General features: G+C 32.8%; 4 protein-coding genes and 1 long non-coding RNA gene across 6 annotated transcripts in view; all 5 read right to left on the reverse strand.

The window, feature by feature from the left end:
• Window positions 1–112, reverse strand: part of LOC122587516 — a 1,024-nt gene extending 912 nt beyond the window's left edge. The window contains exon 1 of the mRNA XM_043759701.1: window positions 1–112. This exon is cut by the window's left edge and continues 118 nt beyond it. Within this exon, the coding sequence (XP_043615636.1) occupies window positions 1–112 (112 nt within the window).
• Window positions 113–4,622: 4,510 nt separating this feature from the next.
• LOC122587223 lies at window positions 4,623–8,350 on the reverse strand. 2 transcript variants are annotated; one of them, XR_006322126.1, is made up of 4 exons: window positions 8,023–8,350; window positions 6,715–7,246; window positions 4,884–5,536; window positions 4,781–4,791 (listed from the first exon to the last, which is right to left on the reverse strand). It is a non-coding gene; the product is annotated as an uncharacterized LOC122587223 (long non-coding RNA). The 2 variants fall into 2 exon arrangements; XR_006322125.1 differs by having other exon boundaries at window positions 4,623–5,536.
• Window positions 8,351–33,224: 24,874 nt separating this feature from the next.
• On the reverse strand, window positions 33,225–33,722 carry LOC122587517. Its single transcript, XM_043759702.1, has one exon. It carries the CDS (start codon window positions 33,720–33,722, stop codon window positions 33,225–33,227), a length of 498 nt encoding a protein of 165 aa, XP_043615637.1.
• Window positions 33,723–51,456: 17,734 nt separating this feature from the next.
• LOC122589482 (high mobility group B protein 9-like) lies at window positions 51,457–52,912 on the reverse strand. Its single transcript, XM_043761776.1, has 5 exons — window positions 52,680–52,912; window positions 52,504–52,582; window positions 52,167–52,323; window positions 51,749–52,086; window positions 51,457–51,657 (listed from the first exon to the last, which is right to left on the reverse strand). The coding sequence occupies exons 1-5, from the start codon at window positions 52,817–52,819 to the stop codon at window positions 51,556–51,558; spliced, it is 816 nt and encodes a 271-aa protein (XP_043617711.1). The 5' UTR covers window positions 52,820–52,912; the 3' UTR covers window positions 51,457–51,555.
• A 2,863-nt stretch (window positions 52,913–55,775) lies between these two features.
• On the reverse strand, window positions 55,776–57,107 carry LOC122590262 (F-box protein SKIP23-like). The gene has a single exon (XM_043762592.1). The coding sequence runs from the start codon at window positions 56,983–56,985 to the stop codon at window positions 55,777–55,779; it is 1,209 nt and encodes a 402-aa protein (XP_043618527.1). The 5' UTR covers window positions 56,986–57,107; the 3' UTR covers window position 55,776.
• Window positions 57,108–60,948: the final 3,841 nt, after the last annotated feature.

A 60,948-nucleotide genomic window follows, 5' to 3' on the forward strand; every position in this document is an offset into this window, starting at 1 on the left:
TGTCTTCGTACGCGTCTAAAACCGTTAGGAAAAACTGAAAAGTGCTCCCGTTTGATGAGTCGGAAAGAGAAGGGGGAACACAATACGAAGACGATTCAGAAGATGAATCCATTTTGTGATAAAATTGAGATGTTTGGGATGAAAGTTTTGTATAAAAAGTGTGTGTAAAATGTATATTTAGTTGTTTGTGGTTGATTGTACGAAGATAAATGAGTTTAAATAAGAAAAAGTTTTTCTTTTTATAACTGTTGCATTCAAAACCATAGGCCCCCTTTTTTCTGACCGTTCAACGGTCACTTCTTTCCCTCAAAGTCTTCAACCCGCGGCTGGATATAGCTCGATCATACACTTCGAAATGTGTGAACTCTCCCTAATATAGCTCCTTTTATTCTTTCAAAGTTGCTTGCATAATGGGGTCGTGTTCGACTAGCTAATTGTCGATGGCCTTTAAACCCAGACGTTAATGCGCAAAATTGTTTGGATTTGACCTCAATTTTTATATTTTCCATTTAAGAAATAGAAATTCTTCATATGTAGTTTGTTTTGGTGAAGTTTAGCTAGTAAAGTTTATGTATATTCGTTTCCAAAAACCTTTGGCATCTTTCCTTATCCCAAAGTTGGCTCATGATGGTCACACAAACGTGACTATTTTTTTTTCTTTTTTTTTTTTAACTTATGGTGTTGAAAAATAAATGATGGTATTGAACATTATGTTCAAATACGTATGATATTAGTGGGAATTTTTTGTTATTCAGAGAATTGATAAATCTATACAAATATCATATACATATTTATAAAGTGTTCTGGCATGAAACTTAAATTATTAAGTATGGTGACAAATTCAATATTACTACATCATATATACATATTATTAGCTACATGAGCTAAGAATCAAGGATGGTGACAAATTCATAATATCATTCACAGGGCTATCCAATGTACTGAAATAGTTATCTTAAGAAGTAGGCAATCACAAAATTCCCAAAACAACGTCAAAATTGATGCGAAATTACAAACCTGCATCCGACACCACCCTACAAAGCACTCAAAATCAAAATAGTGCAAACATTAAAAGTTAAAAGGTACAATTGTAAAAAGAAAATGAAACTAAGAAATTTACAACTCTTCTATTCTAAAAAATAATTACAGTATAAGTCGATAGAAAAAATTTCATTAGAGGGAGAATTTGGGTCTGGAAATGGGCCAAGATTAGGCTCATATAAACCCAAATTTTGAGCATATATTACTAAACCATTAAAGTCGATGTATAGTTAGCCCATTTGATAAAGATTCATGCCTCTAGAATTGAAGATTTAATCCCTGACATGTGGTAATAAGCAGAGTACGTGTTAACCTTTGCATTTGATAAAGACATAAAAGTAGAGAGAGTGAGAGACAACCATACAGGTAGCACACGGTTTATATAAACCGCACTGGGTTTCCAAACTTATTTTTAATACAATACAAATTCAAAGGAAATATTAAGGAGACAGGGCAAATATTTTTGTGAGTTTAATGGGCTATCAAGCCTTGGGCTCCTAATTGTTGAATGGGCCAGAAAGTGTAACTATAAAACTTATCATTTTAATTTTGGGCTACTTACCAACCCAACATCAAAAACTTTTATACTTGGATGATGTTTACATTATTTTGGTTGGATGATGTTGCTCTCACAAACCATTAAAATCATGAGGGGCTTTTTGACATGTGTAGAAAATGATTTAAGTGAGTTTGTGAGAGCAACATCATCCAACAAAGATGATGTTAACATTATAAATCATTTTCCCTTAATTATATGGAACTTATATAATATACTTAGTAGTATATACAACAACAACCGAACATACACTTTGAGTACATTAACTAAGTTATATTTAGATCTTTATAACTATTATCATTACATATAAATTAATAACTATAACTAGTTATCATATAAATTGTATTACCGATTGATGTTATCACTTTGATATTTTTATATGTTCTTGTTTTACGGTTTGTTATTTGCTAATATGTTAACACCCGCGGCAAAGTGCGGGTTCAAATACTAGTTATATATATAAACTACTTCTGAATTGTTGTGCATACTTTCATCTTGCCATACACATATTTTATCATACTCAAACAGTAGTCAAACTAGCCTATACAAATGACCCACATATTCATACACAATGAAATGGTATAAATGAAGAGATGTGTTGGTTCGTTAGCACCTGAACCATTGTAATCTTTTCTTATAGACGCATCTTTTCTATCAATAATATACACAACTTTCTAACTTAACGGACATAACTTTTGGAACTAATAAGCGGCGACTAACGCCAACTATAACCGACTTAATTTCCAAACAAGACTTAGACAATTAACACTTCCAACAATACTCGTAGAGTGACGGAATTGGTATTTAAAGTGACTAGTAGCAAATATTTTTTTATGACAAACATTGTACATGGATTTAGTGGATCATTAGCCCGGTATATGTAATGTAGTTCCACCAGTATACTCGTATATATGGGAAAAAGAGCACGAGGATGTTCTCGCAAGCTAAGCGCTGATCAAAGTGCCAAATAAAGGATAGTTTTGCCATCACCAATTGATTTCTCGTATGTTGAGGTATGTAAATGGATCTTGGTAATTGGGCCCCTCGTGCTCTTGCTGAGACCTAGGTAGGAGTACGGTTGAAGGCCCCTAAAATGAATAGATTCAGTTATGATGCTATACTAAAGAGTGTCCGGGGATAGTTTTGAAGCTCTAACATAATTTAGAGAGCATGGCTAGATTTAAATTACTGTAGGAACACCATTCACAAAATAAAATTTAATTGATATAATAATTCGAATTACAATAAAAAAAATACAGATTACAAGAAATTATTTACATTAACAGAAATGTTCAACAAGAAAAAGGGCACTCTGGCTGAGGATATGGTTAAACCAAGGTCCTTTAAAACTGATTTCGGACCACCCAAGTGAACCCATTAGCTTCCCAGGGTACAACAACCTAAGCCTAAACAGTATGTACTGCCGCACAAAAAAAAAAAATACACTCAAAAATAACACAAACAACATTAAAGCCATTTAATTTGTTTATCACCACGCTACCCAAATCGCTCGCGGTCGAAGAAGAGGAGCGACGGAACTTACTAATTAACTGATTGAACAGGGTGAAAAGAATCACCGGTTGATGTCTTCCGTTCAATTTCTAAGTGTTAACATTTATATTGTTTCTCTCATTTTAAGTGTCCATTTCTAGCAACTAGTTGGTATTTTCTAATTATATCCTTAATTTTTAGACATGCATAACAAAAAGTTGTTATTGTCAAAACAATTTATTCAGTTATGTGTAAATGTAAAAATGTCATGAACACTAAACTCGAGTAAGCTTGGGATTCTAAATAAGCTGATGAGCATCTTAGTTATAACATTTAACATATACAAAAATCTTACAAAAAAATTTAGTAGGATATTATTATATATTTTTATATTTTAATATTATTGAATATAAAGATTTCTGTAGATAATTATAACTTGATTTGTCTAGAAACAATAAGATTTACCAAATTAACTATAGTTATTTTATAACGAGTCGGGCTCGACTTTTAAAAATTACTTGCGAGCCAAGCTCAATAAGACTTTACTCGAAAGGAGCCGAGATTGTACCCTTCACATTACATAGTCAAACGTTCGTAGTGACAAAATTCACATTACTATACATGTAGCAAGTCTAAACTTCATAGTTTTCATCATTTCAAAAGGCATATATAATACTTCCTCTATCCAAACTTTTGAATTTTATAGTTTGACTTTTAAAGTTTTTCCTGAGTAAATATTTACAAATATATTTACGGTCAAAAATAAAACAAATGATCTAAGATATCGAAATAAGAAATTTAAATTGAGACGAAAGGGACACAATTTAGCTTTCAAACATTTGGGCAAAATTCTGTGAACTTTCCGAGTTATGACTTATGAGAGAGCCAGATAACAAATTTAATCTGGACTTAAGGTATATACATTTTACCCTTTTTTTTTTTTGCTACTGGGCTATGTTCACGGGGTCCTGGTGACCACCTTATATGTATAAATGATCTGTCTATTACCTTATTTGTATAATGGATCTGTGTATGTGAAAATGATTTTAAATGAGTCACAAAAAGAATATGTATTCTTTTTATTCTTGGTGTTAAAACTGTCCAATAATCATTAAATTGCTTAAATAAACTTGTTTAAAGAGTGACTAAAGTGATAAGAGCAAAAACAATTGACTTATTTATTCATGATTAAATTGTTTAATAATTTATGTTTACCTATTGCCTATCAATTCCTCACTGTGTGGTACTTGTTTATAAAATATGTTAAATGAGGAATACCACTAAGATAAAACTCAATAATATATAGTCGAGGATATATATATATATATAAGATGGTGAAAGTAATATAGAGTGAATGTAATGATGTTTTATATCTCGGCTCAATGGATAATCTTACACTTGGTTCAACTTATATTCTATTAATTGCTCAGTTATTCTAACGAAGGTATCTCTTTTTCTTTAATCCATATATCCTAAAATGTCATATGAACTATAAATATTCTCCAAGGTTAAAAAAAAAAAAAATGATAGAAAATTACTCTGAAGCAAATTCTGGTTGCATACAATCACAATTCACAAGCTTCAATAATATCTTAAACAGAGGCAGAATCTAAACATTTCAACTATAGTACCGTATGTAATTTACATTATCATTAATGGTACCAGAAGGCTTAAGACTTCCTCACCAACGACCCGCATTATTCCTAGACATAAACAGCTCGCTGCGGTTAGTTTTTTCCATCAAAAAGTGAGTATCAGGCAAGTGAGAGAGATCAGTTAATTAAAGTAAACCCACCACTGGCTACGAACCAGCTCAAGCCAAGCTAGCCTTTCTCATAGATATCAAACACTTTCACAAGTTAAGTAGATTTCAATTCCCATTTACCCATATCCTGTTCTCCCCAAATCCACAGGTTACGCTATAAAAGGTTTAATTTACAGATTCTGCCAACCAATTTTTCTTTTGGACATAGACTTGTCTGCTCGTGACTACAGGTCCACAACGACGAATTGAGTTTACTCGTATCAAGCGAGTTCATTATTTTACAATGCCCAGTACTCTTTTGCCTAACAGACTTCATATTTTACCAAGGTCCTTGTATATGATTGATTCTTTAATGTTTTTCACATGAATGTATAGTTTTGCTCAGTTGACACACCCAACTCAATTAATAAACTAAACCACTATTTTTTGCATAGAAACCAAATAAACATTAGCAGCATCACACAAGAAAGTATAACCACATAAACATTTAAAAAAATTTAAAACGTTTAATTAGCTCAGATGTGGAATTAAGGGAGTGTGGAAAAGTAGTTCAGGAGATGCCAAATTAGTAAGAAATTACTACATCATATTCATATGCACATCTACCAGTTAATAGTAAGGTCACTAAACAGATCTCTCTCCTTCAAACTTCCAAATGAGTTCCTGCACCACCTTCTACCGCCCTGTTGCATTCCTTTAAAATACATAAGACTATATAGAGACATTAATTTCAAACCAACACGATTAATATAGCTAAAACTAACTTACTAACTGTTTATAACAAACCAATTGTCAAGTTCTAAACGTCACTTGGTAACAACTTTGATTCTTGTCACGTTTGCTTTTTTTATAGCCTTATCTTCTCTTAGTTGAATCAATTTAGGGGGGTGGGAGTGGATGTGGGGTGAGGCGCGGTGAACCCCGGCCCCGAGTGGGAACACCACCGCCGGTGGGTCGGGGTGGGGAAAATTGTTCCGGTTTTGGGGTTCTAACACCGAAGAGAGAGAATTGCATGGGGGGCCCGCTTGATCTGAAACAACCAACCAGCAACTGCCATTTTTTTTTTTTTTTTTAAATCTCACCCATCTTTCTTTTCACTATATATATCCAACACCATTTTTAAACAACATTACACAACACAAACTTCAAATCCAAAAACCTCCACTTTTATAAAAAAAAAACACTTCTTCTTTATAAAAAATAAACACCCATTACTAATGGATCCAAAGAAAACAAAAAAAAATTGCCGCAAGAAATGGATGGCAATGCCCTTTTTATAGTTTCGTTCGTGTAATGTTTTCATTCGAATAACTGTTGGACTTGTTTTTAGTTTCGTTTTTTTTTTCTAGTATTATTATAGCGTTTTTAATTATTAATGAATGTTTTTTTATGTTTTAAATTTATAGAGTAAAAATAAATGGAAATAAAAATGATGATTTGGAAATTGGGGTTGGGGTGAGTGGCGCCATAGTTTTGGGGTGATTTGGGGTGAATTGGGGAAGTTTGAGGTGGAGGGTTTTTATTGGAAGATGGTGATATGGAAATTTGGGGAATTTTGGGGTTGGGGAAACCACTCCCACCCCCCTTATGAGGTTTTTTTAGTTCCTTAACGATAGGAATACATGTAGTAAACTCTAAAGACATCATGGTCATAACTATTTATAAATAATTTCAATCTGTGTGACACACAAGGTCTGTATCAAACTAAAACTCATCTGATTTTTATTTATAACCTATTTATAAATAATCGAATACATAAAAACAGCCACAATTCAAACTTTTGACAATTAAGTTTAATCAACAGATTCAATACTAAATACAAAAAAAAAGGATGAACAAATGAATAAAGTAGGAGACTTACAGCCTATCATTATGAAGCGAGGCCCACAAATTGAAATCATCATCACTGGTAAGCACAATATACCGGCATTGAGGACAATCGAGGCGCTCACTTTGAAACCAGTTGCTGATGCATTTTGCGTGAAAAATATGAGAACACGGGTTTAAGACTCTAAAAGAATGTCGACCCGCCACATCAGTTTCCTCATCCATTTCATCTCTGCTCACATCATCTTTAGGCAGCTTGCAAATAGAACAAAAAAGAGGCATGCCAACAAGGGGAATGTTATGGATTTGTAGCATCGAGGAAATGGGGGGGTATTAGGCGAGGTGAGTCAAAACGGGTACTTGCTATTTGTGTTGCAGTAACACCACGCGGACAAGAGAGAAGGTAGGCAGTGGAGTTTGGTGGTGCACCGCCCACGAACCTTGGCCTTAGCATAAACGTCCGATTTTGATCGACAAACCGGTCACGAATGGCATCTTGGGCAAACAGAGTATTGATCTGAGAACATTCGAAATCAGGCCTGATGCTGATATGTACTATTATCGTCCTGTATAAATTTATATAAAAAAAAACATATTAATAATCAAGCAACATATATTTTCTCAAAAGGTGAAATGTATTAATTACCAAGAATATTTACAGATAACAAAACAACTTGACTATCCCAAAGTAATACATCAAGATGATGTTTAATCAAATCCCTAATTCCCAGCATTGTTTTCCATCCCCAACTGTCAGAATTATCGACACTAATATCCCAAATACTCCTTTTTTTTTTTAATTTGACAATGTTAAGCCCATCTGGCCCATAAATAATCCTTACATTCTAGAATCTTCCAAAATTGCCTTACTAACAACACTTCATTCCATTTATTTTTTAACACTTTATTCCATTTATATCTATACTCCCTTATAAAGAGTATTGAATTTCTTAAATTCAGCATTTTTTTTTCTTCCCAAAATACCCCTACTTAAACATAATACCCTTATATACCCTCCTTTTCCCCATTTTCTCTAATTATTACACACTCTCATCGACTTTCTATCACCCTCTTCCGCCGTTGCTCTCCTTCTCCACCGCCTACCTCGCTCTCCACCACCGCCTCCCTTTTATATTGTCATCACTTTCTAGCCGCTGCAACGTGCGGGCACTATGCTCGTGATGATTAAATCAAATAATACTAGTAAAATCCAATCAAACAACACACACACACACATACACACACACACACACACACATATATATATATAATCAACTAAATAATCAAAACGAACAAAACAACAGTATTTATAAATCAAATCCAACAACATACATATATATACCTCTCCGTTTGAAGTAAAAATCCTTTCCGTTGAAAGGAGTTGATGAGCTCTTTTGCTCTTTTTTCATAAATCAGCTTTTGAACAGAAATGGGTTGTGATTCAAGGTGATTTTGGAAGAAATCTTGAGTCAAACGTGGATGAGATTCTACTTGCAGGGCAACAAATGTATCAGAACCACATTGGGGGCAGTTGGGGAAAAAAGAAGGCGAAATTCTGGAGCAAATGTGGCATCTCAGACGGCCATCTCCCGATATATCAAGGGCAGCCATGTCAGTTTCAAGTGAAAGTTGTTCTCAATTTCTACCCCCCAGATAGGCAGATACAAGAAAATAAGAAAAACCCCAAATTTGATAAATTAGGGGTTTTTTTTTCACTTTACACCTACCAGTTGCTTACGTTACTTACCTTGACAATGTAACCCCTTTTAATTCTAGACTTATTCACATTGGTAACCTAAACTCAGGTACATTTCATTTTCTAAACAAGATATAATCTATATCTATATCTATCTATACTTCTATATCTATCTATCTATCTATCTATATCTATATAAAGTATTTTGCCTTTTCTGAAAATCTCAATTCATGATTTGAAGTACCTAAAATACCCATTTCCTTTATTTACTAATTTAAATACTCTTAGCTAATATACCTGTAATGCTCTTAAATCTCAACCATTCATTTTTTTCTCTCTTCTCAAATCTAAACCATTCATTTTTTTCTCTCTTCCATAAATCATTTTATTCATCTAATTCATTCAAAATCTTTTATCTAAAAATAGTGTATTGATAAATTATAAAAGTTGTATGGGTGTTCTTAAAATTTCATGTTCTTTCATTAGAGATGTCATTCGATATACTTTCGACGAAATTTTTAAATGCGAGGGCAGAGCCCGTAAGGATAAAGCATTTGGCTATGACATATCACCTCTTATGACCTAGCATCCCTACCATCTCACTGCCGCAATACGCTGACACTTTCCCTCGTATAATATAACGAATATATATGATATATATATATATATAGGGTAAATTTTATTTTCCTGAAATAATTTTTACTATATAATATATATAGAGATTGGTGCTTGAGCAATGTAGCGGCAGTGATGATGGCAATGACGGTGTGGATATTAACGTAAAAGTAATTTTATTATGGTCGGCGTTAATTTTTGCGGTGGGATGTGGAAGGGGGGGAGAAGAGGGACGGTTAGTGAGTAAGGCCTTGTTTCTTTTTTATTTAATAGTCTTAATAGTTAAAAACTTGATCAAAAGTTCTAAAGTATTCAAACGTGACTTGCTAAAAGGGTAGCAGGTCATCTTTTATTTTCTATTAATTAAAAAACTTATAAACATAAACATATATATATAGGGGTGAGATATTTTGAGACCACCTCTTATTTTAGGACCAACTAGGACCATTGATTTTTGTACATCATCATCATCTACTACGATATACAAGACTTTTTTGTAAAAACACTATGACTTTCCGGCGACAGGCCCACCAGAAAATCATGTGTAAGTTAAGTTACATTACACATGATTTTTCTGTGGGCCCGTCGCTGGAAAGTCTTAGTGTTTTTATGAGAAAGTCTTGTATATCGTAGTAGATCATGATGGTGGTGTGTAACTTACGAAAATCAATGGTCCTTTTTTGGACTTCTCAAATTATATATATATATATATATATAATAAAACAAAGATAAATATAAATTTACAGAGAGATCATGATGATGACTGCTAATTGCACCACCACAATCAAGATGCACACACATACGCACCTGCTATCTCCGTCATCTTCGTCACGTCCGCAGCCGCCATAACAACACCGATTGCACCACGACAAACATAATCCGTCCAAGATGATTGCTTAAATCTGCTGTAGATCGATCAACGAATGGCATCGGTGGTGTGGTCGACGATGGCGCTTGTGATGCAGTGTAGTGGCGCCGGATTTGCACACATCCTACTACCCACCTTCTCAACAACAAATCAAACACAAAACCATGAATCACACAAAAGTTTTTACGTTTTGTTAATAAATCAATGGAAAATAAGAAAAGATCCTTCTTTGCTGTTATATGTTTTCTTTTGATTCTTTTAATTTCTTTCAACGGTGCTTCTATCTTCTCCATAACCATATCGGAAAATGTTGCTGGAGATTCAAGAAACTTGGTTTTTGTATATCATCATCTTTGTCAAACTTGATGTACTCACTTGAAGAAGAAGAAGAACAAAACCCATATGTACTTTCAAATACCCATTTCAAATCACATGAAAACTCGGTCACCGGCGCCGGAGATTCTTTTGTACAACAACAAAATGAGTATGTTTTTGTGGTGAAAAAAGAAACCCCAAATGTAATTTCAAATATCCATTTGCCCCTTTTGCGTAAATCTCATAGTTTATTGATTTCCGCTAATGTACATCAATTTTATTGATTTCGTTTTTTTACATTATTCATTTCCGGATGTGATGATTAAAGAAAAAATGATAATGATGGTGGTTGGATTTATTGATTGGGAAAAAAAAAGGGCAAGAAAGAAAAGTAGGGAAGGTAAGAAAGAAAGAATAATTAAAAAGATAAAAAAAATTAGTATTATGTGAAGTAACCGGTTACAAATATCCACAATCCAGTTTTATGTTTACAATAAACGTAATTTCAAGAATACAATAAAGCTGACCTAAAGTTCGTGCACATAATAACTTTTTGAAATTAGTTAACTGCATTCCGGCGCACTTATCCTTACATATTATACTAACTACATGAGCTAAGACTTAAGATCATCTCCATTTACAATCTAATCTGACCCAACTAAACTATTCATTATAATACTAATTTCTCTTTCTTACTCAACCTACCCAACCAAATCCATACTCTTACATTCTCATTAACAACTCAACCAAACTATTATTTTAATATAACTTTTTAAAATTAAAATTATTTAAAATATATCTAAAAATTATGTATTTTAGACTAAATCTACTAAAATTTTATCGGCATCATTGAAGTAAATAAATAAAATGTAATGTACATATTACATACTTTAAAAGATAATGATATATTATATAAAATAAATATGTATTTTATATCTTTATTAAATATTTATAAATTACGCATATTTTTGAAACAACTTCAATTATATAATAATCAATTTTTAATTTAAAAAGAAAAAAATAATAGATATAATTGTGTGTAAACGTGTACCGACTTTCAGTGGATGAAGTGACCAAAGTTGGCTCAAGTTGATTGGTTTCACTTTGTTTAATATTTATTCTTTTACCTTTATGGCCAACCAACCAAGAATAGAGTTACCGATGAGGGTGTTCTGCTGACAGATTTATATATGAGTATCATTCACAGGGCTATCAACAATAGTTATCTTAAGAAGTGGTCAATCACAGAAGTTCCTAAAACAAGGTCAAAAATCAAAATTGATGTGAAATTACAAACCTGCATCCGATACCCCCTACAAAGCATTCAAAATCAATAGAGTGCAAATATTAAGAGGTACAAGGTACAATTGTAAAAAGAAAATGAAACTATCGAAATTTACAATTTTAACTAGTTACTCCAATTCAGAAACTAACTATAACTTAATTGATAGAAAAAAAATTTCATTGAAGAGAGAACTTGGGTATGGAATTGGGCCAAGTGAGTGACCACCCACATCAATATACATGGGCTCTAACTTTTTTTTTACAAAATTAGGCTCATATAAACTCAAATTTTGAGCATTACTAAACCATTAAAGTATGACTAGCCCATTTGATAAAGACTATTTTCTTGAAGTAAAAGGTTTAATCTCTGACAAATGGTAATTCAGAAGTAGAACAGTAGATTTGTTGTTAAAAAAACTAAACTTCTAAACCCGTAATTATCTTTGACTTCAAGGAACCCGTGAGACATATATAAACAACATGACAATTTTGGTTGGAGTCAAAGAGATACTTGTGCAGTAACAAAATCATGATTTAAAGTGACCAATAGCACACATTTTTTTATGACTAACATTGTACATGAGTTTAGTGGACCATTAGCCCGTCATATGTAATGTAGTCCACCAGTGTACTTGTACAATATGGGAAAGAGAGCACGAGGATGTTCTCGCAAGCTAATTAAGCTGATCAAAGTGCCAAATGCCCACATAAGGGATACTTTTGTCATGATCAAAGAAGTTCCACCTGAAAAGTGAATCTAGATTGATTTCTCGTATGTTGAGATGTAAATAGATCTTGGTAATTGCGCCCCAAGTGCTCTTGACGAGACCAAGGAAGAACTAGAGTTGAGCCCCCCCCCCCCCCCCCCCCCCCCCACACACACACACACACATACACACCCACACCCACACACCCACACCCACACCCACACAAAAATGAATAGATTTAGTCATTTAGCTGATGCTATACTAAAGACTTAGAAGAGTGTTCGGGGATAGTTTTGAAGCTCTAACATAATTTAGAAAGCATGGCTAGATTTAAATACACACAAACACAACAAAACAAAACAAAAAAAAAAGGAAAAAAATCAACACAAACAACATTAAAGCAATTTTTTTTTTTTATCACCACTACCCAAATCGGTTAAAATTTACCGAAACAACACCTAAATATCATGAAAAGAGCTACTTTTCTGTTCAACTTCAAGTATTCACATTTTTATTTATGTTTGTCTCATTTTAAGTGTCCATTTCTAGAAACAAGTTGGTAATTTCTAATTATATTCTTAATCATTAGTCATCATAACAAAAAGTAGTTATTTCCAAAACAATTTATTCAGTTATGTATAAATGTAAAAATGCCATGAACACTAAACTCGAGTAAGCTTGCGATTTTGAATAACCTCATGAGCATTCTTATTTAAAACATATACAAGAATCTAACAAAAATTATTTAGTAGGATATTATTATATATTTTTATATTTTATATTATTATTCAATATAAAAATTTCTATACATAATCATAATTGATCTGTCTAGAAACAATAGGATTTACCAAATTACTTAGATAATTATTTTATAAACGAGTCGGGCTCGAACTTTTAAATTACTTACTATCTGAGCTCGACTTCATTTATAAGACTTTACTCTAAATGAGCCGAGATTGTACCTTTCACATTGCATAGTCAAACGTTCGTAGTGACGAATTCACATTACTATATACATAAGAAGTCTAAACTATATATATAGTTTTTCATCATTTCAAAAGGCATATATAATTCTTACTCTACCCAAACGAAGATGTCCTAACTTGACTTTTAAAATTTTTTTTTTCAAATTTAACCATAGATATTTTATTTTATATATTACTTAATAAAATTATATAAAGGAAGCAAAATTTAGCTTTCAAACATGCAAAATTCTATAAACCTGCTGAGTTATGACAGAGCCAATAACAATTTAATGTGGACTTAAGGCATACACTTTTTACTTTTTCTTTTACGCTACTGGGCTAAGCTAACTGGGTTCCCGGTGACCCCTTTATTTGTATAGTGGATCTGTCTAATATATATGTGAAAATGATTTTGAATACATTGAAACGTTTCATTTTTAATGTTAAAACTGTCCAATAATCATTAAAATCGTTTAACTAATTTTTTTTAAAGAGTGACTACAGTGATAGGAGCAAAAACAATTAACTTATTTATGTATGATTAAATTGTTTAATTATTTAAGTTTACCTGTTGCACTATCAATTCCTCACTGTGTATGTCACTTGTTTATAAAACGTGCTAAATGAGGAAAATCACTTTGAGATAAGACTCAAAAATATATAGTGGAGGATATATATAAGTGGGTGAAAGCAATATAGAGTATATGTAATGATGTTTTAATTTTTGTATCTCGTCTTAATGGATAATTGTGCACTTGGTTCAACTTATTCTATTACTCACTTAGTTTAACGAAGGTATCTTTTTTTTTTTTCATAATCCATATCCTAAAATGTCATATGAACTATAAATATTCCCCATGGTTAATTAAATTAAATGGAATTACTAAAAATAAAAAATTACTCTGAAGCAATTCTTGATACCGCGTAAAAAAAACTTATGAAGTCCCCATACAATCACAATTCACAAGCTTTAGTAATATCTTAAATAGAGGCAGAATATAAACATTTCAACTATTTTACCTTATGTAATTTACATTATCATTCATGGTACCAGAAGGCTTAAGATATCATTCAAGTGAGGGAGATCAACTAATTAAACTAAACTCACCGGTCACTACCGGCTATGAACCGGCTCAAGCCAAGCTAGCCTACTCTCATAGATATCAAGCACTTTCACAAGTTAAAGCAGATTTCAACTCCCATTTACCCATACCCTCTTCTCCCCAAATTCTGCCAACAATTTTTCCTTTTGGACAGACTTGTCTGCTTGTGACCACAAGTCCACAACCATAAACTGAGTGTACTCGTATGAATCGAGTTCATTGTTTTACAATGCTCAGATAAAATATTTTGCCTAAAAGACTTCATGTTTTACCAAGGTCCTTGTATATGACTAGTTCTTTCATGTTCTTCACACAAATATATAGTTGTAGTCAATTGACACACCCAACTCAATTAATAAACTAAACCACCATCTTCGCATGGAAACCAAATAAACATTAGCAACATCACACAAGAAAGTACAACCACATAAACATTCAAAGAAATTTAAAACGTTTAAATAGCTAAGATGTGGAATTAGGGGAGTGTGGAAAAGTAGTTCAAGAGATGCCAAAAGTAAGAAATTACTACATCATATTCATATGCACATCTACCAGTTAATAGCAAGGTCACTAAACAGATCTCTCTCCTTCAAACTTCCAAACGAGTTCCTGCACCACCTTCTACCCGCCTGTTGCATTCATTTAAAATACATAAGACTATAAGAGACACAAAATTTCAAACAAGCACGATTAATAAGGTTATAACTAACTTATTAGCTGTTTATAACAAACCAATCGTCAAGTTCTAAACATTTATAGACTGGTCCCTCTACAACTCCTGCCCATAAACAACCCGTGTACATTATCCCACCTTCTCTATCATCTATAACAATACACCGTTGATGACATCTAGCAAATGGACTATTTCTAATACCATATTCATGTAATTTTCACACTATGAAAGGAGTGACTACCTGGAACTTTTTTATGCACAATTAGGTGTGTGGCAACTGTGTTACTTAAGAAACACCATAACTAGCAAATAAAGATTTTAATTCTGATTTTGGTTGCTAACTAAAAGGTAACCATGGTTACATAAATATTAAATACAAAAAATGGATGAACAAAAGAATGAAGTAGGAGACTTACAGCCTTTGATTATGAAGCGAGGCCCACATGTTGAAATCATCATCACTGGTAAGCACTATATACCGGCATTGAGGACAATCGAGGCGCTCGTTTTGGAACCAGTTGCTGATGCATGTAGCATGAAAAATATGAGAACACGGGTTTAAGACTCTAAAAGAAGGTCGACCCGCCACATCAGTTTTCTCATCCTTTTCATCTATGCTCACATCATCCTTAGGCAGCTTGCATATAGAACAAAAAAGTGGCATCCCAACAGGGGGAATGTTATTGCTTTGTAGCATCGAGGAAACGGGGGGTATTAGGCGAGGTGGGTCAAAATGGGTACTTGCTATTTGTGTTGCAGTAACACCACACGGACAAGAAAGAAGGTAGGAAGTGGAGTTGGGTGGTGCACCGGCCACGAACCTTGGTCTTAGCATAAACGTCCGGTTTTGATCGACAAACTGGTGACGAATGACATCTCGGGCCAACAGAGTATTGATCTGAGAACATTCAAAAGCAGGCCTGATGCTGATATGTACTATTACCTTCCTGTATAAATTTATATATAAAAAAAATAAATTAATAGTCAAACAACATATATTTTCAAAAAAGTTGAAATGTATTAATTACCAACAATATTTACAGATAACAAACAACTTGACTATCCCTAAGTAATACACCAAGATACTACAATACTCTATCTTAACACTCTATAATCAAGCCAAACATACCAACTATGAAAATAAAGCTCAATGAGACATCTGAAACACAACCAAATCCCTCTGCAGCATACACGGAATCTGATCAGTCCACCAATACTAACCTTAGTAGTGCTAGAAGAGGACCAAGTAGTCTCATCTTTCACGGCTCACTATTCCAATTCGCATGCACCACAAGGAAATTCATACATTATGAGGCATATTCACGAATATGTATGAGGTATATTCGAATTTGTTTATGATACAATATGTATAGCTACCGTAAATCTTACGGGTATTAGGACTAGTTAAATATATATATGTAAGTTTTGGAGTTTATGTATATGATTTGGAAACAATTAATGTTTCTATATAGATGGATCGATATGTATAATCATTGAAATATTTATGTTATAAATGTTTGTAAATTGATGATGATAATTATGTTATTTTCATCTTGTAAAGGAAAGTTTTAGGCGTACACCTTTTTTTATTTAATAATTATTTATACGGATTATTGTTTAAGGGTCTTTGTCTAATCATATAAAGTAAAAATATTAATATTGTCATTTAATAAAGATAAAATAATTAAATTTCATCTAATGGTTATTAATCAAGGATGAAGTTCATCCAAGGGTTCTTATTTGTTTAGGAATGAATTTAAGACCTTGTTATATATATATTGGTAGATTGTATGTTTTAGATGAAAATATACAATTAAATCAATTCATTTTATAAAAGTTATATTAATTTTAACACCTAAAGTTAGCTAATAAAAAGCATCTCTATATTTTAGTTTCTACATCATATTCCTTTTTCTTAATAATTGAAAGTTAAATTTATAATATAATAATAAAAAACAAAAAAAAGTTATTAAAAAAAACCAAAAAAAACCCGAAACCGATTCAAACCGAACCGGAAAACCGACAAACCAAACCGAACAAAAACCGAATCCAATGGTTTTGGTTTTCTAAAAACCAAATAGATCGGTTTCGGTTTTAGGCAAAAACCAAACAAACCGAACCATACTAACCCCTAATAATCACAAGTAATGCATTAGAGTTTCTTTTTATAAGTTATACATAAATTTAATGAATTGTTGGAATACATAAAATACCAATATTATATCACCATTTTAATTATAATTTTAATACTCAATATGCAAGTGCATATATTGATGATCTGTAATCAAAGTTTTATAACATACAAATACATTGAAAATTCTAAAATACTCCACTAATCATGGTAGTATTTCACTATTTTGTATCAAATTATAGCTATGATTCAAATGACAATTGTTTTAAAGTATTTAACTTTTGATTACAAAATAATTGTTTACAATTTATTTTATTCTCTTACGATAGTTTACTTCAAACTATTTTTAATTTTTTTGTTAATTTTAAGCAATGGTACTTCATATACCACCTAAAATTGGGTTAATCATGTAAAGGAAAAGTTTTTGGAATGTTAAAGAAGTTATTCTTTGATTTATAAATTCGACTGGAAAAAAAATGTGATTAAATTACATCAGGTTTGATGTTTCAATATGTTAATAATGTTATTCACATACATGAACATAATTAATTTGTTGATGTTTGTAGAAAAATAGATACTATAACTTATTAAAAAAAACCTTTAAGAATTTCTTTTAACTAAAGATATAAGAACAACCAAACAGATTATTAATAAAACCATTATGTTAAGATAATTACAATTTGAATTTATGCTACAATATACCAATTTTGTATCAAGTGTAAAAAATAGCATACGGGAGTAAATAGGCTTGGTATTTTAATACATTCCAACAAGTTATTAAATATGCACTTGCATATTAAGTATTAAAATTATAATTAAAATGGTGGTAATATTGGTATTTTATGTATTCCAGCAATTCATTAAATTTATGTATAACTTATAAAAAGAAACTCTAATGCTTTAATTGTGATTACCATGTGCCTAGTAGGCAAATTATAGAAAAACCCTATTATTAATTATGAAATGGTTCTCATGGTTCCTATAAAATAAAAGGTTCTTAAAATAAGGCCCCCCTATATATAGGGACATTTATTTTGAGAACCTATTTTTTTTAGGAACCGTGAGAAATCCTAATATTTATATTGGATCAAATATTTTTTTTTGTTCATTCACATATGAAATACTATAAAAATATATGTTGAAGAAGAAAATTTCTTTCAAAACCTTACATATAGTCGTTTGTCACATGTGAACAGAAAATGTGAACAAATTCATTCACAAGTTCATAAAATGCTATTTTGAAGGTTTCATAAAAAAAGTTTCTTCTACAACATACCTTTTTATATCATTTTACATGTGAATGAATAAAAAAACATGTGAACAAATATATCATCTAAGAATTCTCATTGTTCTTACAAAAAAAATGGTTCCCAAAATAAGGAAACTCTCTCTCTCTCTCTCTCTCTATATATATATATATATATATATATATATATATATATATATATACTATATTATTCATACTATGTTATAAAGCAGATTTCCCTGTCTAAATTTTAAGTTTCAACATTTACTTTCCCAAAATGTCCCTCATATATATTTTATATTTATCTAAAATAACTATATTACTCTTTCTCTCTCCTCAAATATCAACCAATAATCATATTTTTTCTTTCTCCTCAAATATCAACCAATCATATTCTTTTTCTCTCCTACATAAATCATTTATTCCTCCAATTTATTCAAAATCTTTAATCTCAAAAATCATACGTCGATAAATTATAAAAATTATATGGGTGTTCATAAAATTTCGTGCTCTTTCATTAGAGATGTCATTCAATATACTTTCGATGAATTTTTAAATATGAGGGCGGAGCCCGTATGGCTAAGACATTTGGCTATGATTCTCTATGACCTATCACACTTTATGACCTATCAAACTCTATGACCTATCACCCCACCATCTCAACGCCGCAACGGGTGGGTACTTGCTCTCGTAAAGCAAAAAGTCACTGTCTAAATTTTAAGTTTAAACATTAATTTCTCAAAATGTCTTTCTATCTATTCTATATTTATCTAAAATAATTATAATACCCTTTCTCTCTACTCAAATCTCAACCAATCATTTTTTTTTCTCTCCTCCATAAATCATTTATTCTTTCAATTTATTCAAAATATTTTATCTCAAAAACCGTACATCGATAAATTATAAAAATTATATGGGTGTTCTTAGAATTTTATGATCTTTAATTAGAGATGTCATTCGATATACTTTCGACGAATTTTTAAAATCCGATAACGGAGCCCGTACGGATAAGGAATTTGGCTATCACACTCTATGACATATCACCTCCTATGACCTATCATACTCTATGACTTATCACTCTCACTATCTCACCATCGCAACGCGGGGGTACTTGCTCTCGTACTATATTATAAAACAAATTCCCCTGTTTAAATTTTAAATTTCAACATTTACTTTCAAAAATGCCCCTTCTATCTATTCTATATTTAACTAAAATAACTATATTAGTCTTCCTCTTTACTCAAATCTCAACCAATCATTTTTTTTCTTCCATAATTTATTCTTTTGATTCATTCAAAATCTTTTATCTCAAAAACCGTACATCGTTAAATTATTAAAACTATATGGGTGTTCTTAAAATTTCGTGTTCTTTCGTTAGCGTTGAAGCTCAATTTCTACTTACGTACGTACGTGTTTGATCTAAAATGACTAGATATAGATATACTTCATATGTATTCATAAGCTTAAAGGATTTAAGCACTTAATTAACTAGGGCGTAATATATGAATGATCAAGATGGATAAAAAGGACAACAGAGGTCGAGTCACATTGGAGTAGATAAAGGGAGGTATGATGTAGTTTATCATTGGTTAGGGAAACTGTTTGTATGAGGATTCTTTAAAAACCAATTTCCACAATTGGGTCAGTCAAAGAGATTCTCATGAGTCATTGAAGAAATCCAAAAAGTTGTACAACTTTTTCTTACAGACCTTAACTTTATTAGTTACTTATTTATTCTAGCAAACCATAATGTGATATAATTTGCGATAAATCGAAGTCAAGGCGCCCTCTTTTGAGTTGGTTCAAGTTAACATAATCTACACAAATGTAGATTAGTCTACACAAATGTAGGTTATGGGTTTTGGGTCAATTTGGGGACAATTTGGGTCAGCTTGGGGTTGGGTTGGGTTAGCATGGGATTGAGTCAGCTTGGTTAGTTTAGGTTGGGTCAGTTTGACCCAATCGACACATAATCTACACAATATAGATTATGGGTTTCGGGTTAGCTTGGGTTCAGGTTAGGTTAGCTTGGGGTTGGGTTGGGTCAGCTTTGGGTCTGGGTCAAGTTGGGTCAGCTTGACATAATCTGCTGCACAAATGTAGATTAATCTACACAAATGTAAATTATGGGTTTTGGGTCAACTTGGGGTTAGTTTGGGGTCTGGGTCAGGTTGGGTCAGTTTGGTTAGCTTGGGTTGGGTCAGCTTGACACAATCTACACATGAATCTACACAAATGTAGAACCCAGGCTAACCAAGCTGATCAGAACCCAAAATGACCCAGAACCTAGGCTGACCAAGCTGACTCAGAACTCAGGCTGACCAAGCAGACCCACCCAAGCTGATCAGAACCAAAGCTGACCCAGACCCAAGCTGACCCAAAACCCAGGCTACAAAAGTTTGATTTATATACAAAAATGTCACCACGTTTTTTTTTAAAAGCCACATGTCACGTTTTGATTAGTTCATAGGACCTTCTCTCCTTAAGACACCTTCTCATTTGATCTCTCTCCTATAAATATATATATATATATATATATATATATATACTATATTATAAACCAAATTCTCATGTTTAAATTTTAAGTTTCAACATTTACTTTCCAAAATGCCCCGCCTATCTATTTTATATTTAAGTAAAATAACTATATTATTCTTTCTCTCTCCTCAAATCTCAACCAATCATATTTCTTTTTCTCTTTTCCATAAATCATTTATTATTTCGATTCATTCAAAATTTTTTATCTCAAAAACCGTACATCGTTAAATTATTAAAATTATATGGGTGTTCTTAAAATTTCGTGCTCTTTCGTTAGCGTTGAAGCTCAATTTCTACTTACGTACGTACGTGTTTGATCTAAAATGACTAGATAAGCTTAAAGTATTTAAGCACTTAATTAACTTGGGCGTAATATATGAATGATCAAGATGGATAAAAAAGACAACAGAGATCGAGTCACATTGGAGTAGGCAAAGGAAGGTATGATGTAGTTTTATCATTGGTAAGGGAAATGAGGATTCATTTAAATCAACTTCCACAATTGGGTCTGTCAAAGAAGTACAAAACCCTTTAATTAAAAACACGCAACATACCCGGCCCCCTCGGCTATTAAATTTGACACGTCCCTTTACGTATGTAAAACAATTTTCCCCCTTTGAACAACTAAAACTTTTGATGCTTCCCAGGCCACAACCCCTTCCTCTATATATACTCTTTAAATCTCACCATAAGTTATTCATCCACTACTCCTAGAGTTTACTCTTTTTTTTTTATTTATCAAAAAGACTGGGATCTCGCGGTAATGGAAGTTATGCACGTGGTAGCGGCCATGGAAGGCATGCAGGTGGTGGTGGCAATGTTGGTGGTGGTGGATTTGTACAAGGTGGTGGCGGCAATGTTGGTGGTGGTGGATTTGTACCTCAATTTCCTCAACCTGGTGGAGCATTACCATAGCATGTTCCTGTACCCAATGTACCTACATTTAGTGGTACTTGTTATGAGTGTGGGCAACGGGGGCATAAGATCGAAGACTGTAGTCAATGTCCTGCGGATCCTTATGAGGGTGACATCGGTGGCGTCACCGAAACTGATCCGTGTTTTAAATGCGGGCAGGTAGGACACAGTGTTCTGAGGTGTCCTAACAAAGGTACACGTCCCAGCAGTGATGATCACATTGGCTGCTACATTTGTGGTGAACGGCTTCATCTTGCAGAGGAATGCCCAGATCGACCAGATCGAGAAGAGTCAGATACAGAAGACTCGGGTTAAGTTGTTAATGGATGGTAACGTAAATCAATATCTGTGTTGTTTCACGTTTTTTTTTTTTTTAACTAGTATCAATTACTACTCTCTACTGACTGATGAATTCATGAATTGGTGTTTGTTTCACATTTACTTTTTTTTTTTACTAGTATATATCAACCGTTAGTTCACTCTAAACTTTTTTTGTGAAGTGATTGAGATCTTGTTTGCTTAATTATCTAACACCATTATAAAACAAGTTTGTCAGATAAGACTGTCTATACAATTTGGCATGTGTTATTTTGGTATACGGATAATCAGCTAGAATATATAGGACAGTGAGATATGATATGTTTTATACCTTACACGATAGTTATTCTTGTGTGGCATGTACATGGATATATAGACCATCCTACGTTCCAGGCATATTATAATAGAACGAATAACATTTCTATAATTCGTTGAACCATATGCCTATTCACCACCATCACGTCATCAACTAGTTGGAGAAACAGAACTAGATAGCCATATTCATAAACCTGACCCGAAAATTTTAGATTTTTTCTTTCAAGAAAAGCTCATATTCATTGTTAGTATTGTGTAGTCTAGGTGAAATATTCATCTACTAAAACAAATTAACTATTATTTCAAGTTGTTGCTGTTGATATCTTGTTCCAAACATAGTGAGCCACAAAAGTCTAAGAGAACACCTTTAATCTATACTATCATGTTCTCTCATATCTATGGGATTGGGTATCGCTATTGTTGAGTGTTATCTGTACTATCATATGTAAAGCATTCACCAATTAGGTCATTGTTTTTGAAAGAACACCCTATGTTTCTTGTGTTGCTAGCTCCCCTCTTTACCATGATGAATCTCTTCTTGCATAGTTGCATGTATGTAAGCCTAATTTCTTTACTAGCTCAAAGATTAATTTTCATCTTTTTTTTTTTTTTTTAATTAAATTGGCATATATATGCTTGCTCTGTGGAGTTTAATGTTTGCATATTTATACTCTCAGGATACATGTGCCTGGAAGCAAAGTGGGAGCAGCCTAATATCTTTTTTCGTCTTCAAACCAATGTCGTTCTCTAAATTTAGTCGTAATGTGTAATGTGTAATGGTGGCTTAGTAGTAATATGTATTATGTAATGGTGAAGCTACATTCTTGCTAGAAATTTAAGCAGCTAAATTCTTGCTAGAAATTTAAGCTGTTTCTATGTGGACAGTCGTTGTATTTATGCTAGCTATATTTAATTTGCCTGTTCATGATGACTTTGGTTTAATTCAGAGATTGATACATCGATCAGTCTCGGATATATATATAGTATCAATAACTAAAAAATCAATTACTGTTACTTTTAAGGAATCACTTTTTATTGACTGATTGTAGGAACTAAAAATCAATCCTTAATTCATCGATGCTATATTTGGGGCTAAATTTTAGTTACAAAAATATCATCAGACTAAAAAGTTTTGAAGTGAAATTTTTTTGGGACTAAAAAGTTTTTGAGGGAAACTTGTTAGTGACTAAATTTTAGTCTTAACTAAACGCTTAATACACGCAGAAAATTTTAAGACTAAATTTCAGTTACAAAATATTTGCACAACAAAAATCTTTGGAGCGAAATTTGTTAGTGAGTGAGTTTTAATCCCTAACTAAACCCTTAATTCATGAACAACATACTTAATGGTAAATTTTCAGTTACAAAATGTACGTATTAAAAAAACTTAAAGGTGTATTTCATTGGTAAGTGACTTGAGTCCCTAATTAAACCCTTAATACATGGCAATCTTTTTAAAACTAAATTTCAATCACAAAAATACTTGCACAATAAAAAGGTTTGTAAGGATTTTTGTTACTGATTGAATTGCAATCCTAGCTAAACCCTAATACATGAACAACATATTTAAGATTATATTTCAATTTTTATAATACACAATAAAGAGACTTGAAAGAAGGCATATTATAGTCCCTCTCCGACAAGAGAACTAGCAATGACCAAAAAAATCGGTTGACCCATATTTCATTGAGTCGTTCCGTCTGTGGACCGTAATCCCGTATCATTGCTCGTTTAATATTATATTTAATGTGTTATGTAAATTTAGGGGTTTAGTGTGTCAAAATGATAGATAATAACCGAATAGAGGTTATGGGCAGTTACGGAAAAACTGCAACGGAAGGCACCATCATCAATCTCTTTTTATAGCTTTCTCCCTATCCCAAACGACACTTTTAGTCTTGGTAACGTAGTACTAACGGCCTCCATGTGTGACATAAACCAGAACTCGAATTATATCACTATTAACTAGCAGCCAAGAACCAACATCACAATGACCTTCCTAGTTTCACGCAGCACTCACACCGTGATGAGATAGTTGAGCGTACATGGTACTACAGATCCCGAGCCTCACAACTCACAAACCTCCCTCCTAGCTAGTTAACATGTTAGCGGGTTTGTTTTTCCATGTACACAAACGTTGATGAGTGGCTACTCAACAGACACGTGATTACACAATGACATCTTTTGATCATCGATCATATTTACTCTACGTCCCTCTCTTCGGATTTGTATGGCGGCAGAAAACACTCCGCCTTTCAACCCTAAGTTTTAATACATATTTTTTATGTTGATAGCCTCGATCTATCACAACTAAATAAAATTATAAGCTATATTACTTCTATTTAACCTTGTAATTAATGGTCTACGTCACCGTTTTATCAAAGATAGCCTCTCACTTTTATCTTTTGATAGATAACCTCCTATAGATAACATGTTTTTATCGTCAACTTTAAGCTCATACATTTAAGTCAAATAAAAACCTAAATGACTAACTCTAACATATTACATAAAATAGATCAATAGACGACAACATATATGTATTTGGTAAAGGACACACTTGACCCATAAAACATAAAACACAATATGAAAGTCTTAATAACTGGCAAGTAATGACATGTTATGAACAACAACAAAATATTTAGGGTGTTACAATTCTCTCCTTCTTAAAGAGATTCTCTCCAAAATCTCATTGATTTTAAATTTACAATATTCTTTTCTTTGTTTTCTTTGTTACTATTCATGACCATTCTACAAACTCAATATAAAACAAAAGAAAAAAACAATTTGCCCATTCATATTTTCAATTTAACCATAGGACCACAATGACAAATCCATATTTCTCTTATTTGCATTTATCCTTTCACGTGATGACACGAAACCAAAAAGATAACACAATGTCACAATCTTAAAAAAAAAATAATTCATTAACTATACCCCAAATCCCATAAATAACTACACTCATCCTTTTTTTTATAACCAAATTATTTGCAAGTTAGCATATAAATTGCGACTAACATTCTGAGAGAAATAGTTCTCTTCCTCGAATATATTATTTAAACCGTTTAAATGAACGAAGTCGACATGTTTTCCATGAGCACGTGTTCTCCAAATGGTGAAAATTAATCCTTACATCTTAGTGCATGTAAACATGAGTCTTCTTGTTTAGCAAACTAAAACTTATAATGCTTATACGAGGGTTTAAATGCCCGTTCTACGCACATCGTGTTTCAAATATATTGTTTACATGTATCTTGTTACCGGTCTTATAAATAGCCAATGAAAGTTGTTTTATAAACTTATTATTCACCAACTTATAAATGAAAAGCATAATAATAAGTTGAAAAGAAATCAAAGGTTTCGGGTCAAATGAGATTCAGAAACACCTAAAATTAAGTTCTAAGATGCGCGCACGGGGTTTTTTTTGCGTGGGGGGGGGGGGGGGGTATAAGGGATTTTTGACAATTGAACCCAAATCAAACTTACCCGTTTTGATATACATTTCAATCATCAAATTTGTGCAACTCAATTGGAAACATAATTAAATCTGGTTAGTTACAAAGAGCATTTTGAATTTAAAATGCTTGAAGTTATGACTTATGAGGGCTTACAAGTTCACACAGCGGCTTTTGTAGACATTTTCAGCACTTCTCACCTAAAAGGCGGGGAAAATATTTGGAATTGACCATTTTTAAAGTTAACCTATGAGTCCAAGTATTTACTTATATATATCATTATCATTATAGGTTATCTTCTTCTTGAAAGTCTACAACTTATTCAATCACTTTGAGCTTCACAACACCTTAATTAAAAGGTTTACAAAATACTTAATAAACACATATTAGCAAAAGTTCAAATGAAAACTAATATGAAACTTCTCCATCATCCAAATTCTCCTATACACACACTTCAAATGCATATTTTGAAAAATCTTTTAGATTAGCAATAAGGTTTAGTTAAAAAAGCAAATAAGGACCAAAAATGAGCTTATTTGCTAGTTGAATTTTCATAAGCCATAAACATAACATGAATCCAAACATAATTGGGTAAATTACACTTTTTGTCCCTGAAGTTGGCAGCTTTTGCACTTTTCGTCTCTAACATTTTTTTATTACAATTTTAACCTTAAAGTTGGCAGAATTTTTCAATTGACGTCCTTTGGCCAAACGGTGTTAAGTTTCAGCCGTTAACTCCCACACGTGCAAAACACGTGAAGGACTGAAAATGCAAAACGTGGAAAGTTCAGGGACGAAAATTGAAATTTACTTTATCAATTGTCATAATCTTCATCTTCTCCGGCTGAGTGGCCGGAAAATCCGCCGAAAAATTTAAAATGTCGATATCTCACTCGTTTCTTCGAATTAGACCAAAAAACCACTACTAAATTTCTCAAAATTAATTTCCGCACGAATCCTAACTAATACATAAACATAATAATCACCAAAAAACACTAAACTCCCATTTTACCTAATAATCATCTATTTGTGCCATTGCTAGTCCTACTATCAGATCTTGAGTCCATACTTTCATGTTTACAAAGTGGAAACCTTTAGTTGCAAACATTGTCCAATTTCCATAAAGGTCAGACGCTTTTCTTGAGCCACATTGCATGCCATTCATCTGACAAACTTAAAATATATGAATTCAAAAACAAAACTTTGTTAAAAATAGCATACGTATATGTATACACCAACTTAAAAATATTGAAGCTCGGATCCGACTCACGATCATTTTGGATGGATAATTTTCGGTTTTTAGTAAACCAAAACTGAAAACCATTGGTTTTTTCGGTTTTCAGTTTTTTCGATTCAGATTTTTCAATGTTTATGGTTTTTGCGGTTTTTGGTTCGGTTTTTGCTCACCCCTACATATAACATTACAATTTTAGTTGGAGTCAAGGAGGTACTTGTTGGTTCCAGTAGGATAAAAATAAGAAATATGTAATAAACTTTGAATGAATACTATTATATATACACTTCTGAATTGCTGTGCATACTTTCATCTTGTCATACACATATTTTGTCATACTCAAACTAACTATATATACAAATGACCCACATATTTATACACAATGAAATGGTATTAATTAAGAGATGTGTTGGTTCGTTGGTACCTGAACCACTGTACCCTTTCCTTATAGACACATCTTTTCTATCAATAGACGCAATTTTCTAACTTAAAGGACATAAGTTTTCGAACTAATAACCGACTATAACTAACTATAACCGACTTTAATTTCCTAACAAGACTTGGATAATTAAAACGTCCAACAATACTCGTACAGTAGTGACGGAATCGGTATTTAAAGTGATCAGTAGCACACATTTTTTTATGACAAACGTTGTACATGGATGATGGATTTAGTGGATCATTAGCCCAATATATGTAATGTAATTCCACCAGTGTACTCGTATACATGTGAGAAAGAGCACGAGATTCCATCTGAAAAGTGAATCCAAATTGGTTTCTCGTAAATGGATCTTGGTAATTGGGCCCCTAGTGCTCTTGATGAGACCAAGGTAGGAGTATGGTTGAAGCCCCCCAAAATGAATAGATTTAGATGATGCTATACTAAAGACTTAAAAGAGTGTTCGGGGATAGTTTTGAAGCTCTAACATAATTTAGAGAGCATGGTTAGAGTTTTATACACACTATAATATATATATATATATATATATATATATAAGGGTAACACTCCAGTGAGAACAGTTTTAAAATAAGAACAGTGAGAATACTTAAAAAACATCATTTTGATGCATTAAAAGTCCATAAAACTAACATAGTGCTTAACTAATTATCATTATTTAAATGTATAACAACACATTGGTCTGTCAAAATCAAGAAAACCATGTTTTTTGTTTTGTGATAAGTATATGTGAACATGTTTGTTCACATAGGTTCATTAGAGAACCATTTATATATGAACATAGTATAACTTGACATCTTCGAATGTGAATGAGTTTGTTCACATAGATTATTCACATATGAACACTAAGTTATAATTAAAAAGTTCTCATGGTTCTTTCAATTTATATGGTTCTCACTTAATCCTTTTCCTATATATATATATATATATATATATACTCCAAAACAACACAAACAACATTAAAGCAATTTTTTTTTTTAATCACCACTACCCAAATCGGTTAAAAATTGTCGGAACACCACCTAAATATCATGAAAAGAGCTATTCTTCCGTTCAATTTCAACTTTTAAGTGTTTACATTTCTATTTATGTTTGTCTCATTTTAAGTGTCCATTTCTAAAAACAAGTTGGTAATTTCTAATTTTATCCTTAATTATTAGCTACATGCATAACAAAAAATTATTATTTTCAAAACAATTTACAGTATTAAGTTATATATGAATGTAAAAATGTTAGGAACACCAAACTCGAGTAAGCTTGGGATTCTAAATAAGCTGATGAGCATCTTACGAGTATTTAAAACATGAGTTTTGCTAAACAAAGTCTTAAGGGCTTTCGTTAAGATGCATTAATTAGTTGTACACTTACCAAAAAAAATCAGGAGGCCGACATTTTAAGTAAAGCCTTAAGGGCTTCATTTATCATTTTCTTTAAAACATATACAAAAATCTAACAAAAATTATATAGTAGGATATTATTATATATTTTATATTTTAAATAATATTGAATATAAAGATCTGTACATAATCATAAATGATTTGTCAAGAAACAATAGGATTTACCAAATTAACGAAGATAGATAGTTATTTTATAACAAGTCGGGCTCGAACTTTTAAATTTACTTACGAGCCGAGCTCAATAAGATCGACTTCACTCGAAATGAGCTGAGATTGTACCCATCACATTACATAGTCAAACGTTCGTAGTGACAAATTTCACATTACTATACAAGAAGCAAGTCTAAACTCTAAACTTTATATTTAGTTTTCATCATTTCAAAAGGCGTATATAAATAGTTTGACTCTCAAAGTTTTTTTTTTGACTTTAACAGTAAATATTTTCGTTTATTTGATCCATTATTTAATGTAAGGTATATTAAGAAATACATTTAAAACTCAATATATTCATATATTTCACATCAAGTATTATATAACATAAACAAATATATTTACGTTCAAAATTAAAAATATAAGGTGTCAAAGTAAGAATTTTAAATTGAGACGAAAGGGATAAAATTTAGCTTTAAAACATTTGGACAAAATTCTGTAAACCTTCTTAGTTGTGAGAGAGCCAAATAACAATTTTAATCTGGACTTAAGGTATATTACCTTTTACATTTTTTTTTAATGGCCTCAAGGTTGGAGAACTCGTGACTCGGATTTGACTTGGCGAGAGAGGGAGTCGGGAGTTTTTGGAAACTTGGACTCGACTCGGGCAGAACTCGGATTGGACTTTTACATATAAACATAAGTAATTTTGAAATTATATGTAATAAAACTTTAAAAATATCCCCCAAACTTCAACTTCAACTTTTAACATAATTGTTTAAAAGGGTAACATAATAATTCAAAACTTGAAAGTTAAACGTAAGATAAGTTAATGGAATCACGTATCATCATCATCATCATTTTGGGCGTATTGAGATAAGAAAACTTATGACTCGAACTCGACTCGATAATGTGGGGAGTCAGAAGTTTATTTTGGGTATTCGGCCGACTCGGGGAGTTTTACAGCCATGGGTTCTGGTGACCACCTTATTTTTATAGTGGATCTGTCTATGTGAATTTTGAATTAGTCACAAAAAGAATATATAGTTTTTTTTTATAAATCTACATTGAAAAGTTTCATTCTTAATGTTAAAACTGTCCAAGAATCATTAAATCGTTTAAATAAATTTGTTTAAAAAGTGATTAAAGTAGAGATGATATCGGTATTGAAACCGTACCGAATTGGTACCGTACTGACTAATACCGATACCGAAAACGGCCCAAAGTGAGAACCGAATACGGAATTCCGTACTGATTATATAGATACGGTATCGGTACCGGTATGTCGGTTTTGTACTGAATAGTACCGAATTTCACAAGCATTTTCGGGTTTGACGAATAACTATATGAATATAGATCATCTTTTTGAGTTGGAATCATGTGTATGAAGATGAAGCTAATGAGGATTAATGCTAAGCCAAAAGTTTCAAAATGATTTGGAGAATGTAAATAACTTATTGCGGTAAAACTATATAATTGCAACTTTAGCTTGTTCGGAACATAAGAAATGCAATTTATGATGTCAATATGGGTTTTATATAATACAAATGCTTTTTCAAATTATCTTCGTAAGTTACAGTATTTAGAACTTGGAATGTGTTTCACACTAGAGATCTCAAATTTTACGATGATGACAATGATGTTGAATGAATTTGTATGCATTCTATGTTGATGGTGTTAATGTATGTGAAAGGAAATACTAACAGTAAGAATTAAAGGATTAAATTAGACCATTGAAGTATAGATATAGATATACACTCTCAGATAATAAAATGATAATATAATACATGTATATTGAGAGATATATAGTCCTACGACTGGTAAGACAAATCGATAAAGAGATGTAAAACTACAATATAAACAAGAGTAAATAAAACTAATAGAGAAAAATTACTAAAGACTAGCACTGGTTCCTATTGTTATATGCTTTTCACACAATCGGTATTCATACTCGGTTTCTCCGTACCGAAACCGATTTCATCCCAAAATGAAAATCGATACCGAAACCGAATCCCCATCGGTACCGATTTTCGGTACCGGTACCGTATCGGTACCGGCTCGGTTTCGGTTTTTTGGTATCTTTGCTCAATCCCTAGATTAAAGTGATAAGAGCGAAAACAATTGACTTAATTATGCACAATTAAATTCTTTAATTATTTAAGTTTACCTATTGCCTAACAATTCCTCACTGTGGTCACTTGTTTATAAAATATGTTAAATGTGGAATTTCATTGAGATAAGACTCAAAAATATATAGTGGAGGATATATGTAAGATGGTGAAAGCAATATAGAGTGTATGTAATGATGTTTTATATCTCGTCTCAATGGATAATCGTGCACTAGGTTCAGCTTATTCTATCGCTCCACTTATTCTAACGAATGTTATCTTTTTCTTTTAATCCATATCCTAAAATGTCATATGAAATATAAATACTCTCCAAGGTTAAATAATTTAATGGAATTAAAAAAAAAGTTTTCTTGTTAAAGCGTCAATAAAACTTATGAAGTCCTCATACAATCACAAGCTTCAATAAGGCTATATGGAGTGGGGCGGATCTCCCCCCATTTCGCCCAAAAACTTGCCTGGAACACCACCCCCCTTATCCGATTGCGCCCCTAGCCCCCTCCAGGCGGAAAATATATTTCGCCTAAAAATTTCTTATGGGTGTGCCTTGTTTTCCGTGTGGCCAATCAAAATGCTAGATTTGCCCCCATTTCTCCCCCATTTCGCCCACTACACCATCCCCTCTTTTTTTAACATATTTTTGATGATGACATGGCGCCACATGGCTGATATCCCCATCCTCTGAATATGCCCCACTCCGGATAGCCTAATATCTTAAACAGAGGCAAAGATCTAAACATTTAAACTATACCATATGTAATTTACATTATCATTCATGGTACAAGAAGGCTTAAGATTTCCTCCCACCAACGACCGGCATTATTCCTAGATGTAAACAGCTTGCTGCGGTTAGTTTTTCCCATCAAAAAGTGAGTATCAGGCAAGTGAGAGAGATCAATTAATTAAAGTAAACCCACCACTGGCTACGAAACAGCTCAAGCCAAGCTAGCTTTTCTCATAGATATCAAGCACTTTCACAAGTTTAACTAGACTTCAATTCCCTATTTATCCATATCCTGTTCTCCCCAAATCCACCGGTTACGCTATAAAAGTTTAATTCACAAATTATGCCAACCATTTCTTTCTTTTGGACATAGACTTGTCTGCTCGTGACTACAAGTCCACAACGATGAACTGAGTTTACTCGTATGAATCGAGTTCATTTGTTTTACAATGCCTAGAAGAACTATTTTGCCTAACAGACTAAATGTTTTACCAAGGTCCTTGTATATAATTGATTCTTTAATGTTTTTCACATGAATGTATAGTTTTGCTCAGTTGACACACCCAACTCAATTAATAAACTAAACCACCATATTTGCATAGAAACCAAATAGACATTAGCAGCATCACACAAGAAAGTATAACCACATAAACATTCAAAGAAACTTAGAAAGTTTAATTAGCTCAGATGTGGAATTGCGGGAGTGTGGAAAAGTAGTTCAAGAGATGCCAGAATAGTAAGAAATTACTACATATTCATATGTACTATTACCTTCCTGTATAAATTTATATATATAAAAAAAATTAATAGTCAAACAATATATATTTTCTCAAAAGGTGAAATGTATTAATCACCAAGAATATTTACAGATAACAAACAGCTTGACTATCCCCAAGTAATACACCAAGATACTACAATACTCGATCTTAACACTCCATAACCAAGCCAAACATACCAACTATGAAAATAAAGCTCAATGAGACATCTGAAACACAACCAAATCCCTCTGCAGCATACACGGAATCTGATCAGTCCACCAATACTAACCTTCGTAGTGCTAGAAGAGGACTAAGTAGCTTCATCTTTCATGGCTCCCTATTCCAATTCACATGCACCACAAGGAAATTCATACAACAACAAATGAACTATTTATCCACTTATTTGCCACATTTAACACATTCTTTGTCTTCCTTACTTTCAAAGATAGTAATTTATATCTCAAGTTGTCTTTTATGATCTTGCATAAAGACTTCTCATCCCTTTCTTCATTCTTGAATAATCTCATGTTTCTTTCTTGCCAAATAGTACTAGTTTGTTATCCACCAATTCTATATTTTTCACACTTTTCTAAAATAGCAATTGAACTGACCAAATCTTGCAGATCATACACAATACCCAATCTGTATTTCAAAGGCTCTAATTCATTCCAGACCCCTCTAGCATACTCACATTGAAAGGAAAGATGCTCATGACTGTCGGCACTTATCTTACACAGAGCACATTGTATTCCACCCTTGCTTTGCCATCTTGCAATTCTGTCTTGAGTCATTAACTTCCCCTGGACCGCCAACCATAAAATAAAAGCATGTTTTGGAATAAACCGACTATACCATACTACATTCTTCCATACAACATTTGGCCAGTTTGTTCTAAGATCCATCCAAGTCTGTTCGGTTGAAAAGCTCATCTTCTTATTCATATTAGATAACCACATGACTTTGTCATTATCGTCCAGCTGAATGTTTGGAACCTCAACAGTCCTAAGAATATGATTACTATCCAGTCTATCCAGGAGGCCAGGCCCAAATTCCATCGTTAATCATATCGGCTAAGTTGGTATCATCATCATCATCATCAATTCTAGCTTCATATATAGCTCTTTTATGAATGAACTTACCTACGGGTCCTTCATTACACCACATTGACGTCCGCCTTCCATTTCCTATCTCATAGACCTCCCTTTTTTTTTTAATTTGACAATGTTAACCCCATCAGCCCCATAAACAATTTTTACATTCTAGAATCTTCCAAAACTGCCTTACTAACACTTTATTTTACCATTCAAACAACAAATATATATATTGGAAGAAATTTTCAGTCAAAATTGGATGAGATTCTACTTGCAGGGCAACAAATGTGTCAGAACCACAATGGAAGCAGTTGGGGAAAAAAGAAGGCGAAATTCTGGAGCAAATGTGGCATCTCAGACGGCCATCTCCGGTTATATCAAGGGCAGCCATATGATAGTTTTTCGAGTCTACGACGGTCAACGCCGGTCAAAGATGAAAAAAGTTCGGTAGTTGATGGTGGTTGTAGGTTGAGAAAAATGTCTGAGATGGTTTTACACTCTCTTTTTTTATGGTTTTAGAATCTTCGGTTTTTACCCCTCAACTTTACATGATAGTCAACAGCCTTCTTCTTTTTTTTTACATTATTATAAACTTTTAATCATCTATAGTTCACTCAATCAAAGTTTTTCCGATTCCACCTGAATCTTTTAGAGATCCTAGACAACCTCCTCACTGATCCAATCTCGACTACTGCTTTTGTAACATGTTTTAAAAACCCCATTAAAGATTATGGATAAAGATCCCCTAAAGTTGAAAACAACTTTATAAATAAAGTTGATGATCCAGACCCTTAAATTAAAATCAAGAGTTAAGATTTAAAAGTTACTTTTAAAAATTGACCCTTAAATTTAATCTAAAGGTCAACAATCTCTCAACTTCATATGATAGTTTTTCGAGTCTACGACGGTCAACGCCGGTCAAAGATGAAAAAAGTACGGTAGTTGATGGTGGCTGTAGGTTGAGAAAAATGTCTGAGATGGTTTTACACTCTTTTTTTTATGGTTTTAGAATCTTCGGTTTTTACCCCTCAACTTTACATGATAGTCAACAGCCTTCTTCTTTTTTTTATATTATTATAAACTTTTAATCATCTATAGTTCACTCAATCGAAGTTTTTCCGATTCCACCTGAATCTTTTAGAGATCCTAGACAACCTCCTCACTGATCCAATCTCGACTACTGCTTTTGTAACATGTTTTAAAAACCCCATTAAAGATTTTGGATAAAGATCCCCTAAAGTTGAAAACAACTTTATAAGTAAAGTTGATGATCCAGACCCTTAAATTAAAATCAAGAGTTAAGATTTAAAAGTTACTTTTAAAAATTGACCCTTAAATTTAATCTAAAGGTCAACAATCTCTCAACTTTACCTATGAAGTTACTTTTAATTTTAGGGGATCTCAATCCAAAGATTTTACTTTTCATTAGCGGTTTTAAAATTTTAAATTTTATTAAACTTTAAACGTTCTCTTTTCAACTATTAAATTTATTTGACCTAACTTTTATCTTAATATTAGATGGATACCCGCACCATGCAACGGGGGTATACTGCGGCGGTGGGTGGAAGTGACAACGGTTGATGGTGTTAACAAAATTGCGGGTTACAAAAGAGGGACAGTGGTTGGAGCGTGCCTGATTTTAGGGTGGAAAGGGTATTATGGGAATAAAAAATTTCCAAAGACAAATAATTAATAGGGGGGATTTGCTTTTTTAGGGAGTATAGTCATGTGGCACTCGAGTTCAAAACATTTCCCTAAATTTCTTTGTTCTATTGAGAAGTAAGATCCATTTGCTGGAGATTTGTAGAATTTATTAGCTAACACCAATAGGCTTTGTAGTTTAATATCAGATAACTAAAATGTTGATTGCTGCTGTTGCCATATCAACAACATATACCGAGCCAATTACAATGCAATTTATTGGACTACTAAGCCTCAAGTAGTTCTTATGATGTTACAAATAACCATTGCTAAATGAGTGTTTTTATTCATGAAAGGCCTGATTGATCCACTCCTGCCAAAAGTTGAGTATGAATGGGTTTCTCCTTGGCTAAACTTAAAATTCAACATAGATGTATTTCCAAATGCCCCTCACCTCTAATGAAATTGCATGTCGATTGCTGAAGGCAAGTATTTGTTACTATCTACCAAGAAAAAGACTAAATTTAAATTAACACACAAAATCATCGTGTTTGCAGCTTACTCCCATCCCACACACCACGGTAGTGTTATAAAGAAAATACAAGTTCTATTTTCAGATTAAGTGTTTTAGTTTATGAACAATCTCTTGCTTTTTCCCACTAGACTTATCAGCAATTAATGGTATCATAAACTTTTTTCTTGATGCAACAGTATTTCTTATCTTGGAAGCTGATGGAATTTGGCTTGCCTGATAATGAGATGTTTACTGGTAGAGATAGAAGCTAGCTAGAGAAGGACACAAGTTCATTCTGATAAAGAGTTTTTAAGTGTCATATCCATATCCTTGTTGGTCTTTTGTCGTCAGGCTCTATACTATTGACTGCTATGGATCAACCATGGAAAAAAATGATTAAAATAGTCTCTTTGTCTAAAAGAGAAAGAACATTTGGATGCTGAGTTGATACTCATGGAGAGTAAGAGCTATGGTGTAAAAAAGAACTTCCAAGGATTCATAACGATGCACGTATGGTTGATGTAAAGACCGATGCAGGATTTTTGAAGGCAAGACCCTATTCTGCTGAATGAATTGGTGCGGGCTTTCTTGAACATTACCTTCAAACACTCGTTTTCAGAACTTGCATAGCAAATTTAATTCATCATGCTGGTATCCTGATTAGACACAGGCATATGAGGTAATCAAATTTAATTTGGAGACGTCATCTTATAGTTGTTAAATTGGCTTAATGAAATTTGTCCTATAAAAAATAAAATTTCCGGGTTCAAAATTTTATCATACACGTAAATGAATGTACTTATGATCATGATTCGTGTTTATCATAAATGGCATTATTATAAATGATATTACAGAGAATAAGATTGATTGTGTGAATAATTGTGAATTAACTTTCTTGTTTTTATCATTCAGACGATGAGTCCCTATTTATACTATCAAACAATAAGTTTAAATATAGAAACAATAATGGACAATTGGCTGGCTTTCCTTGATCCTTGCTGCGTAATTGATTGTGATTATTCTTGTAAATAGGGAAATGATGTACATAGCTGATCCCACAATCCTTTCTATTTTTTTCATTCTAACAGGCATTTCATCCTATTTGGTATTTATTGTATTTATTTATAGTCAAGATCATGTTATTACATTGTATTTCTAGAATTAGGTTTATTACGTACTTGTTTATTTTAGAACGACAAAATTTAGAAAAATGCCTCAACCGTGAAGGAAGCGAGAATGTTCTGAAAAATGTGTTACTGATATCATAGAAAATGGCAAACATACCTATGAAACTATGAATAGGTTTGGATTTATCCGCACTAACACAAGACCGCAGGATTAATGAATAACCATTGCAGGGTCTAAAAGATGATAAATGAAAGGTGTAAAGCATAACAATTAACAAGTCGTTCAAAACACTTACTTAACAATACAGCGAGGGACAGAATAAGGGAGATACCAACACATTGATTCATAGTATGGTTCTGTTTTGTGGACAAAACATAATAAAATTCAGTAGCAGAACAAACACAAAACAATTAAGTAACACACGTGCATCAGGCAGCTTTCAACTTCACCTTTTCTTCAGCTCACAAGGGCCCTAGCTTTTATTCTGATGTAACTGCAGCACTTGTAGTCTTCTCTTTGCCCAATTTTGGTTCAACACATTCATTACCAACATCCTCTGCAGCAGCTTTTCCCTCATAAAGCACCAGGAACATAAGGATTAACTTTATTTTAGCCTTAAAGTCAACATTACGGTTGCGGGGTCCATGCATTTTGTTTACAACTGAGATATCAGATGTTTCATTCTCTGGAGCAGCTCTTTTCATAATTTCAACATTATGGTTGCAGGGTTCATACATTTTGATTACAACTGAGGTATCAGATTTTCATTCTCTGGAGCAGCTCTTTTCTTCTCATTGCGAGTCATATTTGACAAGTAATGGATATTCTCTTTTAATGCAGAAGACTTTAGCATTCCAATTATACCAGATCCATCGTCATATGCATCTACATGTACATCTTCTATGCTGCTGTTGGCATGATTGACAGCAGTTAAAAGTCCCATAAGAAGTTTCCTCAAATACATGTACTCTTTATCGCTTTTATCTGGATAGAAGTCGAAAATATTTAAAGCTACATGCTTGTCCCTGAGCTTCCTTTCAAGAGCCATAGGATACATGAGAGACCTAGCTTCCCCATCTGTAAGGCTAGAAGCATAACAACACAATTACTTGAATGGAGTATTGATTTGTCTTCATATTAATAAATCATTTAGATAGATGAGCAGATACCAGAAATGCCATTGATATAGATATTTGTTTCGATTTCATCAATATTCTATTTTATCACACAAAAGAATGTGGATAATGTTGAAGACTGAATGATAGACATGCAGAAGTAAAGAAAGATTTGCCAATTTATAGAGTTTCGTTTCGTTATTACTGTCAAATTATTACTTGAACATAGCAACAATTCGATACAATATAAACAACCTACAACGAAGCAGCGTATGTATTTTTTTTTCTTTTCGATTGTGTAAAGCTAATAGATATTTGACAATCTGTTACCAATGTATTTATCCAAAAAGGGGTTATAAGATTCTGCCGTGACACATTTAACCTTTTAGTGTGTGTGTGTGTGTTCAGGTGAAACAATTAAGCATACCTTGCGAAAAACGCAAGTATCCTTTTTTTCAGATGTTTGTGAGATTGGGAAAAGAAATGACATGCAGCCCGCATAGATTGCCAAATATGCGCGTCACCTTGAAAAGGTGTACCTGCTGAACAAGCATAAGACCAGTTTTCAATTCAAGCATCAAGTTCAATCATACATACATGAAAATATGATATAATATATATATATATATGTATGTAAAATAAAAAGGTAGAAAAGAAGCCAACATCGGAAGCTTTTCATGAATTGTTTAAGATCACTAGTAGGATAAACCAGAACGCTACATGTAGACATTAGGTATACGCACACAACACTTTCTGGATTACTCTGCAAGGAAAACAATTCCAGAATGTAGTTTAAGTATATTGTTTTTCGTGCACATTAAATATAGCAATGAATGATAGCAAAAAACTCGAATAAATAATTAATGGCATGATGAAAATCACCTCAAGTAAAGTTTTACAATAGTATTTAATAGCCTCTCGTTGAGCAATATTAAATCCAAGAATACCAGTCGCCCGGCGAGAATTGTCCATACAGATACATGTAAACTGAAATATATATATATATATACACATAGAGAGATAGAGTTAGTTAGTTGGTCATTTACTGCTTGAATCCGAAGTGGCTGGCAAAACATTGGAGCTTGGTGTAAGGTGCAGTCTAGACTACTGATTTGTTGAAAGCAAGGACTTGGGTTTGGTTTGCCAATATCACTATAAAGGTTGATAGGATTTTTTAATGACATTAGATCGATTGGTTTCTTATGGTATAGGAATAGATGTAAACACGGATGGATTCTGTGGAACAATAGTAAACTTTCAAAAGGATAAAAAAAAAAGTTTGTTACTCACAGATCACCTTCCTTAGTTTAAAAATCTAATTAATGCAAAAAAAAAAAGGATGAAAATACCTCGGGGGGTGGCCGCTCCATGAAGAAGAAGAAGAAGATTCAAGATACGGTAACTGAATATTATTAATGCAAAACAAACAAAATCGTACAGCTAATAAACATCATCATCTAAATACAGGAGTGGAGAAGAAGATGAAATTACCAAAAAATTATGAACAATAGAAATTGAAAGAAGAGAGAGAGAAGGGGATGACAACTTACAGCGGGAATTAGGATCGGAGATTCAAGATCATTTAAAACCTGAAATCATCAACGAATTATTATTATTAGATCAACCCTTTCGATTTATAGAATGAATAAAAAAAGATGATGCTGCGCCATACCCGATTAATTTTCTGTCAAACCCTAGATGATGGGTACTCAGGGGAAAGGGGGAAATATGTGTATATAGGTGTTAGGTGTATGATATATATAGTCTTTTGGAGGGAACCCAGAGATATAATAATTTGTATTATGAAATTGAAAGGTTACAATGGGTAATATACCCCTATTTATATATATACTTGTAGCTTTGTTTATGGAAAGAATGAACTAGTCTTGAACAACTATTAGCTGTCATCTTGGCGGGTGATAATCACGACTTTAATGTTACAATCTTTCATTTCGGGACATGATGTTAATACTAAACCCTATGATTTCTTTCAACACTCCCCCTCAAGTTGAATGGTGAGATTGTCGAAATTCAATTTGTCCAAACATTTATTGAACATTGTCGTACCCACTGCTTCAAGTTTTCCTTTGATGAAGTGCCGATTGATCTCCACATGTTTTGTCCTATCATGTTGTACTAGGTTTTCTGAAATTTGGATGGCAGCTTCATTATCACACATGACATTTGTTGCTTCTTTTGGATACTTCGGTCATCAGTTTTCGTATCCATAACACTTCTGCTATCCCCCTAGATATCCCTCTAAATTCAGCAGCTTATGCACTTGACAATGAGACTACTTTTTGCTTTTTACTTTTCCAGGTAACAAGATTACCTCCTACCAACGAGAAGTACCCTGATGTGATCTTCTATTACCTTTATCACCGGTCCAATCGGCATCTGTATACACCTGGATATTTAGATGATCACTTGGTTTGAAAAGTACCCCATGCCCAATAGTTCCTTTGAGGTATCTGATGATTCTTAGTACTCCATTCATGTGGGCCATCTATAGTTGGTGCATAAATTGACTTACAACTCCAACCGGATAAGCTATGTCCGGACGAGTGTGAGAGAGGTATATTAGCTTTCTTACTAGTCTTCGGTACTTGTCTCTATCAGCACGTTCTGCTTTAGTCTTCATGTATAGCTTCTGATTAACCATCATAGGTGTTTCAGCTGGTTTGCAGTCAATCATTCCTATTTCTGCAAGTAAGTCTAGAATGTATTTCTTCTGGCTGATAAAGATCCCAGCTGGTGACCTAAGAACTTCAATTCCAAGAAAGTATTTTAATCTCCCCAAATCCTTCATTTCAAACTCTGTAAATAGTCCACTTTTTAGCCTTTTTATCTCCTCTTCATCATTCCCGGTGATAATCATATCATCAACATATATTATCAGACAAGTCACAAGATTTCCTCTATGTTTGAGGAACAAAGTATGATCCGAATTACTTTGCTTGAATCCATATTTTTTCATTGCCAAAGTAAACCTACCGAACCATGCTCTGGGAGACTGTTTAAATCCATATAAATACTTCTTCAGCCGACATACTTCTCCAGGGTTAAAATTATGTGTGAAACCAGGAGGTGCTTCCATGTACACTTCTTTTAACTCTCCATGTAGAAAGGCATTCTTTACATCAAACTGGTAGAAAGGCTAGTTTTAATTTGCAGCAACTGAAAATAGAACCCTTGTTGTATCAATCTTTGCAATTGGAGAAAAAGTTTCAGAGTAGTCAATTCCATATGTTTGGGTGTAACCTTTGGCGACTAACCGGGCTTTATATCTTTCTATTGCACCATCAGGTTTATATTTCACTGTGAAGAGCCATCTACATCCCACGAGTTCTTTACCTTCTGGTAAGATACATTTATCCCATGTTTCATTTTTAATCAAAGCATCCATCTCAACATCCATAGCATCCTTCCATTTTTCTGATTTCAATGCTTGTTCAGTATTTGATGGAATCTCTTTTGAGTAAAGACTTGCAGTGAATGCCTTTGCTTCCTTAGATAGGTTTCCTACAGCTATATTAGCCATAGGATATTTTGAGCCTTTTGAAATCCCTCTGGAGAAAACGTTTTGCAAGGACTCCTCTATTTGCTCTTGCTGGAAGGACATACTTGGTTGGTTCTGTTATACTTTCTTCATGTGCTTCTTCGCTAACAGGTTCTGATGTGCAAAATCGAGCTTTAAATTTATAAACTAAAACTACCAAAGAACTCACTACTATGCACTCACGGGCAGTGGACCCGATTGTTTGTAATATAGTCAAGAGGTAAGTTTGAGTTCGTTCTCAGGGACTGTGAAATGATTAGTTGCTTGTTAAATGGTTTGGAAAACAGGTGTTGCTTCAAAATTCCCCTTTGACAATTAAATAAATTGATTTGCAAAATGATTGCATAAATTTAAAAGACAAGTTCAGACGATATAATTAAAAGTCATCCACCTTGACTTCCCTTGACTTCAAATATGATTGCATTTGATGAGGAACAAATTCTCTAGAGTTTAAAAGATAGTCGTGACAATATTAAACTACTCACGTGGTACCACCAACCGTGAACAAATTATCGAATCACCTAACTACTAGTCGAATTACCCAAGCCGGTACCACCAAGACCAAGACAATTCTCCTAACAATCAGTTTTATTGACTATCAAATTATCAATTGAACCTATGTGACAATAACGTGGTACCACCAACCGATATTAATCACGTTGACAAATTTAATCATTTCTTAAAATGATATTCACTATCATACCATGAACTAGTGATAATTACTTATAGACAAGTAACCGTTTTAAAATCACATACACATTCAACTGGTACCACCAACGAAGAATCATATGCAACCAATATCGAAATTAATTAAATGAGAAGAATTAAAATCATCAAGATCACGGAACATCGATAATTAAATAAACCCTTTTGAATTAAAAATATAGCAATCACATTATCGTCTCGTTTCATCAAGGTGGATGATTAAACAGTTAGCCACTCATGATCAATTCACAATAATCAATGAAATAGAAGAGAAACATGATGTACCAAATATTTGAAGAAAATAAATTGCAAGACAATAATGTAGATACGATCTAGATGGGTGCCCGTAATATCTTCGATGAGTCCGTCTAAGTGAAACACTTGATTGGAGAAGGAAGAATCCTGATAGAGCAGCTCCTAGAAAAAGTTTGAATGCCTTGAAATTCGTGCTTAGGGTTTATATTTATACCCCCTTGAAATCTGATGCTTAAGTCGGTCGTTGACTTTTGTTGACCGACCTCCCACTGCGGCGCAGTGGGCTAGTAATGCTCCACACTGCGTCGCAGCCAAATATCTATGTCCTCTTGTACGTCTTCAATGTGGATGACTGCGGCGCAGTGGCTCTGTTGCATGGCCCACTGCGGCACAGTCATGTCCTTTGACTTGGTGCTCGTTGACTTCCCAACCACTGCGTCGCAATGGGACTCGAACACACCCACTGCGGCGCAGCCAAAATTCTCTGTTTAAAACTTCCTTTTGCCGTAATGGCCACTGCGGCGCAGTGGACATGTGTAATCCTCCACTGCGTCGCAGCCAACTTGATTGCTCTGTTTCTTCGTTTTCAACTTTTAAATTCAAAATTGCAACTTCTTTTCTACTCAAACTAACTCTCAACATCATGGATCACCTCTAGGCCAATAAGTCTTCCAAATATGCAACAAATGTACGCGTAACCTGTTTAGAGCATGAAACCACTAGCAAACACCATAAACGCGCCAAATGCACACAAAAACGACTTAAAACATATAAATATATGGCCAATAATGATGTGGGTAATGGGTATAAATTAGTCACATCAGGTTCTAGAATATATTCTTCCTGAACATCTTCATGGGTCGGTTCTGATTCTGTGGTATTGGCTAAATTTTCAATAGACTCATCATACGACTCGCTAGTTTGAGAATTACATACCTCAGATATCAGATTGGGAGATATATCTTCGGTGGCTCTGAAATTTTCTCCAGACGGGGTGATACTTTGAACTGAACTGTTTTTTTCTCCTGTGGTTGTGACACCTCTTAACCACCTCAGTGTGTCACACTGATCCTCCCCCTGACCACTGTGTTGGGGTGAGTAGTAATATTTGGTTTCTAGGAAATCACAGTTCATTGTGGTGAACATGCAACGTGTTTTTGGGTTATAACACCTGTATCCTTTCTTATTAACCCCATATCCCACAAATACACATTTTTCAGCACATGGATCAAGTTTATCTCGGTGAGATTTGGGTATGTGGACGAACACAGTACATCCAAACACTTTGGGTTGAAGGGTGAGGATGGGAGGAATTTTGGTGTATTCTTCGAGGGTTTCCAAAGGAGTTTTTAATTTAAGGATTTTGGTCGGTAGACGGTTAAGCAGGTAGGTGGCAGTGGCTAGAGCTTCTGGCCAATACATTTTAGGAACATGGGATTCAATTATGAGTGCTCTAGTCATTTCTAATAGAATACGATTCTTTCGTTCTGCAATACCATTTTGTTCTGGGGTATGTAAACATGTGGTTTGGTGGAATATTCCTTTTGATTGAAAGAATATTTTCATTTGGGAGTTAACATATTCTCCACTGTTATCTGACCGGACAATGTGAATTCTTTGTTTGAACTGAGTTTGAATCATAGTATAAAATGTGGTAAAAACATTATATACTTCAGCTTTATTTTTTAAAAAATAGATCCACGTCATCCGTGTACAATTATAAATAAATATTACGAAATTTTGCCCCCCAACAACTGGTGCGGGACCCCACACATCCGAATGGATTAATGAAAAAGGTGTTTAAACTCTGGTATTCTTAGGTATGAAGGGTTGTCTATGGCTTTCGGCTAACATGCAGGTCTCACAAGTGATTGATTTATTTGAAGGAAAAAGTTTAAGGAATAAGATATTTAAATACCCGGCAAAGGGATGTCTCAGTCGTCTATGCCATAATCATGCCTCTCTTTCCGTTGTTCCATGAGCTAACATTGCAGTACCACCCTGAGTCACTTCATCAACATAGTACAATCCATAATTTTCAGTGCCACGTCCAATATCTGACCCGTCCTGATATCATGTAAAAGACAAAAGAGTAAATTACACTTTTCGTCCTTGAAGTTGGTACGTTTTTCACTTTTCCTCCCTTAAGTGAAAAAATTACAATTTTGACCTTAAAGTTGGCAGATTTTTTCAATCATCGTCCCTCGCCAAACGTCGTTAAGTTTCAGCCGTTAAGTCGTACACGTGCAACACACGTGAGGGACTGAAACTGCAAAAAATGACAAGTTCAGGGACGAAAACTAAAATTTACTTTTCTGTTGTCATCATCTTCATCTTCTCCGGATGACTTTTGTCGGAAAACTTAAAATGTCGATATCTCACCCGTTTCTTCGAATTAGACCACGAAAGCACCACCAAACTTCTCAAAATTAAATTCCGCACGAATCCTATAACCGAAAAGAGATCCAATGAATCGGTTGTCACACCCGAATTCTTTGTACCTCAATCTACTAATCTAACTATTGTAACAACTTAATAACCTTAACGATTAACCAGTAAACTATATCGAAAACCTTACGATGAAACTAACATATAACTAAATCGCCATAAATGAAAGGTAACGAATCGCTATGAAACTTAACACAATACTAGATGGATCAATAGTTAACTTGTAACAACTTTCAGAATGAGATTTCGACGTAAGGATTTCACGAACAACGGATTTAAAGTTTCTATACAAAATATAGAACAGAAGCTATAATCAACCAAATGACGAACTGTAAATTGCTTTGAACTTCTATTACATAAACTAAGAATCAGGTGACAATGATCAAATTTTTTGATCTGAATTATTTGAGTTGCAGGGGCTTGTCAGGCCTCCTGGTCCTTTCGTCCCTCTTTGCTTCCTTTTTATATATATTTCTAATTTTTTGATCTTATGTCTTTGCCTCATTGACAAAAACCAAATCCACATGAAGGTCTCTTCCCATTTTGTACTTTTCTTTTTGATGGAGAGCTTATGGAATAATAAACGAGGTACACCATTGGTGTCTTAGTGAGGAACACGTACACCTAATCCAACATGGACTTATTTGCGAAAACAGAAATATTGCATTCTTGGAACAAGCTAAATCGTACAGAAATATTGCTCAAAATCCATGTTATAGATATTTTGAGTTTTCCGGCAAGTGTTGAATCTGAAATATTTTGGTTAGGATTCGTGCGAAAATTAATTTTGAGAAGTTTCGTGGTCTAATTCAAAGAAACGAGTGAGATATCGGCATTTTAAGTTTTCCGGCGAAAGTCAGCCGGAGAAGATGGAGATGATGAAAATAGAAAAGTAAATTTCAGTTTTCGTTCCTGAACTTGTCATTTTTTGCAGTTTCAGTCCCTCACGAGTGTTGCACGTGTCCGACTTAACGGCTGAAACTAAACGACGTTTGGCGAGGGACGATGATTGAAAAGTGAAAAACGTCGTTTAGTGAAAAACGTGAAAAGTGAAAAACGTGCCAACTTCATGGACGAAAAGTGTAATTTACTCGAGACAAAAAGTAGGATACATGATAACTGTACAATTGAGTTCTTTTGTCACATGACTTATTGACAAAAGTTTGTGTGGTAACGCATGAACATAAAGACAGTTAGACAATTTAATTTTCGGAGAAATTGTCATAGTTCCTCCTGATTTTACATCCATTTTTCCTTTATTTGCGGCTTGGATGTGAGTTTTCTTTGGTTTTGAGGTTTCAATAAAATCAGAAAAATCATATGTCATCGTATCGGTCGTGCCACAGTCAAATATCCACGGACCATTATTTTCCTTGGGATCACTTTGGGCCATTTGTGCAAGTCCATTTAATGGACTTGTTGAAGAGCCCAACTTGGCTTCTAGTGGTGGGCCGAAGTTGGCTGACAGAGACTTAGATGACACATGATTGATATTTTACATATTATAAGACTTACTATCTATATGATTATTTATATATTCTCTTCTCTTTCAAGCTTGGCTTCATCTTCACAAGACCACAACCACATCTCTTTCATATTCTTATAAACAACACCATTTTTTCTAACACCATTTTTTCTAACTTGCCATTGCTTTTTTTTTCCTTCTTATTATTATAAACAACTAACAACTTCTCCAAGAACAAATCGTGTGGTAGCGGGTAACTTCTATCTTCTAAACTCCTATTTTTTTAGAGTAATATCAAATAAAAAATAGGAGTTGAAAGATCGAAGTTATTTGTGCTACCACTATTACAAGTTATCCAAAGTTGAAAAAAGTGCAAAACCAGATGTCGAGCAAAAAGTTACCATTTATTTGACTGGTTAGGTATTTTACTTGTATCTCTTTCTTTTATTTTTATTGTGTTCTTCAGATCCTTTTTGGTAAGAAAAGAAAAAGAATCCAAATGATTTATTCCATAGTTTTTGGAAATGAAATGAAGTGATATGATCTGGAAGGATTTTTTTAGTAGTTTTTGTTTTAAAAATCTTCCTCCCATAATTAAAATTTTTGTGAAAACTAGAAAACTAGTCAAAACACATTGTGATCTAAATTTAAGGTTAAGTTCATATCACAGTGTGTTTGAACAATTTTTCGATTTTCACGCGCTATAAAAAACAAATTGTGATATAAAACCTAACACAATGTGTTTTATAGAAAACATAATAAAAACACATTGTGTTAAAATTTATTGTATTAAATTCAGATCACAGTATGTTGTGACCAGTTTTCTAGTTTCTCAGAAATTTTAGTTTTTAAATTAACATTTTACTAAACCATAACGTCCAAGTACATATAATATGAAAACTCACCAACATCAGGGACTAAATGTGAAAACTTCAAAAGAAAACGAATTCAGCCGCCATCTTGTCGGCTTCTTTGATAATTATGTATAGATATAGATAGATATATCTACACACTGAAACCCATAAAAGAAAAAAAAACAAAAAAAAAAGGAAAAATAGTTATGTTGAGAAAGATGAAGTGAAAAATAGACAGACCTAAGAACATGAAGATAGATAATCATGTTGCTTTAATGGTTCAAAGATATCTAAAAAAAAACTACACGGATGATCTTGAACATTTTAATAAGGATGCGCAGAACTTACTCCCGGTAGAGGGAGCCAATCCTATAATTAAAAAAGAGTGGGGCGCCAATAAACTTGTTGAAACATATTGTCGAACATAACCAAATGCCCAGTTCCCAAAGCCGAACGTCTCCCAGGTTTTTATTATCTCTTCTAGTTGTTAGACAATAATTGTTAGGGTTATATGTTATTCATTATTATTATACAGTAGTTAATTTATTACTGTATGACTTAGGATAATCAACTTATTTTGCTTCTAAATAACAGAGCCAACAACTGAGATTGGTGAGTCGTCCAAAAGGAGCTCGGATGTGGATGCTGAAATTGGCGACTCATCCCAAACTTTAGAAGCAGAGGCTAATCTACAGGACTTTGATGATTTCATAAATGATTTTGCTTGGGACGACGTCAACGATTTTGCTTGGGACGACGACATGCCATATCTTAGTGATTTGGGCCTTTTACTTTAAAACAGAGACAAACGATGGTGGTTTGTTGCAAAACAAGCAATTTTTTATTAAGAATATTAGTAGTACATTAATAAATAATTGCTTGTTCAGGTAACCAAAAAACCACCATCGTTTGTCTCTATTTTAAAGTAAAAAGCCTAAATCACTAAAATCTGGCATGTCTTCATCCCAAGCAAAATCATTAACGTCATCTCAAGCAAAATCGTTCATGAAATCATCCAAATCCTGTAGATTAGCCTCTTTCTCTGAAGTTTTGGACGAGTCGCCAATTTCAGCATCCACATCCGAGCTCCTTTCGAGCGACTCGCAAATCTCAGTTGTCAGCTCTATTATTTAGAAACAAAATAAGTTTATTATCCTAACTCATGCAGTAATAATTTAACTACTGTATAATAATAATGAATGACATATAACCCTAACAATTATTGTCCAACAACTAGAAGAGATATTAAAAACCTAGGAGACATTCGGCTTGGGGAACTGGGAATTTGGATATGTTCGACAATATGTTTCAACAAGTTCATCGGCATCCCACTCTTTTTTAATTATGGGATTGGCTCCCTCTACCGGGATTAAGTGATGCGCATCCTTATTACACTGTTCAAGAACATCCGTGTAGTTTTTTTTAGATATCTTTGAACCATTAGAGCAACATGATTATCTATCGTCATGTTTTTGGGTCTGCCTCTTTTTCGCTTCATCTTTCTCAACATAATTATTTTCCCTGTTTTTCTTTTTCTTTTATGTGTTTCAGTTGTAGATATATCTGTAACACCCATCATTTAAAAACATGGATTTCCAAACTTATGCAAGCAAGGTTATATAACTCTCCGAGTCGGCCGAGTACTAGAGGTGAGTACGGTTTAGTTTGGATCGTTTTTTTTTTACTAAAAACAAAAACCGAACCGTTATATTTTGGTTTTCGAAAATTAAAACCATTGGGTTTCGGTTTTGGTTTTTTCGGTTTTGGTCTATTTCAGTTCGGTTTTTCGGTTTTAGTCAGTTTTTAACCACTTGTGGTTTGAGTCAAAATGAGCTTGAAAAGTTTATAAGTTTATACCCTATGATTACATTATAATTAATTTCATCAAGTTTTCAAAACGATATTAGTAACAATAACATTACAACAAGGACAACAAATCCATAAAAGTAAGTTGTAGAAACTTCAAACAAGTTTTATATATAACTATTTATATGTTTTATGCGTTATTTAATTATACAATTATTAAAGCAAATCAATTTTGTTGTGTATTTTTGCTTAAAACATATAGATGATATTATTATATACACCTAAAATTGCAAATATGTTAATAAATTTACTAAAATTTAATAATAAAATGATATAAATAAAAAATAAAGTAAAGAATATATATTTTTGGTTCGTTTCAGTTTTTATGGTTCGATTTTCATTGGAAACCAAAACCGAACCATAACTTTCGGTTTTTATAAGACCAAAACCAATGGTTTTTTGGTTTTTTTGTTTTGGTTTTTTCGATTTTCGGTTCGGTTTTTGCTTACCCCTATCGAGTACTATAAATAAACTCCTGACTCCCCACCTTGCTGAGTCGAGTCCGAGTTACGAGTGGTCGAACCTTGATACGAACAAAATAATGATGAAGCGTGAATCTATCAAGTAATCCAACGTTTAATTTTCAATTTTGAATTATTATGTTTATGTTTCAAACAATTATATTTAAATTTGAAGTTTGAAATATATCTTTAAAGTTCTGTTACATATAATTTGTCCCTGAGTTGAGTCCGATTCTCCAAAAACTTCTGATTTTCTCCTACGTCGAGTCGAGCCCGAGTCACGAGTTCTTCAACCTTGATGCAAAGTGGTGATTTTGGTATAATAAGTGACACTTCTTGGCCATTTTCGTCTAATTACTCTAAAGTTAACATTCTGCTTCCTATTTTCCTATTAGAGATACCATAGGCAAGTGCGGGGTAAATATGTCTCTTTACATATATATAACTAGAAACTTTACCCCACCGGTTGTCGCTGGGATTTTTTTTTATCCCGCATAATCACATAATATATAGAGATCATAAAAATTGATCTCCATACAATAGAGTCTGTTATTTGAAAGAAATATGGTTTTTGAAATGAACAACAAGTTTTGTGAGCAACTTATTAGTTGCTATATGATATTGTAGAAATTTCCAAATCGGTGGATGGGTGTTGTTGACGATTAGGGAGACTATTGCCCTTTTTATGCCTGAAACAACACTTTTAACATAGAGTTAGTGGTTATTGTAGTTAAAAGCTTAAATATAAAGAATATGAGAGTTTTTTGCTAAAGAATCAAATTCAAAAGTTTTATGGTAAAAATATAAAACCTGAAAAGGTTGTGGTGAAAATAAGAAAGCAAAAAAAAAGTTATCGTGAAAAAATTATGGCAAAAAGTCACTATAATTTGGAAGTTTGTGATCAAAATATAAAATTAAATGTTTTAGTGGTAAAAATTAAAAAGTTGAAACAATTAACTCAAAAAAGTTACTATAAATAAGGCTACTTAAATTGTTATATATATAACGAGATGGGTACCCGCGTAATACGGCGGTGGTGGCAGCAACGGGTGGTGCTATTAATTGGCAGTGGTGGTAACGCTGTGGATATTAATCTAAAAGTATTTGACGTAAATGATAGTGTAGTTATTTTATGGTTAAGGGATTTATCTTTTGTAAATAACTTTATGAAGAATATTATAGAGATATTAGGTATAAATATTTAAAATTAATTAATAAAGGAGATAGATAGTTTGGATAAATATGGTTGCAAAATATTTTAGGGATATATTGGGTAGATTTGGTATGTGAGTTAGGAATATGTTAAAAATTAAGGTTATTTTAGGTATTTTAAAGGTAGAGAGTTGAAAATAGGGGATAGATAGTTTGGATAAATATGGTTGCAAAATATTTTAGGGATATATTGGGTAGATTTGGTATGTGAGTTAGGAATATGTTAAAAATTAAGGTTATTTTAGATATTTTAAAGGTAGAGAGTTGAAAATAGGGGAGAGTAATTTGTTTATTAATATAGTATAGATAGATATAGATAAAAGTTAACGTTGAATTTTATTACAGTATTATTTAAGCTAGTATAATAGTAAAATAAAAATTTGATAAATATTTAGGTATTTTAAGAAAACAAACTGGAATCTCATGTTAGTTTGGCACACTCTAGAAGGTTTGTGCTCCATGTTATCCAATCATATAAACTTTTTATGAGGGTGCATTGTATATTATTCGAGTTGATAACGAAGTCTTTACAATAAATTCTATAGTTCTATTGAGTACAATTCAACTTGACCCCTTAGGATACAATTTGGCATACTCCATGTTTTAATCTTTCTTTATACTCGATCATTTCCCTTTGATACCTCTCCTTATCCATCAATCCTTGCTTCTGATAAACCTAATATTATTGCAAATAATTGACCTTAATATAAGAAAAGTCAAATGAAAGTTGTACAATATATTAATATACTTATAATCGTTTTTCTCACAATTTTATCTTCGGGAGAAAGGTTGTTCCATGACTCGCCGATCATCTTTGTGAACTCTCTTTCTCTTTCGGGATATCTTGACTTGAGTTCGGCATGTTTTTTTGCAAAGAAGAAATTGTATCCGCTTCGATTAGTCTTTGGGCGAGTTGGGTCACCTCTGGATTTCCTCTTTTTTCTCATCGTTGTACTAGTCGGGTCCATATCATATGGAACCATGGCCTTGTGTTGCGCTTGATAAAGAACTCCATGAAGGATCTCAGAACCGAATTGTATTGTCACTAGATAACCGTATTCAAATTTGGTATGAATTATCCCAGCGGCTTCAAACGATAAACACTCTAATAAAAGATTTTGATCAGCATATATAGATGTGGCACTAAAAATTGATACACAATCATTAGAACATTTAATTATTTACCTGTGTAGATAGAAGATTTGGATGACAAAAAGTAAGTTTGTTCATATTGATATAAGAATTTCAAGTAATGTTTTCTTAGTGCATAAGAAGCACTAGTTGTGGTTGTAGAGAATCCAAAAATTGAACCCACCTCCCTCCATTTTTTGTATGCCACGACCTACAAGCATCAAAGGAACAAAAAACTTAAATTTACAATTGAAGTATAAATGGACAATGGTTGACTCTTTTGCTTACTAGAGAGCAAGTCTACAATTAGGTTGTTATTTTATACCGAGGATGCATTGAAAATTTGAACTATATTAGTATATACTTGACATAAATATGAATTGAAATGAACCTTGTCAAAACCACCTCTCTTGGTCACTTCTATGTACACAATATGCAAGTTTAGCTCCTTTCCTCCTATCACAGGAATCCTATAATTTCAAAATCAAAACTACACACTAATCAAGTCCTTAAACCATATAAACGTAAAATTATGATATATAAAATAAGAAAAAGAGGATTAATTACATGAGTTTTGTACCCATGGAGTGATGAAAGCTATGGAGCGTTTTCCAGAAAAGAGAAGAGTCTTTAACTACGTCGTCATGGGAGGCAAGTGCGACTGGATAAGATTCAGCCTCACTACCAGTTTTACTTGCCAGTGACATTTTTGAGCCAGCACGACATTAGGGGGTTACTGGAAAATCAAGAGGCCAACAAAAGTAGACAAACAAATTGAAGAAATAAGAGACTAGAAAATAAGAGTCATAGAGGTATATTAAGGCTCTTTTTGCAATAAATACAAAAATAAATAAATTTCTTTTATTGTGACTATATCGTTTATAACATCAGACTCTTTCTTCCCGACCTATTTGACTCTGTGGCCGCAGTTATAGTTATTGCATTTTCTCTTCTACATTTAGTCTAAAAGTTAATAGTAGTAAATTGAAAAAATTGGGTGAGTTGAAGCTAGGTGTGAAGGTGTTGTACTGTTTTTCATAGCGGTTAAAACAATCAAGTTTGGTTAAAATGGTCAGTTTTTGTATGTTTATAAACGTCTTGGATTGGGTTAACTTTACATATTTTCTAGTGTTATTAAACCGCTGGTCCTTGATTGGGCCGGAATCGGACCGGTACTTTTTATGAATACCGATTTGACTTAAGTTATTTTCTAGTGAAAACGAGCCGGACCAAATCAGGTGAATCGGATTAAATCGGACCAATTTCATAATGCGATGTACTAAATATACTTCGAATTCTGCATTACTTAAATAACATGTACTAATTCAGCAAAACTTTATATATTTGTTAGGTTATTAATCCATAAGGTAATTTATGCAAAGCATTTCTTACATATTACTAGGTAGTAAATTTCATTTTACGATGGCATGTAAATTTCTTAATAACTGTTTACAAATGATAAATGATATATGTGTTTTATTGTATTGTACAGTACATCCCTGTAAAACATATTTAGTAGTTTATGGTTAAAATTTAATGGTGTACAAATCTTTGATATAGAAAAAAAAAATGCTATTTGTTCAATTTAATTTATTTATTTTTGTCATGGTCATATTGTTGTTGAAAGATTAGACAGATGATCAATTAAAAGCTAGTATATATCCATTTGTGTTTCAACTGATGTTATGGGGATCACAAATGAATTTAGTGATCAGGAAATTGTATGAGTTTATCTTCGATTTTTTTTCCCCAAATTTAATTTTGACCTTTTATTGGGTGGCTCAAGTTTTTAATGAGATTATTATCATTATCTCCTATGAATATCGGGCCCTAAAACATTACTCATATTCAAGTATGTTGGTAATAATATACGTATCTAATTAATTTGGTAGATCTAATATATGCTTATATTTTTGGTAATGATATACGGAGTAAGGCTGACATAACAAGTTACACGAAACCTGTTAAGGCATGAACCTGTTAAGACACGAACCTGTTAAGGCCAAACATGAACACGACTTGTTAACTAATCATGTCATTTTTTTCAAACACGAACACGACAAGAAAATTAACAGATACACCTGTTAACATATATATTATAGAATTTTTGACTAATATTTTTAAAAAATTCTTAACAATACAAAAACTTTTACAAATCAGAACTATTATATAGAGATAATAATCCTTACATTACAAAAGTTCATAGACATCTTACCTTATAAAAATCATATATCAAATCACAATATCAGTTCTTGGTATTTTATATAAATGTATAATCTTAACAAGTCTTAACAGGGTTCAATAGGTTCGGATCTGTTAAGACACGAATTTTAACAGGTCCTGACCTGTTAAGACACGAAACCTGTTAAGGTCAAACACGAAACCAGTTAAGAACAGGTCGTATCGTGTTAACAGGTTCCATGTCAAAATTGTCCGCCTTAATACGGAGTATGATATCTACTTATTATTTTTTTATTTATAAAATTTGGTCTTTTTACGTTTTGATACGCAATTTTTTAGTAGTAAAATATAGAAAACACCTAGAAATGAATTAAATGTTTATGCATATTTTTTGGGTTTATTTATTAATATACGATTTTTTTTTTATTTCTTAAATCACCGTCAATACGTGTGTACCCAATTTGATGTATTTGGTGCATATTATTTGGGTTTATTTATACGATTTTTTTATTTCTTAAATCACCGTGAATGCGTGTACCCAATTTGATGTATTGTTATGGTGCAACGATAGAATGGATTGATTTTGGTTATAGGTCACCGATTCAAATTCAAGTCATTACGGGTTTTGCGGATATATGTGGTCATCTTTCACCATTGGGTTACCTTAATTAAGTAGACGAAGTTATTTATTTGTTAAAAGTTACTGTATATGACTATTGTAAGTTTGTAACACTTTATATATTGTACAAATACAACCGCGCTAGTAGCGCATCAAAACACTGGAATGTGGTTAGTTGATTTTAACATTCGCGTAACTGAACACATGGAATATTTACAAAAATTCCGAACCTATTCCAGAAAATCAACCCCATGGCCTCTTCTCATAATCACCAACTTTCTTCGCATTATTTCGAATCACTGAACCTTCACAAAAGTAAAATCAAATCATAACTTGATTTAAATGAGAAAACAAAGTCGCCAAGTTGACTAACGGATAAAACCACATAATTTAATTAGCTTATTTTACTGATTAGTGCCAATACCATATTGATTTAATAAAATTATCTAAGAAATAATGACCACTATGACAACTTTCAACCATTGGACTGATAGGACTAATTTGACGAGTCAAAGATGAAACATTAGTCAGATAGTCAAATAGACTCATATAAACAAGAATATGATAGAGATGTTTTAAACCAGAGGTCTCGACTCAGGTATTTTTTGCCGTGACTCATCAATCAATAGGTTGACATTTGACTCAATTTTATCATTGGATGGACGGGTTGCAAATATGTGTAGATAATTTGTTTGTGGGACAGTCTTAATTCTATCACAACAGTGTACAGAGGTTGTTTCTAGGTTTATATTGAATAGGAAAAAACCTTCAGCGTTACAAAACATAAAAATTGAACTCTTAACCTTGTATGTCAATTAGGTGTATACATAGTTAAGAATAAATAGTGTAACACTTACATTGTAATCAATATAGACTTGGAGTAAACCAAATTGGGGGAGGCCATTGACGTCCATTGTACAAGTTATTGGGATCACAAGGCAAAGCTTCAACCCTACAATTTTCCAAATCATAAACACCCAAATCATGATTCCCATTAGCACCATCATAATTCCATTCTGAATAATCATCTGTGAAATATACACAATTCCCTCTACAACCAGGAAAATCAGCAGCACAAAACGCAACCGACGAGTTTTCTCCTAGAAACAACGCCCATCCGTCTAACTCGCTCATACTTTCCCATTTCGGTCCATTCAAAACAAGCTTACACACACGAAACTCAGTAGTTTTATACACAATATCAAGCTTGTTTTGATCCATGTTGAACTCTAACTCTGTATATCTAGTCACTAACAACAATTCGTCTTTCCATGTCACTAAATATTGCATATCACCCCCAACTTGTCTTGGAGTTTCGATAAACGACACGTTTGGAGAGTCCCTATTAACGTCACATTTTGCAATGGTCCCGTGTTTACTCACGGCATAAAAACACCCTTTGTAATAAACCACATCCTCACAAAACGAATTTGCTTCGTCGATAAGCTTCCAACATTGATCCCCCTTTTTACAATAAGCAAGATCACCCGTTTGGTTTAGTATAGCTAATGCATAATAGTCCACATCCTCATTAGAAGGACTAGAAGAAAAAACCACTTTTTTGATATAAAAATCGCGCATTTCTTTTGCGTTACATGTATAGACATCATCATCTAATGTTTTGAGAGTGTATTCTCTTCCAATATCATTAGGAGCAAAACTTGTTACATTAGGAAAAGATGACAATGGAGGAAGGCATTGTTTTGCTTTGGTTAAAGGGTTTATTATAGAAATCAAGGGAGTTTCGTCAAGGATCACAAGCCATCCGTACGATGATCCACATCTACGGTGGCTATCTGAATCTTCAGGCAAACTAACAAGATGAATTTTGTTATCCGAAATACTTAAAAAGCTTCGAGTATTGATCAAATCAGGTTGTTCTAGATTTGTGCTTTTAGGAAGCATTAACCATGGGAGTTGACAAGGCAAATGTTTAGGGATTTTAGGTGTTGCATTACGAAAAGCTAAACAAACAGCTCGAAATCTAACGTAATCTTTTTGGACTTTTAGCTTTTTCGCGATTGTTTCATGCATTTCTGGTGGTAAATCAGACCAATCAACAGAAATCGCCATTTGTTAATTTGTTTCTTCTTTTAAATATGAAGAAACTAGTCGAATCTGATCATGGTCTATTTTCGATTGGGGATCAAAAGGAAGAGGAAACGTAGAGCGTGAACAAGAAAAGAATCAATGGGACGAACAGGCGCCCCACTGATTTGATCTTGTTTTCGGTCTCTTGTACGTATTCTTCTTCCTTGTGGATTGAAATGAATCGAAGGAAAAAATGATATAGAAATATATCATATTGGAGAAGGGGGAGTATCACCATTTTAGGGGGGAATAGAGATACAATCCATTCATTTAGAATCATAACAGAATGTAGATATAACGGTCATATAAAATCATGCTATAAATTTTTAATAAGTTTAAAAATTTTAAATCAAATTAAAGTTTAATTAATGAACAGTTTATACTCAATGACGAATTCTGAAGTTTCATTTAACAATTAATCTGATAGCTAAAAGTCTAAAACTAGTACTCAACATTTTATATATCAACAAAAGTGTTGTAACACACATTGTAACAAAAATTATGATAAAAGTGCTCTAAGGTTATGTTAAAATTATACCTTTACTTATAAAATTTGAGGCATTTTCAATGTAACCATCAACCAAACTCATTGTGGGTTTGAGTCTCGTAGTGGACAAAATGTATAGGAGTTTGATATTTCTCCCTTCCTTATTTTGATTTTTTAAACGACAAACACGAATTATTATTTCACATGCTAGCAAAGATGTGCCAAGAAATTACATAACCAAAGTTCAAAATTACAACAAATTGGTTCTCGTCACCATTTTAGCGCTATTAAAAATACATAAAAAGTAGATGGATCTAATCTCTTTAAATTAAAATTGGGGTAGAAAGAAGAACTTTCTTGTACCACTTCGTTGCTTTTCTTGCATAAGCACCAAAGGAAAAGAAAAAGGAAAAGATCCGCTCAGTGCCGCCTTCTACGGGTTTTGACCCTCAATATCTTGACGTTGTTGTGGGAGGTTAAGTTGTAGGCAAACCTTACCTACCTAAGTAGAGAGACTACTTTCATGTTCTACCTAAATGGTTTAAAAGACTCTTCAACCTTTGTATAAACACCACTTTGTTGCTTTTCTTGCATAAACACCATGTAGAAATTTAAATAATTGCATTTATAATTTTCTCCAACTAACTTTTGTCGTCGGGCGATGTCTTATACGGAGTATAAGATATATATGTACATTACGGGTCTCGAAGGCGTATAAATGGTTTATTCTACACCATCTACCAACTTTCTTCCAAACCTCCATAGCTAATGAGTGATGATGAAATTATATTAAAGTTAATTAAATGTGAATTTAAAAACGACACGCTGTTCCAAAAAAAAAAAAAAAAAACAAGATCATGTTTCATTATCATGATTCAACATTATTTATTTATTAATAATAACTAATTTTAGATTAGATGAAATTATATTAAACTTTCACTGAGATTTATGATAATTTTAACTAGATTTTAGATCTGTGTCCAACCCTTGATACGAGACTTACGACATTATCAATATTAGATATTCATACATTTAGTCATAAAAACTTATAAATTTGAATATATATGGTTCCAAGTGTTATACTTTGCAAGTTTTAGTACAACAATCACAGTTTCGTCACTATTATTATTAGCTGAGACATGTTGATGGAATTGTTTGTCGTAGTCATTCCACAATTGTGAATATGTACCTGACATTCAAGTATATGTCTTTGATCATGATGCCGACCCATAACATGAATAAGTTTGTTTTCAATGACCTGTCTTGTGATAATTAGATAACACTTATGATTTGAGTAACAATTGTAATTTTAAACATTAATATGCAAAACTAATATATAAAAAGGAAGATAATTTTGTACCTTTTTTAATTGAGAAAATAACCTCAATACCCAATTTTTTTAAAAAATATATCAATATACCCAAGTTTTTTTGGATTTTCACAAAATACCTAACAAAAACGCAATAAATTTCAAAAATCGCAATGAGATTATATAAAATCGCAATGAGATTCTCAAAATCGCATAAAGATTTAACAAAATCGTATAAATATTTTATAAATCTCGTAAAGATTATGTAATATTTGAAGTTCTCTATGAGATTCTAAGTTCTCTATGCGATTATCAAGTTCTTTATGCGATTCTGAAAATCTTTAGGCGATTTTCAATGTTCTTTATGAGATTTTTAAAGTTCTTTATGAGATTTTCAAAGTTTTTTATGCGATTCTATATGTTCTTTATGCGATTATCATAATCTTATTGCGATTTTAACAATCTCATTGCGATTTTCTAAAATTATTGCGATTATTGTAGGTATTTTGTGAAAATCTAAATAAAAATAGGTAAATTGATAAAATAATAATAATAATAATAATAATAATAATAATAATAAAATAAAAATTGGGTATTAAGGTTATTTTCTCTTTTTAATTTAAGAGATAGAATTAATATTGAATAGAGTTCATATTGATTTGAAAATGTTAAAAAAAAAGTAAAAACAAATTTAAAAGAATATATTTTAGAACATTGAACATATATATTGTATTTTTATCATGTGATATTAAATAGCAATTAGAATTTGAATGACAATTGTAATTTTATACATTAATACATAAAACTAATATATAAAAATGGAGAGAATTTTGTACCTCTTTTATTAAGAGATAGCATGAATTTTGAATAGAATTCATATTAAAATGTAAGCAAAAACAAATCTAAAAGAATATACTTCTAAACCATTGAACACATATATTATATTACATCTTTTTAAATGAATTTTTGTAGACAGTATTTCATATGTTGAAATTTTTTTATTTAGTTAAATGATTAAAATTTTAAAAAGATCTTTGATGGCTGAAAATAAAAATAAATTAAGTATTTAAGGCTAAAAAGTGTTAATTTTATATGGAAAACAAAAAATTGTAAATTAATAAACTTTCACCGAGATTTATGATAATTTTAATTGCCAAATGTCAAGTAATGAGATGGACCGCCCAAATCAATTGGGCTTCCTAGTGGACTTGATAAGAGTGATGAAGAGATTGGGCCTGATCTAATACAAAAGTCGATTGGAAGACGTCTATGACAGTCCAAAAATTAATTAATTAAATACGTCTTCTTCGAGCTAGTAAAGTTTTTATCACAACAAATTAAATTATTATTTTTTTTTTTGCATGATTGATATTATTGAAGAGAAAATTATCATCAACTTAATTTAAAATGTTTGTTAAGTTATTATTAACGACTCGATCTGACATATAAATTGATCGGAAACTCTAAACCAGATTTCAAAATATAACAAAGCCACAACAGAACGCGGGTAATTTTTTTTTACCTTAACATTTGAGTTTATCTAGGTTTATGTTCACATCTAAACAAAATATTCTGTTAATTTCATCATCTATTTTTAACCAAGTAAAATTATAGACTCATAGAATTAACTATTAAATGGTGAATTCGAGAGCGTCTCAACCCTATTGGAGACATAAAAAAATGTAATTTCAATGTTGGGCCATTAAAAGGTGAAAATATTGATACCCGATTATTATGAAGTTTAGACACACCTTTATACAACTCTAAAAAAGAAACTAATTAAAAACAAAAATTATTATAATGTAGACTCGTATTATAATTATTTTTCACTTCAATATAGAACATGCCCTAGTTGATTATTTACCTGGCATTTCTCGAAAACCAAAGCCTTCGTCTGAAGGTTACTGTTGACCGAATGTAAAACTTGACGACTCAACCAGCTAGCAAAATTTATCCTCAAAGTGTACGTACGTGATGCATCCTGCGCGCATTTGAACTTTTGAAGTAAAGTTGGACCATCTTTTAATTTTTGGCTACGAAATGTTACACTAGAAAAAAGAAGTTCATGTGAATCAACACTTGTTGTCAGTTGTCACCCTCGAGTGTGGCTGTGGCCCAAATATTCTATTTAAATTTGAGTGAGTATAAG

The sequence above is a fragment of the Erigeron canadensis genome, chromosome 2 (genome assembly GCF_010389155.1).
Source record: "Erigeron canadensis isolate Cc75 chromosome 2, C_canadensis_v1, whole genome shotgun sequence".
Lineage (NCBI taxonomy): Eukaryota > Viridiplantae > Streptophyta > Magnoliopsida > Asterales > Asteraceae > Erigeron > Erigeron canadensis.

What these genes read in the sequence shown, in the direction of transcription:
- LOC122589482 (XM_043761776.1), bottom strand. Translation starts at nt 52,819, where the DNA reads ATGTCACTGGCAAGTAAAACTGGTAGTGAGGCTGAATCTTATCCAGTC. An exon ending in TCCATGGGTACAAAACTCAT is followed by an intron (nt 52,583 to 52,679) that starts GTAATTAATCCT and finishes TTGAAATTATAG; the next exon opens with GATTCCTGTGATAGGAGGAA. An exon ending in TTTCTCCCGAAGATAAAATT is followed by an intron (nt 51,658 to 51,748) that starts GTGAGAAAAACG and finishes CAATAATATTAG; the next exon opens with GTTTATCAGAAGCAAGGATT.
- LOC122590262 (XM_043762592.1), bottom strand. Translation starts at nt 56,985, where the DNA reads ATGGCGATTTCTGTTGATTGGTCTGATTTACCACCAGAAATGCATGAA.
- LOC122587517 (XM_043759702.1), bottom strand. Translation starts at nt 33,722, where the DNA reads ATGGAATTTGGGCCTGGCCTCCTGGATAGACTGGATAGTAATCATATT.